Raw genomic sequence first — 72,089 nt, 5'->3', positions numbered from 1 at the left:
AAGCAGTGCTGACTACAAATCACACTCAATAAATAAAACCAGAAGCAATCACAGTCTTCTCCGAATTACATTCTGTATTAAATGCCAGCAAAATTTACATCAGCAAAGTCTCAAATATTTGTCTTGAATACAGCATTTCACTTCAGTAATTTTAGTTAGTCAAAAAGACAAAATTAATAGGGACTATTTTGTTTCCAGGGAGTCATATGCTGTAGAGTAATTAAAGCTAATAATTAATAGAATAGCATAATTTACCTTGAGAGGCCAAGCTCACCTCTTCTCAAGCCTAATTAAGTTTAATGACTGGAACAGAACAATTTTATTTATACAGTATTGTTGAACAGCAGCTTTTTGGAACATGTTGCACCTCATTCTACTTTCATGTAAAGTCTGATCCTAAAGCTACTGAAGCAAAAAAAAAGAAAAAAAGAAGACTTCTTAAAATCTCTGATGTATCCTAATTCTGCTTTTTACACATCATCTAGTCACAGAGAATAACAGTTAAACTACAAGAAAAAGGTAGATGTGCACAAACACTGATGTTTATAGACTTTTGAACACTTCGCCTCCACAACTGTCAGCCATGCTAGGTGGTGGGTTGGGGAGTGATGACACTTTATTTGTTCCTATTCACATGCACCAGCAGACAGCAACAAAACAATTCAATGCTAAACAATGCTTAATTTGAGAAGGTGGTGTTCCTTAATCCCCTATTCAAATAGGGATTTAAAGGAAAGACAGGCTCTTCTGGAGGGCAATTTAGAGTAGGAGCCTAATTTAAGTGCTCTATATAATGTGATGCGCTGATTTTTCTGTTGAGCACTTAAGGTAGAGAAACATCAGCCTACCGTTTACCAACCAATGTAGGTACCTGAAGCTCGATGTAAGAACAAGTAATGTCAACGATGGTAATGCTTACTTTCTTTTAAAAACTCTGTTGGTAACCCACGTGGCAGTGTGTAGCAAAGAGAAATGGGAAATGATTAGTTAGTAAGAGGTAAGACACAGGAAGAGCATACAGTGGTCATTTGAAAAAAATAAATTACATGGGTTTATCTAGTGAAGCAGAACATAGTAGATTGAAACGTAGTTTTCTTCTGAATTCACAGCTTAAAGGTCTTCCACGTCCTCATCTTCATTTAAATCATTATCCCTGCAATTGCAAGAGACCGTGGCCATACTGAGGACTGATCAAATGCAGTTAGTACACCTTAGTTCTTACTTTCCTTCACTCATGAGCACACTTACAGGTTTTATTTCATTATTACTATTATTATGGCAAAGGGATAGCTGAGATTATACACAGCAACCTTTTTCAAATTCTGTAAAACTACCACTAAAACTGATCTATAATTATAGAGGATTTCTAGTCTTGGATCTTATTTCACAGAGTTACTCTTGCCAGTAAAAAATGCATACTTGGATAAAAAAGCTTCCCCATCCAGCAAAGCAGTCATATAAGTTTTAAAAATCTAATATTTTTGAGGAAATATTTATATTAACAGCACATGACGTTTCAGAGAGAAACTATATATCACCTAATGATCATATTAGTCAGTGCTTACCAGTCCTCTGTTATCATGCTGCACTTTTACTTACGGTTCTTCTGCTACCATGCAGCATATAAAAGAATTTTCCATAACTACTTTTTTTTTTAAATTAGAATGAATAATACATCAATAAACAAAACTCCAATGTTAGTTTAAAAACAAACAAGCAAACAAAAAACGACATTACATTAGGACTGCTACATGCTTTAAGACGTGCCTAGGTAAGCATGAGATACGACCCTCTGCAGTTACTACAGCTTTCACAGGGTTGAAGTCAGTCACCGCCCAGGAGGTACGATTTGCCTAACCTGTATGGATGAAAGTTACTTTGTAGATAAAGGTTGCTGTCACTGTGTCAGTAACAGTACAAAGTTGCAAACTTCCCAGGGATCTTCAAGTTCATCTGCAACACTGTAGACTCCTAGGCATCAAGAAAAGCTCACTATACTAGCACAGCATAGGAGCAGAGCTGATGCACTGCAGGCCAACCATACGGAAATGTGACAGATTCACAAAACAGCCACGGCACCAGCTGAAGGCTATTAGTAAAAGTGAAACACTATGGACATGGGAGGTTTATTGAGTTTTGTTCTGGCCCTTCATGCACAGACCCTTATTAAGGGAAGCTGCACTTGTATCCCTCTACAGGCTAAGTAAGCTACTGATTCATCCTCAAATAACACCCTACAGATGTAATTTCATGATGACTTTGTTGCTCACTTCATTTATGCACTAGCTAAACTTTCTATCTCGTTATTTCATTTACCTCAAACAACTTAAAAGTTCCACTTCTCTGAGGCATTTGAGATATAGATAAAATTTGATCTTCATTATTTATTTACATACATATGCTGTGGTTTAACCCAGCAGGCAGCTGAACACCACACAGCCTTTCACTCACCTCCCTCCCTTGCCCCCAAACTGGGATGGGGGAGAGGATCAGAAAAAAACCAACAAAGTAGAACCCATGGATTGAGATAAAAACTATTTAATAAGGCAGAAAAAGAAGATTAAAAAAATAATAGTAATTGTAATAATATACATATATATAAAACAAGTGTCAGACAAGCAATTGCTCACCACCTACCAACCAATGCTGAGCCAGTCCCCAAGCAGCAGCAGCCCCCTGACCAACTTCCCACCATTTTTCATGTTTTTTTGTTGTTGTTGTTGTTGGTTTTTCCCCATGATGTCATACAGTATGGAATATCCCTTTGAACAGTTCACGTCAGCTGTCCTGGTTCCATCCCCTCTCCGCTCCTTGTGCCCTCTCAGCCACCCTTGCTGTCAGGACAGTACAAGAAGCTGAAAACCTGAAACATCCTTGGCTCCATACAGCAGTGCTCAGCAACAGCTAAACATCAGTGTGTTACCAGCAGTTTTTCTCCTACAGCCAAAACATAACATCATATCAAATAATCTAAGAAAAAATCAACTCTGTTCCAGCTGAAACAGGACAATGTACGTGTATGTATTTTGCGGTCCTGGAAGATATAAGACATCCTAAATAAGGTAATGAGGTAATACACAGAATAATACAGGCTATCTGCTCAGAAAGACCACATTCTCTAAGTGTGTTCTTGAGTTACAGTGACATCCACAGTAATTAAATTCTAGTCAAGTTTCCTTAAATAGCCAGGACTTTTATTGGTCATGAAATTTAAAATCAGCACGTCTGGCCATAACTTAACACATTACATTTTTTTTTCCTTTCACTTCTGTAAATGTAAGCCCAACCTAACTGACTAGGTGCTTACTTGGCATAATGACCTGCCCTGCCCACTCTGAAGTAAGATTAACTAGGATGGAACTCTCCTTTTGTCTCATTACGCAAGCCAAGTTTGCAAGCCACAGAATTTCAACATCTCTTAAATATTACTGAGGATGCCTCTATTAAATGCTCCACAAATGAAAGCTCAGTGACAGAAGTGACAAAGCTAGGAATCAAGCCTATTTCTTTTCCCTTCATCTGTGGTCTTAGCTGAAGTGACATCAGCTTAGCACGTGTAAGAGCACAATCACTATAGTAACAGCAGTTAAAAACTGAGGGGAAAATCTCTCTGCTGTTTTCAAAGAAAATATATAACATCTTACTGGTGACCCACCTGTGCTTTTCAGAAGATGTATTTTCAGAATTTTTTCCTGTGTAGCCAAGTGAAAAGTCACACTAATATTTCAGAGAGGGACAGTTCAAACAACAGTTATTTTAAAAATGACTCTGTGGTTTATTTGGTGAGCTTCACACAAGATACTAAATCAAGTAGTATCATTGTGTTACAGCATGTATACTGAACACATGCTATCTGTTAAAACCCTCTGAGTCTGGAGCTGGTGAAGTTTCCAGGTGCCCTTGCATCAGAATTAGAGGCTGATTATGCTCTGTGATTTCCTTATCTTCATACACGGGTAACCTTTTTTTGTATGGCTTAGTATTGCTTGCTCTCAATGACAAGTACCCAAGCAGTTTTTAGGTCAGCTCCCCAGATGGTCACATTCTGGCTTTATTTTTTGGATTGTCATTAATAATGACAGTCAGAAATTACCAGCTTGACAACAACTTTCTCTGGCTCTTTCTCATTTGCTACAGTAAACTATTTTCCCTGACAGTCTAAAAGGTAGATTTTGACAATCTGCTCTTACATAATAACAGAATTGCAGAAGTCTGTTTTCCCAACATATTCTTTTGGCTTTGTAGGATTTTACAACATTCCTCATTGTGTTGTATCATTTGTAGCCCTGAAAGAATCTCTGTCCTGACTTCACCTTCACCTCTGTATACAAACAACCTCTGACAAGCGAAGCAAGAGAAGGTACAGCTGCTAACAGAGATCTTATGCCAATGTCAATAACCAGCAACATGAAGATTTTTAGTTCTTATACTGAGACAGGCAGAATATAGGTATTTTTAGTGAGTTCTCAAAGTCAGGAACAATTCTTAGGGCAGTACTTGCTGCAAAAAAAAAAAACATATTTTTAACTCTATTTAGCTAAAATGGATTACGGTATCAGGGAAGATAAAGCAAATTGGATTTGAATTAATCAGTTGACTACTGTCAAGCTAGGCTTCTCTGGTCTATTCTGTTGCAACTGTGAATCCAAGTTCAAAAAAAACCCTCCTTTTGGTACTACCAGAGTTTAAAAGAAACAAAAATCAGACCTTTTTTCTCCCTTGCCTTCAGCATACACATACCTTAGATGTTAAAAGGCACTTTTCCTAAAGGATGTCATTCTGGAAAAAGGGCTACTGTATACCACGAGAATATGCATTTCTATGTATGCATGTCTACAGAAAATAATTCTGGGTAAGACTGGCAGAAAGAGGATAAACATTCTTGTTTTCTATTCGGCCATTTCTCCAACGAAAGAAATAATCCAGGACACAAAAGGCACAATTTATTTTTCCTCAGCGGTTATTTGCTTCATGTGACCATGTGATTACTTAGTTTCTCTTTGCACTCTATACAGCAAACACTGGAAATGCCTACAAATTAATTCCAGGGTTGTGGAATATCTGAAAAACAAGTAAACAGAATAGGATTGGGCTGCCATGTACCCCAGTGATCAATGCAGGATCCAATCCTATTCAACTTCTTCATTAATGTTCTAGATGATGGGGCTAGTCTGCAGGTGATACAAAGCTGGGAAGAGTATCTGATATGCCAGAGGGTCACGCTGCCATACAGAGAGACTGGACAGGCTGGAGAACTGGCTGACAGAAACTTAATGATGTGCAACAAATGAAAGTACAGACCCTGCACCTGGGAAGAAAAAAACCTTATGCACCAGCATGTGCTGAGGACTGCTCAGCTGGAAACAAGATTTACAGAAAAGGTCCTGGTGAACACCAAGCTGAGCGTGAGCGTAGGTATTTTCCCATACGATCGTCTCAAGGAAGTAACATTCAGACTGAGGACACGATTTGCCAGATGTTTGTTCTGGTAGCTGTTTTTCACAACCTGGATTTATCTCCTGCACCACTGATCACTTTTGTCTCCACACAACCCTGCCATTATGCTGGCAGAACTGTCTGTGATACATAGAAAACTGAATACCATAAGAGAACAGATATGAGTAAAAATAACCCAGAAAAACAAATGTTATTCTGAACCTAGTTCACTTCCTCCATGAAGTTTATTTTATAGTTTCACAACAGCTGAAGGGACACAGTAGAAGAAGTTGAATAAACAGGGACCTACAAAGAGGATTGTTTCAATTCTGTTGCATCTTTCCCTGACTGCTAACACCTGCTGTAAATATGGGATTCTACCAAGAAGAATTTAAACAAAGGACATAAGTATATCATCATCACTATATAGCAAAAGCTATTCACTATAAACCTGAGCTAGCTTATAACAAGAAACTTAAAAGGCAAATACTCTGGGATAGCAGTAGTAATTACCATTGTCATGGAAGCCTTTGTAAACCTCTTGCATAAGCAAGCAAACAATCAAACAAAAATATTTTATAGCAATGACTGAATGAACATTGCACTGAAGCATTCTTTCGATTTTAGGCTTTAGCCAGATAAATCCTAAAACAAAATATTTGTTACTCTGTATCGACTCAAAACAGGAGTCTCCCAATTCACACCTAACTTAGCACACATGACATTATATAAACAGTGTGACTTGGGAACATTTTTCCAATTCTGGGGCTGTAGCAGCCTATACAGCCACATAGCCACCCTGCAGTAGTATCAGAGCCACAAACATAACTTTGTTCTGGGAAAGACTTGGAATGCAGGCCAGAAGGAGGACTCTGCCCTCCAGCATGGCACAATCAATGCACACCAGCCTTGCAGTGGAGATATTGATGAATCTAGGACGGGAAGAAAAATGTCTGTTCCCACAGAACATGCAGCAGACAATAAGAAATATATGCCAAATTTAAAATAAAGTGGAAAAAGCATCCCCAAAACCTCAGTATCTAGTTTTTGTATACCTTCTTTGAACAACGGGAAATTGTTTTAAACTGTTCCTGACTGGGTCTGCTTGCAAATTAATGCTGGTCTTCTCAGCACATGACTGACCCATCCTTAAAGCAACTAAAACAGCAGTGGCTCTTCTTGAGTCAGTACTTAAAGCCATCATTTCATAGAGGACAGAAACAATTACAATGATTGTTTGCCACCACTTCACTTTTCTTGACTTTGCTCTAATGATATAAACATTTGAATGTGAATAACTCTTCAGGCATTACCTTCATATCTATTTCTGTACCATGGATCTGCTGAGCTACTGTTTTGATGATTCCAATGACAATATCCTGTAGACCTTCCCTTTCTGAATAATAATGCAGAATGAGTCCTTTCCCCTTCTCCGCATCAGTGCATCTGAAGGAAGGGGCTCGCATACCTGGGTAAATAGTAGCAAGATGGTCATGCAGAGCATCCAGGTTCTAGAAGAAGAAATTTAAAACATGATTATAAGACATTCACTTATTAGTTTTGAACAAAATAAGTACGTATCTTGCCTAATCTGACTCCTTCTCTTCTCCTGTTGGTCACACTCCCTGTGCACTTGTCTTACTATTTCTAAACCAGTCCTCAGCAGGCTTTTCAGGTAGCTCCTTCCTTCAGGTGTTCCTTCCATCTACTGTGAAAACTTTTGGACACAAACAGCAGCAAAACTAGCACTATAAAAAACTACTCTAAGTAGTAAGAATTTGTGCTCAACTAAGCTGTTTTTCAAAACTTTGGTGATCATAGATGGTATGTGTTTCTCAAATCCACAGCCAATTCATTTGCATCCCTTCCAAATTCAAGCCCCCGTAATCTCATTAAATTTAGGCAAATAGAAATAAGCATGGTTTTTTTTTTTTTTTTTTTATAAGCATGAATCTTTCCCCCTGTTGTCAATGAAACAACAGGCTACTTCTATCATCATAACAGTCAGTCCAAGTTTACAGGACCTTACCTCAACTACAGATTATGTTAGAGAATAAGAAAACAACAACAGTAGGACTCACAGAACACGGCTACTATAAAAATGTTTCAGAAAATGTTATTCTAGAAAGGAAAAAAAAGGTCTTCCATATATTCAACTTATGTCCTGGATGTCTTATGTATTTTACTTTAAATTTTAACAAGACAAATTGACATCTAGAAAGGAAAACTAAATGTGAAATTGAGAGGCATATCTAATGAGGATAACAAAGAGAACAAAGAGATCAAAACCATACTAAGAATACAATGACAGCTCTGAATTTATTTAGGAAGCAATTACCATGGCTCCAGCTTGCTGTTTACTGTATAGTGTTCAATACACAAAAAGCAATCTGGTTTGCTGAACAGTGTTGCAACTCAAATGAACATATACATTTCCTTTACATCCTAAGCCCAGATCATTACTGTATATTTCAAACATAGTTCTTCCAATCCCCCAACAATTGCTATCACCAGATTTTGAATATTTTCTTCTAGCACAGTGAAAAGCGAGGCAAAAATATTTTCAGTGTGCTGGCTGGCCCATTTTCCACCTTTCATGAGCATCCGTCAATCATCAAATCCAGGGAACCATACTGAACTTGATTTCATGTGAGCTGTGAAGCACTTAAACAGCTGCCTCTTCTCCTGGAAGGCCTCAAGAGGAAATGAGGCTCTTACAAATGAATTCTGTAGGATGTACCCAGACTGGACCTTCCTTCTTCAGTTTTTTAGTTTGTTTCAAACTCATGTTGTTGTTGCTATATAAACACCTCCAAACTAGAACTTGAAGAGGCAACAATGAGGGAGTCAATTTATTCCAGCTGTTAGTGAGCATTCATTAGTTGCAAAAAGCAGAAAAATGTTTGAAGGCAAATTCTGTAAGATCACTACAGGGTTCAAGACAATGAAGCTGGAAGAGAGGCTTTGAGAGAGTGTGGATAAGAGTGAGAGCTGACTCCACGGAAGTACTCCTGAATTGCATTAAGAACTGTGTTTTTGGTATACAAGCTAAAGGACCAGCTGGGATTTATTTTGGAAACAACACTCTTAAGGAGATATATGGAAACAGAGGGTAAACTATCCAGTTCTACAGTCATCAATATAATTCCAGAACAAGTTAAGCACAGAATTTTTTTTATACAGCTGTCTCATTATTAACATTTAAGTCTGGCACAAGTGTTGCTAATAAATGGCAGTAGCCCCACTGTGAATGATCACTTTGCCACCCTACTACCTCATTACTGACTTTGTCCAGGAAACTTCAAAGGTGAATCCATGTGATTTGCTCTTTAGTCTTGAACCTCCAATCATCTTGAGCTGGGGTCTTGCCCAGAATGTACTGCAGCAGCTTTCACGTATCCACTGCATCTTTTCTCCCCATGCATACAGACTATGGAGTGAGCAAAGTGCTTATTATATCCAGTCAAGAAGCAGCAGAGATGTGCATCCAGATGCAGACACCAAAATCCCTCCTTGATCTTGCCATTTAGACATTGTATCACTGTCATTTCCAACAGCAACCCTGTTTTTTCTTGTGTTTTATCCATCCTAAATTGAATGGTCTAAAAGACCAACTGTGCCTTTTTTTTTCCTAGACTGTTCACGTGCTGTGGGCCAGAGGAGCAGTCAGATACAGATAATAATTATCTCCCTGAATTCTTGGCTCCCAGATTACTCAGATGAATGCCAGAGCTTGTGATGGGACCAGAGACACTAATTCTAGAGCTTTTTCACCCCATGGTGAAACATGAAAGGATTTCCAAGCAGCAATAAGCATGGACAGTAATAATAAATCAGGCAGACACTAGACTGTCAGAAAGAGTTATGACTGGCACCTGAAATGTAAAGACATGCTGTTCAGCTCCGTTCTGCACAGAGCATCTGGAAAGTATTGTATGAGAGGAATTAATCCCCTTAAATTTATTGCACTGAAATGATGAACAAATAAATAGCCAAGTAAATGATCTCCAAAATGAGATCAATCTAATCGCTACTGCAGCATTTGATTTTCTTTCAGTAGAAAGCTACTGAATATAACAAAAACACACTTTGAGTTGCTTAGGAGGTGTATCTTTTCAGACTGCTCCTCTTCAGTACAGTGTCTTCTTTCAATATGATTTGCAATTTTTCCGGCCCTATGTTTTTCTAGAAAGTATAAACATTAGATTTGGTTGTGCTGTCTTCTTCCTCTTTCTTGAAGCCTGAAGTATCTGTGTTTCATTTATGTATAAACTAAATTCTCTCTGAAATGTCAAGGAAAACAGAATATAAACACGAGATTTATTTTCACACACTTAAAAAACCTGCAGCCCTCTATCATTTCCACACATCCCTGGACTTAGTACAGGTTTCAAGAAGTGCTTTTGGAATCATACTATGTATTTTAAGAATCTGACAAAAAGTCAGCGCATCAAACTCAATCTGCACCTATTTTAGTAAACATATAAATAAGCTTCCTGACCTAATCTGTCTGCTAGAAGCAGCAAAAACATTAAATCATGGATAAAGCTGATTTTCCATCATAATTAAAAGCTAGAAAGTACACTCCTGGCACAATTACTAATACATCAGTCTTGTTAGAATTTACAGGAGTACATAATAACTAATGTTGGCTTTTAGCACTGAAATGCAAACAAAACAGCCTAAAATACTTTAATTAGAAGAATACAAATGCACGCAGTTCACACTCTTACAGGGGTTTGGTACTACAAACGTGTCCATCATAATTCATATTAAGGAACAGAAAAATGAATATACTGGATGGAAAAGGAGATGAGAGAAAGGAAGAGAAAAGGACCAACACATCAGTGTGCACTCTGAAAGTGATGGAGGAATAGGTTAGCTGTATCTTTTTTTCCTGTCTTCTATTCTTGCTCAACCCTAACCATAGCTTCAGTACATCTTTAAAAATAACATTGATCTAGATGCTTCCTTTGAGGGCAGCCTGTGAATGGAGCTATAAAATATTATGGATGCCCAATCCCACAGACAGACAGACAATGGTATACAGACCACACATTTGGTATGCATCAGATGGAGCACACACATAATTTGTCTTTTTGCCTAGCAATTACAGTCCGTGGGATTTGTAAAAGAAGTCTGTGTTGAATATGTTCAGGATGCTCTGTAGTACTCCAGGTTTCAGAGCAAGCAGTGAGATACACAAGTAAATACTCCTATAATACAGCAAAATAAGCACTTTGCTCTTTTCACATTTTATTACTGGAGAGAATTTCAAGGGAAAAGATGACAAGATGCTGCTAAATTTCCAGTGAAAATCGATACAGGTTTGACTCAGCTATTGGGCAATCTCCTGTGAAACGTTGATCAGTTCAATGTTTTTAAACTCATTACACAGTTCTCTCCTGGAGTGATCTATATAACAAATCTGAAACCTAAACTGTATTTGAAGTGAACAATTTTCAAGTGACAAAAAACAGAAGCCCATCTTTGCGACACTTGGAAATCACACTTTAGAGAGGTCACTACACTTCTTCCATGCTACTGAAAAATTACTTCCAGTTTGTTTTGGTTTACAGCACAATATCAGAATGTTCTGAAGTTAGGAAAGCACAAAAAAAGGATAGTTGTTCTATCCCACCCTCAGTTCATGCATAAAAAACAATTTCCTGTCTTACAAACAAGCTGCACATGAGCCCTAGCTCTGTACGTAACGTACAATTAGAAATAACAACCATTTATAATTAGTCACAGAGAACTTTGTACAAGAAATATCCAACAAGTCTGAAGACCACATTGTCTGTTAATATAAACAACATAAAGCCCTTTTAATTAACATGTACAGGCAATGTGGTGTTTTTTTCGTGTCTCTTATATTCCATACTTTTGCTACCGATGAAAACTCCTATTTAAACTTTTTCTTTGCAGTTTCAAATTAAATTTCAGATTTATGAATGCCAGCTTACCTGCCTTCTCACTCTCTGTTCACGAAATCAAACAAAGAGGACTGTTCAATGGGAAAAATAGTACTTTAACAGGTAACCGAAGAGTATATTAACTAAGAGGGATACAGAACAGTGATGCCAAAACTGCCAGGCAGAGAAAATCTCTACAGAATACAAATACCAAGGCTGAAATCTGTCATACACCTCTACACAAATAACTGTAATACTACACAGCACGACTTTTATTTCTACATTCCAGTCCAACCTGTTGGCTAGACGATACTTCTGTCTGGTCCCCTGTATCTGAAATAGTTTGGCAAAAAAATCTTACCTGCAAAAATTCTCTGACATTTGAGCCCAGAACACGCAGAATTGTATCATAACCAGATTCTTGACAAAACACAAAAAACATCTTCCCAAACATCTGAAGAATTTCCCCAGCATTCAGATCTAGTAAAAACAGGAAAACGTGACTTAGTTCACACATTGATGGTACCTAAACTGTACCCAGATCCAGCAGGCCAAGAATATGAGGACAACTAGAGTCAGAGTGCATGAACAAATGTATATTCAGTACAGGAATTTCAGGAGGATTTACAGATTATTTTTATGCATTTTGTATATGTGTGGTAGTTTAGATTTTGATAAGGAAGCACTACTTGCAAAAAAAAAAAAAGAAGGAACTCAGCAATGCCTGCCTCAGGGGAGTTACTTCTGGTTTACAACAGCATCAAACTACATCGGCTGCACCAATTCAACGTGACTACTAGTTTGGGTCTGCAGAAAAAAGAAAGCTGATGGGCATAATTATACCTTCTAAACTGCAGGACAGTGTTGCGATGACTGAAAATGAACACTACCCAAATAAACAGCAGATATGAAATAAGATGTGTCACAAATCATTCCGTAACTCAGGATCAGGAGAGCAGAAGGATGCAGCAGGCTGTGGACTGCTATTGCAGCAGTGGTTGAAATGTGGGTGTTTTGGCAAGGTTGTTACAGTGGTATATTGTTACCTCCTGACTGCCTGTAACACTGATGATACTTTGTGGATTAAATACACTACCACAACGTATGGTGTACCTATGACTTAGAATATTCTATTACCTGGAAGTAATATGAATTAATTAAAGGAATAAAAATACTTGAGATAAATAAATAAAAATAAAATCCTTTCTCATGCTATTGTTTTTAATTTTATCTCTGACCATTATTATGTTTTCACATCCTCTGTGTTAAATCCTGTTTCTCTCTGCTATATGGACTTTTCTGTTGTTGGTATTCCTCAATCTTACATGTAATGAGTGGTCAAAGAAGACATCTATGTTACTTACTAAGAACCTTGCTCGCAGCTGCAACCAGATCATATGTTTTGGAATCATCATATATTATTCTGACAAGAAACTGTCCTTCTTCATCCAGCTGTGCCTCCTTCCTATAAAGAAAACAAAATATTTCTAGTTGAGGGAGAGACACCAAATCTGTACATTAATTATACACTGCTTGGTATTACTCTTTTAAATAATGCAAGTAAGTATACATTTAGGAAGTTACTTAATAAAGTTAGAAATAGAACTGTTTTACATCTCAGGGAAATTAAGATACAAAACCGCTTTCTTATGACCATTTGTGCTCTGAAAACGCTAATGAGCTGGGAGAAAATAAACATGACTTTTCAGTACAGAGCCTCACAAAGAAGCTGCTGAACGAATAAAGATAGAATTTGTATTTTAAAAAGGGAAATATCCAGGATTAGAAAAACCATGAAAAATAGAGATGATTTTTTAAACAAAACTAGGCATGTCATATGTATCAAGATACTCATCAACTCACCACTGAAATAACTGTTTCTCTAATAGACAAATGAATCACAAGGAAAAATTATTTACTAGTGCCATGATAATGAAGGGCTCTTACCACAGTAGGACAGAAATGTTTCTTGAGATAGAACTGAAACATACTGCTTAAGAGCCAATATTCTAACTGCTCTAAACTCGTAACAATCATCAGAACTATAAGCCTTTAAAAAGCTGATTCTAAACCTACTATCTAAAACCCTACATCATTTTTTACAACAAAATCTGTCTCTAACACCATATAACCATTCATCAATTAGAACAAAATTCTTTAACTGATATTTAGCTTCTAGTTTTATAGAGCCAGCAGTACCCAGTTTAAAAATGAAAATATACAATCTAATAATGTCTACACAACAATTCAAGCTTACCGTTTTAGTTGAAGAATCCATCCATACAAACACAGAAACATTTTCAGCATTACTCAAGAGAGAAGACTGAGGATTAAGCATTGTGGTTCATGTTAAAACTGCTGGATGACAAACAGTACTGTTGATGAGACCTGATTACAACTTACTATGATATTATTCTATTGATCTAAATGAAATTAATGGTCATTTAACCCTCCAGTTAATGATTACAAGTCTTTGACAATTTGTCCACTATCAATGGGTATCAAGAATGCATTATTTTCAAATCCATTATTTCCTTCTTCTTTCTCTTCCTTTAATCGTGCCCATCACATTCTTGCCACTGACCAACAATTAGTATTACATTGTTTTTATATTTAAAATCTGTCTACATTGTTATTACTAGCGTATGAATGGGCATAATGAGCTAAAAACAAGCGAAGCAACTTTCCCAAAGCATTAAGACAAGGCTATAGCCATTAGGTGAGACTAAAATTCTTACAGAATGGATGGAAAAGGAACAACTTTTGCTATTAACGGCATGAAAAATATTCAATAAACTCAAGACGTTTTGTTCTTAACCGCGCTGAGAGGTTCACAAAAGGAACAAAAGAACAGACACAAGCAAGCAGAGTAAAACCAGCTGCAAGAGTTTTCTCAAAGGTAATAAAATATAATGCATAGTATTATTTTTTATAAATAATTAATTGCAATGATGTATTCATTATGCCAAGAAATAGTGTATTTATAAAAAAAGAAAGAAAAATCGTTTGTATAAACACAGTCCCCTGTGACTCTTATTTTCATATTTCATAGTTCTGATCCTCTCCCCCAGCCAATCTCTGAGAACTTTAGATCAGTCTACAGGCTATCAAGTCCCACTGACTCCTGAAAATAGCTGATATGACATATATTCCACCATTCCCTAAGTAGGAGGAGAGCTAGGACTATTAGTGGGTAATGTTGTCCTGAAGCATATGAGATCAGTCAGGAACAAGAAAGTGAAGTTTACATTTGCTAAGAACTGAACTGAAATAGTAGGAGAAAAGAAAATCATCTTGATTCTCATAATACGGTATGCAACTGGAAGTCAAATGCAGTTTAGGGAGAAGTTTGCACAAGGGTGAGCAAACTTTCCCACGTCCCTGATGCACACTGTGCTTTCTCTTAGTCCCTCTGATCCCAGCCAAACCACGAAGGATAACACACACATCTGGAAAAGCAATAAACATCTAAAGTACTGCATACTTACAAAAGCCACTGGATGCAGTTTTTCTGTGTGAGAAATTGCTTTATTAAAGCAACTGAACCAGTGTGATCACTCTGATATCTCATTCAAAATGTTCCCTCATCAGGTCAAAAAAGCTGCTGTGCATCCAGAACAACAGGCACTGCAGTGATGTCAGCTGAAGCCTTGTCCCCTGTCCCCAGTGCAGTGAATTTCTGAAGACTTTCCGCTTCCCTTGGTAATCCCACACCCACAAGAACTTCATGAAGTCTTTCTCTCAGAAATACTTGATTATCATTAAGGCTTCATTTGATAAAGAAATGCTGCTGTACGTTTATCACCACTGGCCAATGCAACATGACAACACTCTTATTTTTACAGAGGCATTTGTCCTTCAGCAAAATTGCAGGTCCTTTAACAAACTTGTTAGGCAGCAGAGCATCACAGCTATTGGCACCAGAGAGGGTAAACATGATGTGAACACTAGCAGACTAGGAAACAGGACAAAGCCATTCAAACATTCATTTAGGTGACTGGGCAACCCCCAGATGGTTTCCTCATGGCTGCAGTTTTCTCACCTAATTGAATGAGCCCTACCTGATCTATCAAACCTGTCTGCATCCACAAAAGGAGCAGCTTCTATGGCAAGGGTGATATGAAGAAATATGATAGCATTTTGAAACCATGATAACATACTCTCAGCTTTGTAAAGTCATTGCAGTTGGCTGTCCATTAGCTGTCATTCCTCCAGTGACATACAACTCTTTTTACTCCACAACCTATGAGTACCATGTATGAAAACAAACTTGCTTGTGCAGAACAAGGTGTGACTACAGATCTGTGTGTGAACCTTTAAACACCAGAAGGCTGCAACTGTTCTCAACTGAACAGATTCTCTCCTGGCTGACAAGTGGTTCTCAAGCTAGGATCAGAGCACGAATATGAAATGGCCTCCTTCAATGTATAGTATTCACATTTGCCTGACTATATTTCATACAAAACTTCATAATCCACACCTTTATGAAAAATCACGGCACCTCCCTTGGAACATTTTGCTGCAGTGTTTACTCTCAGTCTTTTTTAACCAGATAGTCTCTGCGGACCACGGCGCTTGATCACAAACGTATTAGCAGCAATAACATGTGAATTTCTTAAGGGCTTGACTGGAAATGAGCCAAAAGCAACAAGTCCTGGCTGGCAAATTCCCAATTCCAGTTCTCACTAATTCTTTAACGAGGCAGCAGGACTACAGCAGCAAGCTTTTAACTCTCATACGTCCTTTCTTTCAAAGTAATTTCTATGTAAAACAGAACATCATTTACAGTTAATGTCTCATTTCCGCTTCTAGAGACAAAAAAAGAGAGTGCTTTGCTACCCAATAAATATATGTTCAAAAATGTTAGAAATCCCAGGAGTCTGATGCTCTTGCCTGAACTGACTTCTGTTGTTAGCACACCAGATGTGCTATTTCACAGTTCAAAACTTACATCCCACATTATGCATGTCCTACCAACTGTGCTCTGGAAGCCCTTTTATTCACTCTGGACTAATTTTGAATGACTACACAGAGCTATCCCAATTGTGGGAAACAAAGACTCCAGCCTAGACTTTTCTAAAATGAGTTTTCCTCCAGAATGTTTACATTATCCAGGTTAATCTGTGGAAGTTTACTTGGGGAAAAACAACCAATGCACCATGGAAAATAACACAGTTACAAAGAGGACTTTTCTCACGTACAGGTTTGACCTTGACATCATTCAAATCCATGGAAAAATTCCTCCAGAGCTGATCAAAGCAGGATCAAGTCCTAAAGCAGCCTTTCCTCTATCAGTCATGCTAACACCCCCCAAACTGCCAGTCCATCAGCACAGAACAGGGGTACAGGCAATACTACATGTGTACAATGGGCCCTTTGAAAGTTTTTTCCATTGTGAATCTAGCTTAGTATTTGAAAACACACCACGAATGTTCAAAGGTAATGTTAATAATTCACAGAGATGAATGAAATGCTAAGAGCTAACAAACATTCAAACAAAAGCTGCTCTTAAAATGAGAACAGATCTTGCACTACAAATTGTTAAGCCACAGGTTACACATATTTTTGTTTCATTCTTGGGCTTCACACTAAAAACCTCAAGAAGACGTACCCTGGAGAAAAATCCTTTCTCTTAGTACAGATATTCCTAATTTGTACGCATAGGAAAAGACTTGCTAACAATGTCAATCTTTAAGGTCCTGGAAACACAGGAAACACTTCCTCTTTTGGGATGTTTTCAAGACAGCTTTTGCCATCTTGAGAGATCTTACAGGCAACATAGTGGGACAAGATGCCATCTCAGCTTGGTCCCAGGTACATCTTTTACTTACATAGTATATCTTGCACAATGCGGATTTTAATGTAGTTCTGCTGTCCGAATGTACTAATTAAAAGTAATTTGAATCTAACATTATCAAGTAGAAGGTGGCTGCTTCCAGAACTTTATGATTCGTGCACTTTGCTGTTCTATCTCTGTAGTTAGTTGTAGAGCTGGAACTTAAAACTAACAACAGTAACAAACTTTTTTTTTTTGCTTTGTTTTTTTTGTTTGTTTGTTTTTTTACAGAAGAACTCTTCCATCATAGAACTTTGCACACAGTAAATGCTGATAAAACGTAATGGATACAAACAGGAAAGAGTGATGACTTGGGACAAGCCAGAACACCTGGTATCCTGAAGATACAGAGGCTTCTCTGACAGCTATATTACTATTTTGGAAGTGTTAACATCACTTTCAGAGATCAGAAGTATAACTGGAACTCTTCCTATCAAAACTCTGGCCCTAGGTGCATGCTCTGGGTGTGTCATCTTCAACACATCACAACGGCCACTTCGAAGACCACCTCTAGGACTCCTTCCATGATAGGCACTGTTTTTTCTGGGACTTCTGCCACCACTGTGCTCAACTCTTCTTGGCATACCAAGGATGGAAAAAGTGCTCATTAATTTGAGGAGACCAGTCAAAACAATCTTAATGACAAAATAACACATCTGCACTTAGAAACCTAGCATGATTCTGATCTCCCTGACAGGAGTATGTCGAGCTTAACGCCATTCCAAGAGAAACATTATTAAACAGAATTACATGTGTCAGAGCTACAGATGGCACTGGTGAAACCAGAATCATCATCTTTGCATCTCTTCTACATGGTTTGTGTTTTCAAAATGCTTTGTATCCTTTTTCATCTATTTCACAAAGATGCTTTGCTTTAAGTATTTAAAATATTGATTCAATATTCCCACTCTTCTCAACAGAGAAAGAAATAGACTTGTACATGTTATGCATGGTCTAGAGATATTTTAAACAGCTAGCTGGGAAAAACATAAATTATATTAAGTTACGAGATTAGGAAAAAAAAAATGGGAATCTGTCCAGGAAAATGACATCCTGGGTAAAGTAAATAGGTATATTTATAGACTTCAGAGCTCTGAGCTATTTCCCAGTTTTACAGGCTGGAGATGAGAGTGATTAATGTAGCTTTTCAAAACAAGATAATCCCTGAAGATACAGCTAACAAATGTGCAAGTTTTTTGTTACTAATCCAAATACTAAAAATATTATGAAAAACACAAAGCTAGAACTATTTTGCTTCCTTTTACATAAGTGGACTAAAAGGAATGGTATTTACAACAGTATTTCTTCTAAAAATTTCATTTGTAAGAGTGAGTGATATGTTTATAACACCTGGTATCCTGACAGATCTAAAAGCAATTCACAGTTCTGGGCAAACTGCAAAGTACCTAAAGAGATACTGCCAGCATACTTACAGCACATTCCACAGCATGGCACTATTTCTTTTTAGCCAGGCCTTTCCCACATGCATTAAAGAACTTGGCATCTGCACAGCTAAAAATCCTGACCTCCATCCAGATCCGTCTGCTGTGAGGAACTGAAGGAGCAGCAACTGTAGTGCCCTGCCTCTATAAACCCTGAGAATCATAACCTTCAGACCTGTGCATAATCATCTATTCAACATCTGTTACAAGAAAATTTAATGATAATTGTTTAGAACTTTGGAATACTATGAAATAAAGACTCAAAAACAAAGAGTAAACATTACTACTTACAGCCGATTTCTGGATAAACTCTACATTACGAGATGCAATGGATTAAAACAATCTATTGTCCTTTCATTTCCCATGGCTTCCCATTGTGTATTTCTGACCTCTATTTATACTTAACCTGTATTTTTTTTTCAAAATTATTATGAGATTGACCAAATGGAACACTTCACCTTTAGCCCTGGATAGACATGGAAGCAGGAAATAATCAATTTTCATGGCTTTTCACAGATTAATTATAACTGGGTCCTACATAACCCAGAAAAAAACTAGACTGCCATGTATAAAACTGTAGTGAAGAGTTTCTTTTTTAAATCGGTGTTCATGGTGAGAAGGCACTTAGGAGAAACAACGCAGCATGCCTGTAACATCTTTGAGTATGGCAGAATCAGTAACTATGGCTAAACTGCAAAGAAAACAATAAATGTATTGTGGGCTAGGAAAGGCAAATATGGAGCAAGCTCCCAGCAGCTCAACAATGCAGGAGCGATGATTCACATGGGAGCTACTACAAGCACAGCGATATATAGTTGTATATGTCTATATGGTAAAATCCATAACCCAGTGGAAAGGCACCTGGACTTCTTCTACAGTTCTTGGATGAGAAGTGCATAGGAAAGGAATAGGAAATCTACCAACTTGACAGGAAAAATTCCAAAGATGATAAACAACAACAACAAATGTGAAGTCCTAGGCACATCCAAATCTACACTTGTCTAAAAGGAGTTAAGCAGAAAGCTTCTGTTGCAAATCAGCTCTTGCTGAGAAACACCACCAAAAATAAATGGAAGGACTATCTAACACTTCAACTATACATGATACCTAAGTACAGCTCATAGCAACGTGAGTGAAGTTTGACTCTTACCATGTTTCTCTGCTTCTCACAGAGCCTACAGGATGCAAGCTACCAATCACACCCGTGAGTGCACTATCCTCCTTCTTTTCCTCAAGACTACTGATTCTTTCAGTCCAAGGACAGATTCTATTTTACTTAGATAATATACAGCTATTCAATATTTCATTTTATCCCTTTGGTCAATACATAACTTCAGCCTTGATATAAAACAGTTTTAAAACCTAGCTCTGGATTTATTCCTTTCTAATAAGCTTTTCTGTGGAATGGATCCCTATAACACTGTACAAGTATTAATTTGCTCTCCAACTAGCTAATGAGGCCATTTACATAATTTCTATTTTAAATAGATGGCACTGCCACAGAGCAGAAAATAATTATACGTAACGCTAAAACTAAATGGTCAAAAAGTTTCATGAATTTTGGATGCCCAGTTTGAGACAGATACTGTTCTTTTAAGGTACTCAACACTTTCTATGGCCAAAATACAGCTATCACAGTCTTTACATGCCACTATGTCGGCACGATTTTTTAAAGGAAAATGACAGCTATGTCGTCTATTTCATTACCCTAAATTGAGCAGTTTTTCTACCACTTCAGCTGAACCCAAGCTGAATTTGAGGAGAGAAGCTTTCTGCTTACATTATATCAAGATAATTATACCATGATAATACCCAGCTCCCCATGTTCCACTGTTTTAACCATAACAGGACAGTTACAGCAAACGAACTCTGATGAGTGAACAAGCCTAGATGCTTGGTAGCTGATAATGCACAAGGTTTGGGAGAAAATTTCCTCCCTGAAAGGACAAGCGATTGCCTTCTGCTCTCCCATAGTGCTCACTACCACTCACTGAATCCATGTAAACTCTTTGCTACCCAGCAGGCTACCCAGACCTTGAGCATTAGCATTTAAGAATGTGTGTGGACAGCATTATGCCAGACTGACCCACAAAAGGGCAAAGGCAGGATGATGCCTTCATTCCACATTAAGCATTGACCAATGGGAAAATGATACTATTTCTTGCTTTCTACATTCCAAACTAAGGCAAAGGACACATGGCTTCTGGGGTACAAAATGCATGTTTTCCTAATGTGCACATTTCCAGTCAGATGTTCCTTTCTCAAATCAATTAAACAAACAAACAAAAAAACTATTTTAACTCTAAGTGTTTAGTTTTTGCAAACAGAGTTTTCAGCTTCTGCCAAGTTCTTCTGTGCTCACAGGTTACATACGTTTGATGGGGACTTCTACCACAGAAACAGAAAGACGATGGAGACTGCAGTTGAGTGGTTGTCCCAGTTAATTTCCCCAAAACAATCTTCCAGATCTTTTACATAGGAAAAATACTAATTCATTTTACGCTCTTGGGATGACACTTTCTAATGTGTTTCTTAATGTGATATTCAAGTTCTCATTCCTACTCTTGGCAATATATCTGAAAGCGTTACAGTTTGAGCACCTAATGCGGAGTCAATTTAGATGTAGGAGCCTGTGGGAAAATCCTGTATTCATTTAATCAAACACAGAGGTATGCTTTCGGGAAATAAAGACTGTGTACACACTCCCTGCTGACAACAACTTAAGGCACCTAAACTAACAGGTACTTAATGCCTAGAAGAGGACCCTGTACCATCTTCTAAAACAGCACAACCATTATAATTTGTTCCAGTAGGATACATAAGAGTTTGTTCACTGGTTTCTAAATTCTATAATAAATTAACACTTAAAGCAAATCCTACTGAATATAAATCCAGTTGCAAACATTTTGCATAAGCAGCTATGGCAGCTATTGTGTAAACATTGTCTCTTTCCTGTAGACCATTCTCTGCTCTTCTGTTTGTGCCATGTCACCATACTGTTCTTTCCAGAAAGCCATCTTCTCTGTGAGTTAATAGCAATGCCTGCCTATTGAATGCTACAAGACAATGTTTCCCAGCTGAAAAACAGAAGCAGGACCTATAAATGAGTAATGCTGATCATACGCTTTAGCTGATCTTCAGTACTCCAGCAGGTATGCGCAAAAATGAGAAGGAAGTGTGAAGACATCTACACAATCCATAGAACGACATTTGTGAAGTCTAGTTTATAGATTAACAGTCTTGGATCCCTGGAACAGTCGCTACCTGCTGAACCAGAACTGTGGACTCTCCATCTCTGATGATTTCAAAGACACAGCTTGAAAAAAGTGACAGCTGAGCCCTGATACAAGTAACAGTGTTGGCTGGAACAGAGAGTGGGTTAGATGCCCCCCCGAGGCCCCTTCCAACCAACGTTCTTGTGATGCTCTGATAAGGTTAATCCATTTTATTGAATGGATTCATGAAAAAATCCAACCACCATGGTCACAAAAACCTCCCATTCAAGGGCAATCCTTTCACTCAAGAAATTGTGTCAGAGCAACAAGAAGACAGCTGCACTGACATACTATTAAGATTGGTCCAAAATAAATAGGATAGAACAGTACAGAAGATGATGTCCAAATGAAAGAAGGCTGCTTTCTCCAAGTCAGATAATGTACTTCTCCCTCAAAACATACTACATCAAAAGACCACATTAGGCTGTTTCATCTAACTATGTAGTAACTTGAAGTCTTACAACGTTAGCTTACAACTCTGTCAGCATTTGTCTTTCTAAAATATTTCTTATACTTGTGGCTATGTATCAGTACTACTGTATTTACAGCAAATAAACCAGCAGCACAAGCAACAGCCTCAGTATGAAAACGTACAAAACCCCCATCCTGTAATTTATCAGAAGTTAAAAATGAGGACAGCCATTGCTATACATCACGGGTTGGACTCAAGAAAGCAGGTAGGCAGACAGACAGACAGACAGACTTACTTGATGTTCTCCCAGACAGCAGGCCCGTAGTTGCGGATGACGAGCAGCTCCAGGGCGTGATTGACGAAGCCGTACTGCGGGAAGGGCGAGGCGGCGGCGCGGTCAGGCCCCACGCGGACCCCCATCCCATTGCCCCACCGCGCCACCCCCCAGCGCCCCGCGGCGGGAAGCGGCCCCTCCACCGTGCCACCCCCGCCCCAAAGCCAAAAGGGCTGGGGCCCGACCGCCCTCCCGCTTCTGCCCCCACAAGCTGCTCCGGCCTCTTCCCGCCAATGAGCCAGAGCCGGGCCCGGTATGACCCGGCCCAGCCGCCCTCTGCCAGCGCCCGGCTCCTGGGCACGGAGGGCGGCCCGCAGTGCTCACCATGGTGCCGCCGCCACCGCCACCGCCAAGCAGAAGAGCGATCCTAACAACCTCGCCGCCTCCCCTACCGCCGCCCCGACTGGCACCCGTCGACAGCCAATGAGGAGCGCGGCCGTCGCGCTAGTAGCCAATGGCGAGCGCGGCCGCCATGCTGTCCTCCAATCGGAGGTAGAGGCGGGACTGGAGGCGGCAGGGGATGCGGCGGCGGGGGTTGTGTTGGGGGAGCGAGGGTGGGTGCGAGGATCGGGACTCGCTGTCCCTTCTAGTTAACTAGTGGCCGCCTCGAGCTGGCGGTCGTCCCGCCGCCATCACCGACCAGGGAGGCCTTTTGTGAGCAGAACACTGCGTTGTCGCTAACGTGATGCCTGCGAAATATGCATCCTCCTCTTTTTTTTTTTCCCTCAGGGAACCATCGAAACCACTGCCCGACAGTTTCCCACACGTTGAAAGCACGAAGACACGTCGTGGCAGTCTGAAAATGAATCAGTGTCTGGCGGATTTGGGGTGTGCAGGTGCATGGAGGGCAGAGTGCGCTCCGCTGCCAGGGTCCTGTGCAGTGGTGGCTTTGGTAGGGCCAGACATGGTTCCTCAGTTGTTTCCATATCCCAGTTCAGTGATGAATGCCCCCTGAAAAGCAAAGAACCAGAGGAACAAAACGAAAGTGGGTGTTTCTGCTTCTAGGTGTTATTTCTCAAAGGTTGCTGAAATAAAACACCGAAGTGCTCTCAGTACTAAGTGTTTACTAGTCCTTGTCCATTGCAAATGGGAAAGAAGCACTCTTGTAGAGTGTTGTAACACTGTTGTAATGCAATGAACAAGAATTCTCAAAAAATCTCCATGTTATGGTCCCTACAGGTGGAGTTTGAACCGAGTTCAGAAATAACATGCTGTCAATCAAGTGGTTTGCTGAGTAGGGTCATCTGCCATTCCAGGCACCTGCTGAGTCAAGACTAGCTGATAAGTCTTCAGGCAACATTTCGTTTCACCTAGGGGATGACAGGCTTTAAGTCAACAGATGCACTGCATGTCAGACTCTAAGATGTTAATACTGGGTTGCGTTTTCAAGGTCCAGCCCTACCAGTTGCTAGGCATTGGGTCACATGCATTATGCTTATCAAACAACTCATATTTGGGCTGTGCAAGATGCACTTCCCTAAAGGCTGCTGCTCGTTCGCTGTAGCATGCAATCTCACTCTTATTTGGGGACCCACATGCGCTGGGTTCATGACTTAGTGCCTAGCTACTTTTTGGTACTCAAGAGCAGGAGACTGTGGTAGTAGCCACAACCGTGCTGTGTGTGTGATGGAATGCTGGCATGAGAAGCCTTCTAGAAAGAGTCCTCCATAACAAATCCCTGAAGGCAGCTTCGCTCCTTTGTGTCCCCCTGAAACCTTGCATATTTCTCATGAGTTTTCTGTATTGGCCTCTAGAAAGCCAAAAGAGATGCAGTCTGTGACTGTAGGAGAAAACTGCTGTACCTTTCAGGTGGTATTACATACTTTTTACTGATGCGAGATGCTGACTTCAGCTGGGAATTGCTGAGACCCAAGGAAGTGAAAAGTAACTCCTTTTATTCTGTATTAAAGGACAGTTGCTGAGACAATAGCTTTGGGATAGCCACTAGCTGGCCGAGAACTTTTACACTCAGTTCAGTGTGGTTTGTGTTAATATACAACCACTATAAGCCACAGCATTTTAATCAGTTGCATTTTTTTACTTCAGATTTTGCTCTTAAAGTTTATATTGTTACTGTAAATTTGAATTAAAAAGCCATTTATATGGTATTGCTGGATTTCATTTAGTGAAATGGACTGAGCTGGGACTTGACATTTGGGATTTTCATGATATAACTGCAGAAATTCACATGCATTTTTTTTTTTAAAGATTCCTTCAGCAATATTCATTATTTTTACTCAGGAGTACTTATCTTTAAACTGTTGAGTCTAGATGCAGAATAGGTTCCAGAACCACTGATTATCCCCCATCCCTTATTTGTGCTTCAGTATCAGATTGCTGCTGAGTGACACAAGACTGTGAGTTCTATTCTCTCCCTTTACAGAAAAGGACTGCCAAAGAACTCATGCAAATGAGATTGGGAAATTAAAAAAAAAAAAAAAAAAAAAAAGAAGAAGAAGAAGTCTTATACCTGATTTATTAGATTCTTATACTGGAGATTGTGTAAAAGGACTCTAAAGCATTTTGTGGCCCGCAACTTGCATATTCCATATGTGGAAAATCCAAGCTCTCATTTCAGAAAAAGCTTTAAAGTTCATTTTAGTTCATCCCAAGCTGACTTCTGATAAACTGAAACACAGCTTTTAAAGCAACATAGACCTTTTATGCTATATGGCAAATAGCCACAAAAATTATTGCTGTTCCAGAAAGCCAAAACTCCACTTCCACTGCTTTTGCAGAACAGTGAACAGACTTAAAAAATGGCAGCAGCTACAGTAGCTTCTAGGTTATAGGATGGGTGGGGTTTGAAAGAGGGTCCCCTTGCCAAGATTCAAGAGAAATTTCCATTAATTCTGATGGCTTTCAGCTGGAAACACTGATTTTGCCTCCTGTACTTGCTACTGTTTCTGCAGAGAATGCAAAACAAAGTAATGGGAGAAGTAAACTGTATATGAGGAGGTCTGAATTTTTCTGTTGTATGATTTCACAGGAAAAAGTAGATCTGGCCTCAGGTTCAATGATCTGTGCACTTCGATGTTTTGTCACTTTCTATGAGTTCACATGGTTTGTTTTTGCACAGTAGTTCAGGGAAAAGGAAAACACCTCTCCACACTAATTGCACTTCCTCTCACACCAGCAATGAGGAAAAAAATTCCAACATTTCTCTGAAACTGTATCAGGTCTAGCCAAAATGAAATAAAATTAGTGATTTTTTCCCCCTATATCTTTTACTTTAGCTATATCACTGTTAAATTTGGAGGACCGAATTCTCATTTATTCCATGAGCCATTTACAGCTTCTTGCCTAAGAAATTACCATACGATATAAACATATCTTCCATCACACAATGTAAATGTGAACAGGATTGAGCTCCACAGCTGATGAGCTAGTAAAATAATTCACACAATAACAGAACTGTTTCTGGACACGATACTAAAACATTCACATTTTTATATCAGTAACATTATGTAGATTTGTGGGCATTTCTTTAGAACAGATATGGACATGAGTGTGTTTTAAAATACCTTCCAAAATCATTTTCTAAAAAATGTCCCTAAGTTGTATTTCTCTCACTCAGATTAAAGCACAAGAAAGTTGTAGCACTTAGGGACGTGGTTGAGTGGAAATGGTAGTGATGGGTTGACAGTTGGACTTGATGATCTTAGAGGTCTTTTCCAACCTCAACCTCTATGATTCATTCATATAGGTTAATGTGTATCCTTAAGCATCTTACCAGAACACTTCTCAGAACTATGGCTGAAGTAGACAAGAGAATGTTTTGACTTTTTCAGAAAAGTCTGTGAAATAAAAAGGAATTCCGCAGCAATTTTATCTGAGCTGATAATGTAGCCTAGGGTATATTAAAAAAGAGAGTTATAAAAAGTAATATAGGAAGGTGAATTTGATCTGTAGTAAGAACTTCGGTCTAGGGGACACTGTTTTTTACAGAGCTGTGCATAGGAAGGGGTCAGAAACCGCCAAGATGAACATCCTACAGAATAACAGATTTATAGGGAGTCTGGCTTTCAGAATGGCCGTCCTCCAGTCCAGCAATACTTCTCCCTGCATGACAAAAGGAAATTTGCTCCTAGGAGTTCTTCTCATTGTGTAAATAAAGAAAATATTTTTTGTTTAGAACCATGTTATTTAATTTTCAAGAAATGACGTAGAGATGGATAGATTCCTACTGACTTCAGTCATTACTGCTTCAGTACCATAAGCTCACTGAAGGGTTATGAGTATAATTCTTCCACATTTTTAACTCCACAAACACCCATATGGGACTGCTACCAATTTCTGGGTACTTATGTATATAGATTAGAATTTTCCTAAGAAAATAATATTGCAATGATCAGTCACCAAGAATTGCAGACATCTTGTTTTCTTGAAATTCTGCTGTTAAAATTTTACAAATATGTATGTGCATATATATATACATTCATCACATACATGTAGTCTTTCAAGGTTGTTTTTTTTTGTGTGTGAGTTATTTCTACACATCTTGGATGGATGTAGGACATCTCAAGGAACAGCAGGATGGAATGTTTCAAGTTTTGTTCAAATGATGTTTGCAGGAAATATGAATTAAAATATGCTTTTAAAATGTTCGTAACACTTATACCCTTATAGCTTCTCAGGTTTCTAATAGGATATGCTCTGTACAAGTTTCTACTGCAGAGCAGTGAGATTAGAACAATATGTTTAGAATGAAGCACTCAAACTCAGAAAATGAGTAGTCTAATTGAATTGTTCCCTATAAATATTCAGAAAGCAAAATCTGATTCAGTGAGAGGTACCTTGAAAAACGTCCTTCATGGTTTGATATGCCAAAACCCAAGAATATAAGAGGTCACAATAATAACATGTATTATTTGATACTATTGGGAATATTTGTGTATGTAAACAATGCATCTCTCCAGCCTGCAGCTGGGACCAAACTGTACAGACAGAGACATTTCTGTGCAGATGAATCTGCTAGTTACAGAGGCAGAATCCTAAGCTCAGGACTCAGTAACTGTATTCTGCCCTTTTCCAGAGGCAGACCCTTTAGAGTTCTTCATTTCTGTTCCAACATTCACTATAAAAAGGCCTGCACTGTAGGAATACTAACATCTTTGTGTTCACGTATTTTAAAGCACTTCTGTTCACCTGTAGGTCCTCCTTACATCTTTAAAGTGAGTGTGGCTTATGTGTTTCACATAGCACGTCATATACACATTGCTGTCCTTGAATAAAGATCATGGCTTTAAACCAGTGTACTTTTGTTCCATGTTACACAGTCTGACTGGAATTTCTTAACTAAGTGAACACTCCGAAGCACATTTTATTACACTCTTTTTAAAACATTTCAAATTTAAATGACAACAACAACAAAAACATTTATTGCTCTAATACATAATAGCAAGTTGATATTTTTTATAAAGTATTTTAAAAACTCCAAGAACTAAAATACTGTTTGATGATTACAGACACTTTAGTATGTGATTATACAGTGATTATACAGAATCTATTTTCATTTTATACACAAAAAAAAGTTCAGGAAACAGTAAGCAGAAAACTCCGCTATGTATACATGTATTAGATACAATTAACAGCCTGATCCAGAAGATGCTGAGCACACTCAACACATTGATGTCAGCAAGTGTTAGAAGATGTTCAGCAGCACTAAGGATGGGGCCCAAAGGATGCTCTGGAAGGAGTATGTGATAGCAATGATGCTATTTTTATGGATAATTTTTGTTATGGAATCACTAATAAAATAAATTTTTAATTGTCATTAATAAGCACCGGCTCACAACACTGCATGTGGCTGCATCACTTGCACATTACATTTCCTGACACGCTGCATATACAATACACCTAGAATTCTCAGCGCAGAGAGAACTGAGAGGGTTGTTGTGTAGCACTCACAGATTACCACAGGGAACATGTACTTTTTAGTAGCATTTTAAACAGTGAAGTTGCAATATTATTTTAGTGACTACATTCCTTATACGAAGGAAAAACTTAAAGGAGTCAGTTACATACTTCCTGAAATTTTAATACTGGCTTTCATGTGTTCTCAATCTAAAGTGCTTTCATGTTTCATATATTTTTAAAAATTTTCAATTTATACAAGAAAACCAGAATATTTATACATTTTTTCTATATGCTTGTGAATGTAGTAGATTATTTAGTCTACTCCTGTTTCCTCACCCAAAACATTGGCATTGCCATCTCCCAAATCTTTCTTTTGAAACCAAGTCTGTGAGCTTGTTCCTTGAATATAAGCATCCAGAAAATAGCAAATTCCAGGGATATCACTGGGAAAATTTGGAGGAAGTTCTTCTCTTGAGCGTGGTGTGAACACAAAACCTGGATATTCCTTTAATAATCTATAACAAAAAATGAATCGTCTTGGTCAAAAAGGAATCAATCACTAACTGTTACTACATACAAATACATTTAATAATTCTTCATGTATTCTTTATAAAACAGGTCAGAATTTACTGTAATATTTATGGTTTTTACTGAAAAGTTTAAAGAAGCTATTTGTTTGCTAATCTTGATGACTCATTAAGTCAGGCACTAGTGCAAACAGGAATATTACCTCTCTTTTTTTGTCTTGTCAGAGCACTGAATATAGGTGCTGTATTTGTTGTAAACACTTGCAAAACTGATTTAGCTAGTTCAAAAATGAGAGCTAATCCAAATTAGCACATGAAATATGCACCACAATTAATGTTACAACTAGTGAAATATGGACAAGATTATTAACTAAGCTATTTGGACCCTTTCACCAATTCTAAGAATTTTCCCACAAAACCTAGTGGTCTTCAATATCTGAAACACAGATTGCTGTTCTTTAGGGATAAATATTGATGACTGGTACCTAAGGTTCCAAACAAATATTGCTATAGATAGGAGCTGTGCAAGATGCCATACTGTGTTTACGTCTGTGTATAAATCCATGTAAAAACAGTAAACACAAAGAACATTCTCATATCATTCACATTCAGAACAGCCAGCTGGCCAGGCTACAGTTCTGAATGTAGTAGATTATTTAGACTGCTCCTCTTTCCACACCCCAAAAAATGGTATTGCCATCTCTCAAATCTTCCTTAAATGAAAAAATAATGTATACCCATATTCCTGGTTATTTTACTAATCCAGCAGTATCACTTCCTACTAGTGAATTCACTCTCTGCAGTTCATATTTAAAAATTTTGGCCACTCTGGAAGAAACGATAATCTGTATCAGTTTCGTCACATAAAATTCAGTTATTTACCTGGAGCTCAGACTGTTGTTACCACCAAATTTTAAAAAGGTTTTTAAAATTTTTCCTGGAACATAAAAGATTCTATAACTTGGCCATTAACATATTTGCAAGACAATTACAAAGTACAACTACAGAGATAATACAAAGGGAGTATTAGGCTGAGAGGACAAAGGAAAGATGCTATATTTCCCATGGGAGAGCCTGCTAACTATCTGCATGAAACTAAATACCCTTTACTAAAAATGATCTGAGTGAATAATATACAGTAAAGCCTAGGTTGCATAATAAGAGTTTCAAACTGAGCTGGAATCAAGACATGCATAAACTAAACACTGTCACAGTTGATTCACTGCAACTGATTCGTTCACCTTCCCAATCAAAAGAGAATGGGGATGTGCAAAGTGATGCTTAACAATTGTTTGATTAGGTTGTTATTTTCAAGGGCATCTGCATAAGTCTGGCATCCAGTTTACACTGAAAGCCACCTACCTCAAAGATAAACCAACTCTATGAGAGGCACAAAAAGGCAAGAGGTATATAGCTTCAGGGCAAGAAGCAAAATTGCCTGAAGTCCTCCATTTATTTTAATCATAACATCTGAAAAATAAATATCAACTGTTCCATTTCACTTCGTTGCTGCCGCTGGTTGCATTCTAAATAAAAATGACCATTGTGCAATCATGAGCAGTCAGATAAAAAGAGAAAAAGGAAAACAGAGGGAAAAAAATAACAATAGGATAATGAATACCTTTTACATTAACTACTTCAGGTGGAAATTTTACTGATGTACACTGTAAAGCGCTGTACCTGTAAGTTGTTGGGCTGACATTTATTTTTCGAGGTACACTGCAAGATTCAAACTTGTTGGCAAGGGTTACATTATTTCCAAAGAGACAATAACGAGGCATTTTAACTCCAACAACTCCAGCAAAGACAGATCCAGAATGAAGGCCAATACGCATCTTTAAATAAAAGGCAGAAAATTTAATAATTAGGTAAAATAAATGCAATGGTTACAGTTTTATAAATTCTTCCTTTATTAAAAAATAAAATTATGAGCTGCTAATATAAATTGAGTTAGTACAGTCTCTTTAATGGGTCTGTATTCTGGTCATTACTGTTTGTGGAGTGGAAAGTAGCCCAAATATACCTTGCTTTGCATAGTAAATCACCCTTAATCTGACATGACTATGATAAAGTTGGTCTTTCTGGCAGGAAATTGATCTAGAAACACCATCAGAAGTTACTATGGCATTTGAATGTTTTCCTAGGAGGAACTTCATGGCACAATGTTAGACTGACAAAAGTTTCTAAATTGTAATTGCAATTGCTTTGCTGTTAAAGTCAGCATATAAATATATACCTTGATATAGGAGTCTGATTTAAAATAGCAGTTTGCAGTCATGCCTTCTTCTTTGACAACTTATATTTGAAATGGCAGTAGACTGTAATGCACTTCTTGCTTTGCCAAACAGTCAATGCTTTCACGAAGCATTTCATTACAACAGATGAAGACTTTCATTAAAAATAGATTCACTTTTTCTCTAAGAAGCTTCTAGAAGTTGTTTATTTTTTTCTTCTTATTTTAAAATTACTTTTGGAAAATAATAACATTCCTCATTGAAAATAACATAAGTAGCTTTTGCAGGGAAATTATAAACATGATATAATATTGTCATAAATAAGTTTCCATATTTTTAGGCATAATTTAATTTGATATTGTGAAATACAAATATAGTGGTATTTATTTACACCATTTTTAATACTGCTGTTCTCTATGATAAATGTGGAGCCTGTAATCCTCATAATAAACATTTTCTTGGTCTTAACATATATACTCCTTAAACCACAATCAAAGAAGCCTTTAGTTTTCTAAAGCAGCAAATGATCTGGCAAATATTAAAAAATAAACAAATGAAAGTCATAATTAGTCAAGACACCTGTATTACAAATAATAAGACCACATTCAAGGACAACTGAACTTTGTAGAAGGCCCACTTAATTTGCCATGCACACAGATCTTTCTTCTTTCTTTCTGGTGAGATGTAAACCTACGTGGAAAGTCCAGTACATGCTTATGTCTCCTCTGAAAGGAGGACATAAATGTAACTACCACTGAATCTAACAGTGGCCTTGCCAGCATTAGCACCATTCTTATGGTGACCAGCAACAGAATCATTTAAAGACGGGTGGATTACTGCAATTAGAGCATGTCTTTGATGATTCATGTTAATAACTGTTGCCTCAGAATACTTTGACGTAGTCCTACATTCTTATTTTGAAAGAGAATTAGTCACCTAATTAGAAAATAGCAAAATTGATTGCTAAGGAGACAAAAACAGCAGCATATCAGCATGTACCTATTGATTTAGCAGCATTTGGGTTGATTTTGAGACATCTGTTTCATCTTCACTTCTCCACAAAACTCTCATTCATAGAAATAAAATTGTCAGCCCCTCCAGCCATACACGCTTGATTCCCCAACTTGTCTGAGTTAATGCAAAATTTCCTTGGGACAAAAACCCCCAAACCAACTAGACAATCAACAATTTCCCTTTTTACCACATAAAATACAGTAAGATATATGACCTTGATCGGCTCCCCATGGGGAGACACCACTTCATCTGACAGCTCCATCATCTTCAGGGCCATCAATGCTATTTGGACAGCATGGGTTTCACTTTCTTTGTGTAAACCTCCAGCGACACAGTAAGCATCTCCAATAGTCTCAACCTAAAACAGGTATATTTGTTCCTTAATATTACAATACTTGACAAATAAATGAACAGTCTGTGGCTTCAGTAAGAACTGTACCTGCACATTGAGTGAGTCCTACTTGTCCTGCTATATTATTTAAGTCTTGGATAAACCCTGTGGTACCATTTAAAAGGCAAAAATGCACAACTTGTATTTATTGCTGGGCATGACACTAGAATACTTCTCCTTGCTGTTCTGATGTCAGACACCTATAGCTACATCAAACACACTTATTTACCCCAGATTCATTGAACTGCAAATGAAATCCATTTTGGAAATGACCTGTTAGGTTTTGATGGGTTTCTCGCTTGGCTGCATGCATGTGTTGCTCTTTCTGTTCATATATTTTTTTGTTTGTTTTATGACTGATCTTAATACTTATTTCTTATACTGAAGGCTTAAAGCAAAGTACTTTTTGGACTTCTATTATCCTCTGTCCCATTTTGTCTTTATTTCCTTTCCTGCCCCGCAGCCCCATGTACAAGCAAAAAATGTTGTACCTTGTAGACATCTAACTCTCCACACTGGTAATCAAAGCGAGTGTAAAGCTCATTAAGCATGGTTATAACCTGCATAGGTGAGCACTGGGAACAGATGGCAGTGAATCCAACAATGTCAGAGAAAAGCATTGTGACATTAGTAAACTTCTTGGCTTGCACTACTTGTCCCTGCCACAGCTGCTGAGCAACTTCTCCAGGGAAAATAGAAAACAGAAGATCTACAGTCTTCTTCTTTTCCTCTTCAAGTGCTTGATGGGCCTGTTCAAGGGTTGCTTTCAGCTTTCCTAACCTCTTCTTCAGTCCATCCTGAGCTCTGGCCTGCTCTCCAATCAGAACAACATCTCTCAGTGCATTGTGAATAGGAATATCTGAAAGGTATAATCCACGTCCTGTAAAATCTTCTAGCCTATCCACACACGGAGATCCCAAGAATAGGATGGCACTGGATTCAAGAATATAGATCATTTGGCCTTTAAGATCCATTACCTGAAACAGTTAAAGAAACAAGAGTTCATGCACATTATGCAAGGCAAGTATTTATAAATAAGAAACAAATTTTGCTGAACCACAGGAGAATTGAACTGACCCACAGTCCTCACATTTTCTTTTAGTTGCTAAAGATAAAACATGGAATACTAAATCATAGACCTAAACATAAGTTCAGTTTATTTTACTAGAGACATCTGATGCAAAAGGTAAAACAGCTTAAGGACAAATCGCTAACTGAGGTACTGGTAAGTATCAATTTTATCTTAGTAATCAAAGAAAAATCAAAAGAACAATTTTGTGCATTTTTATCTACTCATAAACTGCTATTGATTAGAGCGGCCAATAGATTTCTGCTAAGAACTATACTGTTTGGTTCATGCACAACTTTCTCTGTAAGATTAAGTGAGAAAATGTCCTTCAGTTTTATTAAAGACTGTTCAGTACTCACTGAAATTTAAAACTGAAAGGCATAAATACCAGAAATAGCCAATTTTAATGATCTAAAATATGAATATACTTTGTGTGAAGTGCTGTTTTTATGTCCTTTCCCTAGTCGCTTGTGCAATATGCAATGTGCGGCAGAGGTCTCCTTAATGTTGCTTTGAATCACCCTTTTTTGGGGGGGGGGAAAAGGTTGTTTTTTTTTTTGTTTGTTTTTTTTTTTTTGTGGTAGCAATTGCACTAGTTAAGATATATGAATATAAAATATGCGAAGTACAAAAGAAAACAAGGACTGAATTAGTACAAGAAATTTGCACTCCCTTCCCCAAATTCAAAAGCTGCTGTTTCCACCTAATCCAAGGGCACTTTGGTAAAACTCTCACTGCCCCATTCTCTGTGCTGGTGATGCTCTTACTCTCAGCAGCATGGCATGCCACTGGCTTCATCTCAATTTATTAGTTTATCTCCATATTTCCAATGACTCTTCTTAAAAATAAAATCAAGTTAACAGTAAAACTTTATTTGTGCAAAAGTTCAAGAGGAGAATTTGCACTGAATGTTGGTTTCAAAATCTGAATTACCTTACAGTGTCCTCATAATAGATCATCAATATTTAGTAGTATTAGAGGTTGAAAGACAAACAATGCAAAATACACCATTATTTTCTTTTATGACTATTGTAACTCTATCGATCTTGCATGTCCCCAAAGAAGAAAACAAATTCCTCACTGAAGTAAAGGTTATAAAATTACTCTTACCATAGATGATTTCATATCAGTATTATCCCATCTTCTCACTCGTACTGTAAACTGCATATTTAACATTGTCATTATTCCACTAAAAGTGCAGCTTATTTTAGGAGTAAGAATTTCAAAATATTCTTCAAAATTAGCCTTAGCTTGAAATTCTCTTCTGGTCAAAAGTCTTCTTATCCCATTTCCAACTTGTAGAATAGACATATCCTTGTCAAACATAAAATGAAATGGGAAAATCTTACAGAACACAGAGGAAGGAATCACAAGTGAAGACTGCGGTTTACATGGAGATAAAGAAGGCTTTGCACTTTTGACTTGTATAGAGTACAGCAAATACGGCTGATTAACAAACTCAGTGCAGTCATTATGGAAACAAGGAGACATGAGCATGACTTCCACCTCAGTTTCATACAAAATATGAGCTGCTGCTTTAATAATGCCAGATAGAATCAGACTTGTGATTTTCCTGGGAAAGAAATAATACACATTTAAGAAGTCCTGATCTTTCTCCAGGCATAATATGGAAACTTCTTCAAGTCTGTCCTTTTTTCCTGCTTCCTGACTGTGGCTACTTTGCTTCAGCAGAGTAGTGAAACTGTTCAAGAAGTCCTTAAGGGTTCCTCCAATAACCCCCAGTATGTGTTCATCCTCTTCATAGCATATTTTGAATAGCTCTTCACCAAGAGATTCCCGTAGAGACTCCACAGGAACACCTACGCAGAACCACATTTAAATCAGAACTATACTCATCATGCTGAATCTCGGGCTAATCTCTAATTTTTTTCATCCTAAACCTAATGAAATCAGCAATATCCTTCACTGATCCAGCACAGACAACTGAGAGCCTTTTAACTTAGGAGACCTGCTGTGAACAACTAAGATTGTACTATCTGGTGTCTGAAAAACATGGAGGCAATAGGTTGTAGTTTGGAACGACCCAAGGCTCATTGTTCTGTGGTAGGGATGAAGACAGAATGAATACACATTTTGGTACGTGACTTAACCCAATTGCCTTAGCTTGATATAAAGAAATAAAAAAAGGATTAAAAATAATATAAAAGTAAGAATAAAATGATGTCTATGCAGGTATATGTACTATGCCAGATCCAATAATTTAAATGCCTCTAGCAATATTCCAGGCTCTGAGGCCACTCAGCACAGAACAGATCACATCTTCACAGCAAATTCATTTTAAAAGGATAGCTGCATACAGACTGAGTGCTGGGAACATCCCAGCTCCCCAGTTGTTACTAGGAATCATTTTGAAAAGTGTTATCTGCCACATGACTAGCTTTACTGTTTAAGGTTACAGAGGACCATGTTTCACTCCCTGGAAATGTTAACTTAATGGTTTCATAAGTACTGGCTACTATAGATGTAGCCAGTTTCCATATTGCAAATCAATGCAGTTCTCATCCCACAGACTAGAATCCTCCAGAGAATGTAAAGGATCAAACATTTTCTCACCAGTATAACACTGTAACAGAGTACTAAAACCATGTTACAACTCTCTCTAGATGTTGCATGTTAGGGGTCAGCTCAGACTTGAGAAATGTTTTAACTCAAATTTTGACATTTAGTCACCCAGAAACAGCTTAGGCTGTGTGATGTCAGCATTACTGCAGCCATTATGAGGAGGAAATTATTTATGAGTAACAAGACCAACTTATATATGCATATATTATTGCATACATGTAATATGCATGTTATTAAACAAGCATACATTACCTGCTGCATTAGCGTGATCACTGATAATTTTTTCAAAATCTTCGCTATCCCCAGTTTTCCTGCAAAGATCATAAAAATACAAATAAAACCCCTGAAAAATCAGGACAAACAGGATAGAAGTCATATACAATAGAAGTTACCCACTCTGTATTTACTCTGTAAAGATTAAGTTTTGCCAATCAAATAGGCAGGTGTTTTTTTTTTTTTCATTCAAAATGGGCCTTAGTAGGATCTTAGCATATCCTGTGCATTTGTGATAAATTTAAGTTTTAATTGTCTGAACTCAGATTATGGAGTGAGGCCAAATGTAGCAGACTGTCATTGATTAGAGCCTCTTACATTGCAACAACCCTATTTTTTGTTTCACTTGTATTTTGCTACTTGTAGCTGTAAACATATTCCATATTCACAAATTATATATATGTAACATATAACATAATATATATAATATATATAAACATATAGTATAACTGGAATATTCATTCAAGCATTCCTTGGAATTACATTAAATTAAAGTGAGGTAAGGAAGTATTTCTTTTTGATAGGAAATAACAATATCAACTCGATTTACTTCAAAATTACTTGTTCATTGGTATAATGCTGATTTCTGTGTTACAGAGCGGCAGCCCTGTGAGTTCTATGAGGTTGATAAATATCAAAATGAATGTCAGACACAAAATGATGAGGAGATGTAGCTTAGATCAACGTTCATATAAGCTGTCTGCCTTTGATACATATTTTCTGAATTTCCTTACTTGAAATAACTTAAATATATATACATGCAAAATCAATACAGATGTTTAGATTTATTTTAGATTTGTCTGAGTACATTGTTCAGAATAGCGTACTATTTTTTTTGCTTCAAACTAATTCTCCATATTCCAATACATAATAAAGATAGAGAAAGCATTCCAGTCAGCAATTATAATACACGTCTGACTGGCTATCAAGAATGTAAGCATTCACATACCAGAAGCCAAATTTTTTTGTATAATCATTTGCATTTAAAATTCTTTTCCCAGATTCTTAGAAATACCGGTGCTTTATTTATTATTAGAAGGCCATACAATTGCAAAACAAGGCAAGCAAATCCACCTTTCCGTCTATGTCTGAGCAGTCCTTGAGTTACACCAGAACATCTGCTTATTTTAAGCAATGTTTCCCAGCACAAATCGATAAATATGTCCATTAAGCCAACTTTGATTGCATGAAACGTCACACACCAATTTAACAAGGTAACAGAACACAGATTCCAGAAGATTTGATTCCAAGTCACCACCCCAGTCATTATGAACTCTGCAAAAAATTTTTGCTGCATGGTTTAGTTGCAAGTCTATTACATATACATACCTGGTTTCTTTTATACTGTATTTTGCTAACGTTCTCTGAAGTGCAAGATTTAGTCTTTCAAACTGGGGAAGAAAGAAAACTACATTGATTAAATATAATTGCTGAAAATTTAAAAATAACATTTTATACAGAGAAGAATTACTTTGCTGTCCTTGGGACCACCATCTTTTTTCAAGATGGCATAGCTGTTAGAAAGAGTTTGTCTTTTCTGTGTTTCGGGTTTAGTTCATGTTGATGCCTTCAGCACCACAGAATCATAGAATCATAGAATGGCTTGGGTTGGAAGGGACCCTGAGGAGCATCAAGTTCCAACCCCCCTGCCACAGGCAGGACCGCCAACCTCCAGATCTACTACTAGACCAGATAGCCCAGGGCCCCATCCAACCTGGTCTTGAACACCTCCAGGGACGGAGCATCCACAGCCTCTCTGGGCAGCCTGTGCCAGCACCTCACCGCTCTCTCTATGAAGAATTTCCCCCTGACATCCAAGGACTTCCTCCTACCATCCAAGTACCACTACACACTACTCTAGTACCACTATAACCTATAATTAAGGCCCCTTAGCTGATGTGTACATGTGGTTAGGCATTCTAAAAAGTGATGTGCTTTACCTCCAAGCTGTCAGAGTACAATAAAGATAATACTGCAGAAAAAAAACTAACTTGACTTTCTAGCATAACTCATTACCCTCAAAAAAGAATAACCCCTTAATTCAGAACTACTTTGGTAAATAAGAAAAATATATTCTCACAAAAAAATACAACACCCCTTGCCCAACAAAACAAAATAATTAAAACAACGAAAAGAGAAAAACATAAAAAAAAGAAAAACAAATCACCAATGTTCATCATTATACCCCCAGTAAACCATATTAAAAAGTGGCTCCTCTAACGACAAACTTTTCTTGAAATACTACTTTTTTTTCCAGGCTATCTTCAAAAGTGTCAGGGTTGAAACTGTGAAAGGTAGCACAGCTTCAAAAGCAGCTACTCCAAATCAATATAACATTCTTTGTTTTAGACTACCTCCTTTTCTATTTTTAGGACTATAATACTTCGAGACAATGCTAGAATCACTTACATATGTAGAAAAAAATTTTGACTATGTATTCTACAAATCCAAATATACTCTGAAAATCTAGTCACATAATCTTTGTAAAAGGATCCCATCATAAAGATTCTTGAGAATATTTTGAAGATTTACCTCTTTTTAAATCAATCCCCGCCTTCCATATCCTTTCTCTAGTTCCTGATTGATACAACGCTTTCAAAATGTGCATTTCAATCTGAATAATTGTCTTTTTTCTGTTTGTACTTTCTGATCATTTGAAACCCAAACTTCTGTAAAGACAAGGTCACAGGATAGTATTGTATTGCCATGTTAGAATTTGTCTGTGATGTTTCCTTTGGTCTGGTTTTTTTATGGTTCTCATTCCCCAGGGAAATTAATTTTTCCACTGCACCTTTTACTTTAACCATTTTCAAAAGGAAAGTTTATGTTAGAAGAAAATATCACATAAAAGAAATGCACTATCTTCTGGAGACTGTTTCCAAGTAAAAATCTATATAGAACTGTTCTATCACATATATAAATACAGTATAAATCACATCTGTTTACAAACTGGAACAGTAAGTGGAAGACCATCCAATTCAATATGTATCTCCAAGCAATATTCTCTTTTGTTCCACAAACACTGAAAGAAGCAAATAAAACAATCACATGCAAGAATCATAGAATCATCTAAACTGGAAAAAAACCTTCAAGATCACCAAATCCAACCATAATACTGGGGGACGTTAATTCTAACTAGAGCTAGAATCTACATGTTTAGACTTAATATCTTAACCATGACTTCCAACAAATTTCTTAACTTAGTTACTTAGGGGGACTTTATCTGCCACAATACAGAAGCATTATGTCAAAGTCTAATTACACATTCCTCAAACAACATTAACATACACATGTATTACATATTCTAATAATGTCCACCGCTTTTTGTATTTGAAAGTGAGGTAATTAAGCTCATAAGTAGTCGAAATGATGTGAGGACCAATTTGATCAAAAGTTTATCTTGGTTACATTATACCATGGATTTCCATGCACAATTTACTAATGTCACAAGGAGTTTGTGAATCATGATTTGGCCACACATTTTGAATGGGAAAGAAAATGAGGTTAGTCGCTGATGGGAATTAAGGCACTTTGAAGTATCAAAGCAATGAGAAAAGTTTTTAAACAAACAAAACCCTTCTATGATGAATGATTGGGAAGATGTTTATGTCTAGAGACCCTCAAAGCAGACAGCAAGAGAACAGACTGCTATATTTGGACAAAGTTCCAATGCATAAAACTTCGATAACTGTTAATATATGTGACAATAACCTTGAGCTTCACTAGCTCTGGGAATATATGGTCACAATATCCTTGACTTCACCAGCCTTTTGTCCCAGCTGAGGGTCTAGCCTATTGTGTTTACGTAGCAGGCAGCTGCATACACTTATATCATTTTTTAAGAAGAATAATACTAGTTATTTCACTAAATATCCCACCAACAAATAGATATTGAAAATAAAATCGGATGAAATACAAGAGTACAGCCAATCTTAAAGCACCAATCATGACAACACAGAAAGGTTGCTTTGCCGGTTCATTTTTGAGTTGGAATTCCTTCGCTTTACATGTATAAAGATTAAAGAGATGAATTTTCCCTGTGTAAGTACAGCAGAATCAGCAGCTTCTTCTCTCTTGTAACTAGTGAGAGGATGAGGGGGAATGGCCTCAAGTTGTGCCAGGGGAGATTTAGGCTGGACATTAGGAAATTCTACTTTTCTGAACGAGTGGTCAGGCACTGGAATGGGCTGCCCAGGGAGGTGGTGGAGTCACCGTCCCTGGAGGTGTTCAAGAAACGTTTAGATATAGTGTTGAGAGACATGGTTTAGTGGGTTTATTCGTGGTAGGTGGATGGTTGGACTGGATGATCTTGTAGGTCTTTTCCAACCTAGCTAGTTCTATGATTCTATGATTCTATTAAAAAAAAAACAACAAAAAAAAACAAAAAAAAAACCTCCAGCACAATTAGTAAGGCACACTGAATGTTCTTAGTACAAATAATGGAACTGTAATTAACTGAGTATTCAGAGATGGCCATTCACTATGTTGTCCCAGTATAGACCAGTCTATTTGTTCTTGTTTTCCACAAAATTTGTGGCACGTCCACATATCGAATGTTATGCAGTTGCACTTTCTTTAAAGCTGTAGTTCTTTATACAGAAACAAGCCATGGTACTTGTCTCCACTAAAGCAAATCACTTTGCATATGCTGTGCCTGTTTTCAGTAGAATTGAGCAGAGACAATTACCTAACAGATATTAACTCAGTGTTTCAACGTGATCATTGCATTTCCCAGTTGCACAGATACTCTGTTCAGCCTGTTCAGGGCAAAGAGTGAGACATGGTTTCTGCTGTGAGAACACTGGAACCTAGATGAAAAGTTCTGTCGTCTTTACTTATTTAAATCTAATAGCCACGATACAGCTCACATAAGAGAGAAGTTCTGTTTGCTCTGTTTGAATCATATGCTCAAATATATGCTTTAGAATTTTCCTTTGCATTAAACATAGACATTAATGTCTGTAAAGTAATATTGCAGGAGGTTAGTATAATAGCAGGTGAAAACAGTGATTTTATTTATTTATTTGTGATAATTAATGATATGCATATTATGGATTCAGTTAAGTGAATTGATGAGCTAAACTTGTAATTCATGTAATTAGCTACCATGGCAGAGTTTCTCCAACTATATCTCTATGTAAAAAAAATGCTTTGGAAATGCATGCTCTTAAGAGGAACAATTAAAATGAGCAGTGAAAGACTGCAAAGATTGCAGTGGGCAAAAATATAGGGAAATGCAGTGGAAGGGATGGTTTAAGTGCAGACAAAACTGATTGCAGCAGAACTGTATAAGAAAGGAACTGGAAAGGATGAAATGAGGGTTTAACCTATGCAGACCTACATAAGAATACAAACTTTGAAGTCAAAACAGTTTTCAAAAGGCTTACATCTAAAGGCTTGCATACAATGCATTTTAATGTATATAAGGAAACACTGGTATTAAAACACAGTATTTACCTCAGGAAATATTAGTTTGCAGATGCTTTCAGTTAATGTGTGCAGGTACACTCTGCTTCTGCTTGTTTTCCTTTGTGGAAGGTTTCCTTGAGTGTCATTTTCATGGACTTCTTTGCAGATGGGCAAAGCTGCTCTAGAGCTGTTTTCTGGGCAGTCCTTCTCATGTTCATCAGCAAGATGACTGTGAGTCAGTAAGGAGAAAGGACATTCCCCTGTGATCTTCAAATCTTTCAGTTTTGTACAGAACATGCTGTACTGTCTCTCTATTGAGGTTAAGAGTACTTGGCTTGATATTTAATAGTACTCTTCTGTTTACTAACAAGAGAAGAAGATGCCAGAATATTTGATGAAGCAATCACAGTGGAAGATTATTGGTAGCTATAAATCATCTCAGGAACAAATGTGTGCCCCTAGAAAACAAGAAAAAAAACCCCACAAACATATTATTTCATTTTCTCCTTTAAAAATGAAGTGGCAGTTTTTACCATATGTGCATTAAAATAATGGCTTTCCTAAAGCCTTGCTCAGGAAAGCACTTAAGCTTTGCTCATGCAGTATTTTAAGCATGTAATCCCTACTGACTTGAATGCTTCAGGTAGTTAAAGTTGTGTGCATGGCTAAGTGTTTGGCTGAATCATGGCTCCAGTGATTAAGGCAGTGGAGCTGCTTTATCTGACATATCTTTGTTCATGATGATGGATGAGGTTCCTGAAAGAGTAAAGAGCAGAGTTCTAATGAGAAAATCTTTTCAATTCTTCATAAGCAGCTATTAAAACTACTTGAAATGGCACAATGAAACTGATTTGCAATGGACACTTAAATCTTAATTTACCCAATGCCCAAGGTATCCTTTTTGGAACACAGAACTATTTGGCTGAAGTTAGCACTCTATCGCCTGGAACAGCACACCATCCAAGATCATGGGTTAGTGCCTTCTGTAAAAGCCACCACTGTCAACATTAGCCAACAGTCTGGGACGGTCAGCGGGCGGGAAATAGACCACATAACTGATGTAGGTGCTTGGAAACACCAAGGGATTTTGTGCTTTTACAGGTGACGTCTTTCAAACAATGCATTAAAACCGAAGTTGAACATTTCAGTTTAATAACTATTCCCTGTTTGTTATATTTATTTCATTAAGACTTAATTCATTTTCCATGGACTGTATCTCATTTAATCAGATCCCCTCATCCTCATGTAATACTCTAACAGGGTAATTCTTGAGAGCTTCTAGCAACTCTTGAAGTAGCTGAAGTGTTACATTTCTCTCTCTGGAGATACAGCCCAAAAAGGCTTTCTTTCAGAGGCACTGTGGCTTTAATCAGCCTGTGTACCACATTCCTTATTCCCCTCCGAGACAATTGAAGGGCCATTGGACCAAGGTAAAAAATAACTAATTTCCTAATACAGGTTATCAGCTGCTGCTCTTGAAACAGCTGTAATGAACAGCACAGCAAGGGAGTGCTGCAGAGCCAACAAAAGTGATGCAGATAAAAGGAGCAACAAGAAGAAGCCCCTTCAGCTGGACCTCCTGCTGAAAAAAAATCTGTCAGAAAAGGCCCTTTTCAAGCATGCTCTAATGCTGATGGTGGCAGGCTAGCTTCAAGGGGATATCTATCAAAACTATGAAAGCATTATTGTAAGAATCAGTAAACACAATGATAAGAAAAAGAGGTTAAAGAATGTTTACATAAGATTTTATATTTTTGATTTCAGTTCTTATGCTGAAATTTGTTTTTACTATATGAATATCAGTAACACTTTATTTTTTGCTGCTGCATACTCTTGTGTAGCAAACATGGCAGTGAAAAATTCCAAGCAAGAACCACGTTCTCTATGTATACATGAACATACATCATTTTTCATTATAGTATAAGCATCATTTCATATACATAAATATTTTTCTTCAGGAGCAGTTATAAAACCTCATATTACATTATTAAAAGAGAAAAGCAAAAAAAAATTGACCTTTTTTGTACTTAATTGTACTTTTTATTGAATCTGTGTATTGAAATGCTGTAAGAAAAGCAGTAACAAATATATATTTGAAACATTGTCAAAGGATAAAAAGATTAATGGCCGTGATGGAACTTCCATATATATATATACTTAAACTCTTTGCTGTTTCGGGACCTTAGGTTTCAACATAAATCTACTACTAGATTTTGAAACAAAAAAAAAACCTAGAATTTTAGAAAAAAGTTATATTTAAAGCATCTCACAGTGAATATATGCTGCAATTAAAAAATAAAATTCTCTGTGAAGAATGTAAGCCAGAGTTAATGGTTAAATTAGATACCAAGAAATATTTAGTGCATTTGCACTAACCTAATAACAAAGATAGTGACTGACCTTCAGCAATGATCAGTAGTTTTTGGTTGGGTTGGGTTTTTTTGTTTTTTTTTTTTTCCCCTCTTGCTTGTGGAACTATTTTTCTGATTCTAGAAGCCAGTAATTTGGAATTAGTTGAGGGGTCACTTGCATGCTAGGATAGTGTATTAATTAGTGTATTATTAGTGTAAATATTCCTGAAGTCCTGTTTTCCCAGGAACAAAGGGAATGGTTCCTTGTGCCATATACTCCAGTCCAAACCATCATCAACTTAACAGGCATGACAAGTTTATAGTGGTGACAAAGACAAGATTCTGTACTTGGCCTGCAATGACAAGACCCTCTAAAATATGTATTTAAAGAAACTAACTGGAAGCCTAGTGCCATCACATCTTCAGAGGATTCAAATATTGTAAATAAAAAGTATATATACACTAAGTCTTACTTAACTGAAAAGTCAAGTTTCCATTTGGTATCCTAAGTGTCCCTTGCACTTAATCTAATTAAACTTCAGAAAAGTCTATTATACTCCAGAAAAACTTGCCTCACTCCAACTGCAATTGGACAGTGTTTTTTAAATGTCTGCCAGGAGAAGGACAGTGAATCACCGCTGTTGTGTTTAAAGAAGAAATTCCAGCAGTATGATGGACTTTTAAAAGGTATAAGAAAGATGAGATATGGTACATGTCACAGGTTGAATCAAATATTTGCAAATATGTTTCAAGAATGATAAACTCAAGACCTCCCATTTTTCACAATGTTTAAAAACATTTTCTGACCATGAGAAAAAAAATACAGCACTTGAAGAAATATGGAAAAGTTTCTGGTTTTGATTCCTCTCCAAACACGCTCTGTGAGAGCTTGTCCCATGGGAGCAGCAGTGTTTAATGTGAATTCTTCATCCCTTCCATATTAATTGCTGTCATATTTACCTTTGGAAACAAACTGAAAATTGAAATTAAATAATCTGTGGTGAGATCAAACTCCAAGCAACAAATTTATTTAGTGTCTGGCTGAATACAACATGGCACTGTGCCACTCTGAAAAACTAAGATGACTTTACACAGTATAGTCATAGCAGTAGAATAATTTAACAGTGTTCAAAATGCTTTGTGCAAACATTTCCTTGTGTATTTACATCTGTACTTGTCTTATAGCCAAAATGTCTTCCTGTGTGATTATTTGTACTAGCTGCTTCTGAATATTTTCCTCTGCTAAAACAGTTCCTTGACAATAGCATGAAATACAGTGCAATGAATAAATCATACAGTAAAACTGCCTTATATTAACGTAGTCATTTATAAGAATTAAGCAATAACACTTGCTAACAGTAGCTAAAGTTGTTATTTAATCTTAAGGACATGGGAGGAAAAATTAGAAGCAACATTAAATACTTTTTTCTTTATATAAGCTGAGTCATTTGATGAGAGTAGCATATGTTATGGTACAGTGTTCCCTTTTATTTTCAGTCAGACATAACAGTTAGGTGAACTTCTGCACATTGAACAATAATTTAAAAAATATATTTTGAGGGGTTTTTTTTGCATCAGTCAATATATATTACTGACTGGATCTAACCTTCTGCAGCACAAGAGCAATTGCAGTGCTCGAAGGAGCTTAGTGTGGTCTGGAAGTCACTGTCTGAACAGAAGTAGTTGTTAACATTTGTCTTGTCTTTATGCAAAATGGAGACCTGCAGTTCTCACCAAGCTTTAATCCTTGTGGGATTTAGAAATCACTGCCTTTTTCCCCTTGCCAGTAGGCCTCTGCACAGAGCAAGGCAGGATCTGTCTGGCTCTTTACATACAGGCAAACCACAAGTAACTCCTAGCAAGACAGATTAGAACCCATCACCCTATCAGGAATAGCTCATTGCGCATTTAGCTCTTTTCAGCAAACAATCTCAGGGAATAAAATTAAATCCTATCGTTTTGTCTTAAAAATCTGAAATGCAATATCCACACCTGACTTTTTCTACTTAAAGAGTCATGTGTGGCAGAAGAATCAAAGCCTTGATTTGTCCATTTCCAAAGATATTAAAGAGCCTTCTAAAATGCTCTGAAAAAATAATAGTCTGCATCAAAATGTAAGTTAATATTTTAAGAAATCAAGGTATCTCATTAAATCCTGTACAAATAAGCAAGCTAACTTACTTGGGCTGCTCCACTGAACTTGAACACATTCAGAGCGCACATACCTTTAAAAAGTTAGTTTGTCTGGGTATTGCTGCTTTGGGAAGCACAAGATATAAGTAACTGGAGGAGACGGGCAGATCCGTTTACAAATGTCTAAGTGGCGGTAAGTCATACAAAATAGAAAAATGCCAGTTACGGCCAGCTGTTGACTTAAGTGGAGGACATCTTGGAAGAGATGTGTCCTTGTAAAGAGGACTGAGATGTTTCTCCGCATCTCCGCACTCAGAGACTAAACCTTCCACTGAAATTTGAGGACGCTTCATTTATTCCTTTCCAGTAAGTTAGTTCTGTCATTAACAGAGTAAATACTTTTGCTAACCTACCTGAGGACAGCTGTGTCATTGGCCAAGAATATCATGTAATGTACATATTAGGTGTAGTACATTGTAGGGATAGGATTTTAAAATCTGCAGCAACTACACAAACTTAATGAAAATATTAATAAGACCAAGTTACGTAAAGAATATAAGTGTAAAAAGAAAATTGCAAAACCAAAGACTTGGGTGATAGGTGACCACTGAAACCTAAATCATTACCACACTTGTACTGTACTTACACTACAAAGTAGTACCTTTTTTTCATCAAGATTCTAGGCACCTTCACTGCACAGTTGCTAAGAGCAAGGGCCGTAACCGAAGACAAGATTGTTATCCTCTCTATAGATCAGGTGAGATGTGATGATTTTTAACAGTGGACTTCACAATAAGTTAGTGGTACCCAAGAAATGACTAGATTCAGCAATCTCAAATTCTAATCTGACTCCAGAAAGGAATATGCTTTGTCAGGCATTATCTTCTGCTTTTTCCCCTGCAAACGTCTGCCCTTCTTTCTGACAAGTTATCCCTATTTCTAATCTGTCTGTACACCAGAGCCCTTTAAGGAAGTGTTATTTCTCACTCCAAAGCACTAATTGCCATTTTGTGCTGTGCAAGCCTAATTCCAGTGTCCTGACCGCCAGATGTAGCAATTTCTAAAAGAAGTATGCTCACAACGATTCTGTTAATCATGGTACACCTTTGATGGGAAGGAACTATCACTGCCCATACTTAACTGCCTAGGGAAATTGCAAAGACTACTAAATTACGTTCAAGGTAGTAATGCAGTTATGATACAATACTACAGGCCATAGTAATCAATTGTTAATTTAACAGCCCAAATATTTTACTAAATCCAAATGCAGAGTGGTGACTCATCCCAGTGTCCTGTATAACAGCTTAGGACAAAGTAAAAATCTAGACATTGCTTACAAGACTTTCTCTCCATATAATGTTAAAATTCTTCATCTTTGTGCTGTTTTTCTTCATGAACTGCTTTAAGAAACAGAGAAGTGCAATCATTTATTTCCTCAGTGCTACGCGTCCCATGGACTGTGATCTGCTGCAAAACTAGACAGCTACAAAGCTAAGAGATGCAGAAAATAAGAATGTTGAATTATTCCTTTGTTCTCATTGTAATCAGCAGAAAATAAGTTTCAGGGAATACACAAGTAAACATCAAAACGTCTCATGTATCTCATTTTATCCTGAGACATACATTTCTTCTGCTTTAAAATATTAACATTTGTAGAAGAGCAATAAGCTCTATGCCTTGGCATAGAAACCAGTGGGCTTGGAGACACACTAAACCCCTATTTTTAAAGTATCGCTAAATTTCTGATACTGATTTTGTGATTCACTCATTTCCCTTCAGTGGTCTGCAGCAAATCCCTGGATCCAAACATAGCCCTAGGAGAGGCCTAGACTGGTGTCATGGTTTTGTGATTTTCCGGTTATTGGTATTCCACATCATAACATCATGTAGTGGACATACCTAGTTCTCAGAAGAGAAGGACTACTACAGTCCCCACGGTACTTTGCTCCTTTGTTACCATTTTCCAGACGGAGGGAAAAGATAGAAGCTCGCAGTATAAAAACTTGCAGATCACGAGACCTCGTCCCTTTTTCCGCCGTCTCTCATCTTGGCAGCACCTCGCTCTCCAGCCGTCTTATCGTCGGTAGTAGAGTAAGGCCTACCTTGATTTTGGGACATTCTCTCTCTCTGTATTGGATTTATCAGCTTAAATTGTAATTATATTGTATTATAGTGTGTTGTTTTGCATTCCGATATTTTATTTAGTAAATTAGTTTGTTTCTCCTCAGATTGTTGCCGCTGTTCTTTGCTCTCAGGGCCATCTCCCTACCCTTTTCCCCTTTCCCCTTTTCCCGGGACGTGGGCCCTTGGGTCCCCCGTCCCCTTTGTCACGGAATCGGGCCTAACGCCCGTAAACCATTGACAACTGGTTTCAATTAAATGCACATGGGAAACCCTAATAACTGCAACCGTGTTTTGGCATGTAACTAAAGGAAGGACTGATGCCCAAATGTAACTTATAAGATACGTATTTGTCATTTTAAGTATCGCAGGCACTTCCACAGGGTAAATATTTTTCCTATGTTAGGACCAAATAACAGGGAGGCATGCTGAGAAGATAGCGTGGGAAAATTTTTCTCTTCCTGTTAGTCAAAGGCTATCTGTGAAAATATTCCATAGCAAGCCCAGCAGGGAGCCTCAGAGCACCTGATTCTTTGCCCCTCCATCATGCCCTCAGGCAGAAATAGCAGTTCTTGATTGTGGCGCATCCTCTCAACTTCACTATGGGTCCAAAACATAGCAAGTACCACCAACTAAATGCTTATAATGGAGGTGGTGCCCATGAAAACTCCAGCTACCTTAACTGTAGGAGCTCTTAAGGTTGACTGCTCACTGGCTTTAGATCTGAGGCAGAACTAGAGATATTTCACGGAAGTACAATCTGTTGTGTGTATCCACAACTCATTATTTAATTGTTTTCAGAACTCCTGATACTGAAGTGACATAATTGATGACATCGTAAGTGATCCAGGTACACAGAGGGGAAAGCAACTGAAACAGTGAGAACAAACAATAGCAAAAACTATCCAAAATATCCAGAAATTATTCACACACTTCTAAAGGAATATATTTTACATATAGCGTTTACCTTTAGTCTGCATTTGCAGTCCACGAAAGTACAGTATTTTAGCGAGCATCATAAGAAGAAAGCATATAAATAAATTGATGTCTTCAGCACTCTTTCTGTCATTTCAAGCATTAAAGCTTGACTTGCTGACAATAGTGTGAAGGAGTTAAATGCAAAGATCAAAGTCTTGTCCATAGTCAGTGGAATGTAAATTAGAATTCACAAAAGGCAAAGCATTGTGATTCTAGAATATGAAGCAGTTGTCAACTGCTATGGTTACTGATTCTTTCTGAATAACTACTTACAGCAGAATCTCTCAAGCTTACCAATGCATATAACTTTTCTTCTTTCAGTAGAGCTTTAACTTTCAGTGTGTGAAAAATTCAATTTTTGCTTAGCTCATAGTTTGGAAACACCAAAGAAAGAGAGTGAAAAAGAATTGTAACCCACTGTAATAAAAAAGAAATTAATAGCTTTTTATCTCGAAATATTTTTCACTGAAATTGTTAGCTAGTATTCATGACTTAACCAGGATTGCTACATCTTCTGTAATAAATGAAACAATAAACTTATTAAAACTACCAAACTGCCAATCCATGAAGTTATTTCTCCTTTGAATACCATGGTATGGATTAACTGTAAAGCATCCAGAGATGACCAAATAATTCTTCTGCTTCCTCAAAGACACGTATCTTGCTGAGTCTTGTATCTGCATATATTCATCTGATTGAAGTTGAATGTGCATGTTTATAAAACTGGCCCACAGGTTTGCCTAAACACCATTACTGTTTTCCAAAGATACTGGGGTGTCATAGAGGAATGAGTATAGTGCCTTATGACAGCGCATATGTTAAAAAACTCCCTTTGTGTTCAGAGTTTTACATTATAATGAACAGCAAGTTCTAGAAATGATGGAGTACTAAAAGCTTCCCTGAACTCTACAGATCTTAGAAAATTGTTTGAAAATTAGGTCTGCAGAAAGCAAAGTGTTTCACTAGTAGCTTTCAAGTGCAGAGTTTTTAAACGTAACATTTGTCACCTGTGACTTGTGTGTACAATGTCTACAAGATCATTTTCACACTGAAAATCACAGACAACTGCCTTTCATATTTATTCATGTTTTTAGGAACTCATGCCAACTCACACTGAAGTCAATAGTAAGCTTCTGGATATAGCAGGAATAGGATTAGTCTCTGTCAGTTCCGCCACTGATGTCACAAAAACACTGTCTTAGCTGTTTTCTTATTTTCAAAGCAAAATAAGCCCTTGGCCTTTGTTGTTCTGGGTTTTTGCATGTTGATGTGTAAATGTGATAGTAAACACACAACTGGTCCTCATTTGAGATTAAATATGATGCATGAGAAGCTAAAAGCAAGAATTTCTAATTAGTGAAGACAGTTTGTCCTGCAGCAGCAAGGTCATGGTGTTATAATTTTTCCGATAGGAAAAAAATATATATTGAAGAGTTGTATTCAACTAGAATATGTGGTTGAAGAGATGTTTTCACAGCCATCATGCAGTTACTGATACTGCTGTACCTAGAGGACAAGGCAAAGAAAACAGCTCTGAGGAAGAGATCCACCACTTTCCTAATTGTTCTCTTCCACAATATCCACAGGGCTGGACCAGAAGGCACCTTTCTTTTCAATTAAATAGTTACAGATGCCTTCTGCTACAAAACACAATTAAAAAGTTTAAGTTCAGGAACAAATTCAGGGTTTAATTACGGAGATAAATTACATGCATTTTGACCGTAGGGGCTCTTCTACTTTTCCCACAAAATTGTGCAACTCTGGGCAAGGTTCTCAGGTCTTTTTCCCCATTTGGAAAATACAGATAGTTATTCCTTTAATCAAGGCAAATGATTTTACCAGGGGAGTTGGATTTTTCATGAGACAAGGATCATATGAATAATACCAAACAACATGCTTGTGATCCAAACAAATGTGTTTTTAATGATATAGAGCCTGAACACTGCACAGTGTGAAACATAGTGTCAGGTTCCTTAAGTTATTCCACGTAAAGAACTTACAACTGTCCACAGTTCTTGATCTCACAACCTGTACAACTGCATTATCTGCAGTTACGTCAACATCACTGTACACCTACCAAAGCCTTAAACACTGAAGTTCTGCTGCATTTTTCAGATAGCAGTCTTTCTCATTGCAAACTAATGCTGATGAATATCTGCTGTTCTTTACTATGTGAGAGAAAAAAGGAGAGTAGGGAGATAAAGACAGAAAAAGGAATGAGGAAGAAAAATACAAGAAGGCAGAGAAGGACATAAAGATGAACAAATCCTTAACAAGAGAAACAATGAAACAGAAAAATTTCCAAAGGCCCTGACAGCTCTCTTAGTCTGGTATTTGCTTTTTCTCCACCACTGAAGGGAGGAAACTGTATCAGCACTTAGTTTGTAGTTCAAGGTGTGGCAGTTCAGCACTGGTTCAGCACAAGGTGTGGCACTTCAGCACTGGGAATCTTCGTGTTTCAGTCCTCAGGCAAAATGAACAAGCAACAGCTTGAGTGTCTTGCGTTAGAGGCTAGTGCTCCAAATCAGTGCATCAGAAAAAGACATAGCAGCACACAGATATGTGGAAATGACAGCTTCATAATGGATGTGAAGTGCCTGTTACCCCTGAAGGCTAAAACCTGAACCCTAAAGTGGTAGGTAAGGACTTTAGAGGATCTGGGCTGCATTGCTTTCACAGAGGTAATGGGGTCGTCTCAGATTTATTTCATTATGAAGCAAAACTAAGATCAAATGTAATTGTTAAATATATTTGTTGCAGCACATGAACTTCTGCAATGATAGATAAACTACCCAGCCATCCTAAAACTCACTTGAAGTTTGGGAGCTTTCCTACATTGCAGGCCCTTTAAAGTACTACTTCCCACTAATACGTTATACAGCACCCACTCTGTATTTACTATTCTCTGAATCTTTAAAATGGTATGCCAACCACAAACAGTTCTGATTTTGTTCACTGTGTTAAGGAACCACATCATTTTCAAATATCTTACCAAGATGGTTTCTGGAATAATAAGCGCAACTCTAAAGCTTTGCCTAAATGGTTCAGAAAGCTGTCACAGACTCTCCTTGGTCTTTATAGAAGCTCAGCTTCAAGGTAGAAACAATTTTAAAATAAATCATTATGAGGGTTAAGCAGGGGCCAGACAATAGAGTATCTCCAATTTGCAATGTTGCATATTTGTGCTCTGAATAGGATCTCTAAACCAGAACCAAAAACAGCTCTGTTGTTTCAGATGTGTAAAGGCATGGAGACCAGACAGTAAACTGAGATAAAACCCTTAAAATAAACCAAAATCAAGTTCTGGTCCTGGCATGTTCATATGTACTCTGAGAACTACCTCAAATAGATTTTGCATAATTGTTTTCCTGAAAAGAAATGCTCCTTTGAATGGAAAATTAAATTTATTGTTAACTGGTTTCTTTATCAAAGAAATCCCATGACAAGGAATAGGTTCCATCTTTGTGTGTATATGCACAGAAAGATGATGCTCTATTAGCAGTTCACTCTTTTTTTTCTAGAGATATATAAAATTTCACAACGAAAAGGCAAAGAGAACATGTTCATAGTCAGGGCAAAGGGAAGGAGTGGTAGGCATGAGTTCCCAGAGGATAAAAACAGACATCTAAGTATAAGGATAAAGAAGGGTAGTACTCCCTTCATGAAGAACTTCAAGTCAAAAAAAATATATATATCTTTAAGCCTCTTGGTATTTTGGAGCATCCAGAAATACCATGAATCTTATGGAGTTTGTACTCTCAGCATGTAAGAAATGGGAAGAAAGTATGTGTTATTTAAATAGTAGCATAAAAATTCTTTCTTGCATATTGATTCCAATGTTAAATAGACCAGCCATTTACAATACAGTATACTGCAGCAACTGCACTAAAAACTACATTTTTAAAAAAATACACTGGGTGTTTTTCTGCTCTCATTTCAGTTTCTTATCTCATTTCCTCCCTATTCCAATATGTTGCTAACTAAAATGTGTCCACAGTACGGGCAATGACGGATGTTCTTTTCCAGCTTTTACTACATATAAATCATAATCCTCTATTCCTTCAGTAATCCCTGTTCTTCGCTGCTTCAAATCTTATTTCAAAAGATACTTTCACCACTTAATTCCCTTCTGTCATTTAAATATATTTTTGCTTAGAAATTACTACTGCTTAGAACTGTAAGTTATTTCCAAAGAGAAATCAGAAGAGATGAAACCACATTCCCTACACTATAGCAATTAACAGTTAAAAACCAAACTTTATTCTTATTTCCTAGTACCACTCTCTACTCTTCTAAGGGAATAATATGTATCTTGTCATGATGCCCCCCATTCTCGAAAGTCTGGTATATTTGTGCATTTCAAACTCTGACTAAGCTGTGATTCCATCAGTTCTAAAATTTACCATTGGTGTGGCCAGTGACTTTTTCCACATTACTTGACTATCATGCTCCATCTCTCACAGATCCAGAGTGCATGACATGCAGAGTAAGTGCAGAGCTCATCTAAGCTGATGCTAATTTCCAGATCAGCTGTAGATTTTCAGTGTCAAACAATAGATGTAGTCTCTGTCTCATGAGCCTATTAAAATGTTTTGGAAGCTATACCTAACTCACAACTAAAAGATGCATCTCTTCTATGGTATTTCATTTCCACCACACAATCAAATGTTTCTGTCGGAGAAAGGAACTACTGAATAACATTTCAGCAATCAAGAAGGCCACAATTCAGTTAGTGACACTGATATTTGGTCAGCACATGAAAATTCCTAAGGAGACTTTGCTTTAACTGAAACACTGTTATTTAACTTTCTGTCTGATGAGATTATCCTTGGACAGAGTGCTTAGCTGAGAAATTGTGCCAATGTAATCTTGCATTCTGCTGGAGTTACTGCTTTTTCTCTATCACCAATGCTAGGTGTATTATTTAACTTTGCAAAAGACCCAAATTAAGATCAGGGACATATACAAATGTATAGTAAAAGACTATTATTTGGGTTGAAGAACTTGCCCTCTGAATAGCAAAGACAGAAAAATGGGATACAAAGTGTTACTATGCCTCTTTTAAAAGTGGGGCAATGAGATATGCCAGAGATCACAAAGGAAAGGCCACAGTTGGACTAAGGAGTGAATCTGTCTCTCCTGAACTGAGTTGCTCTAGTTTTCTTCTCTAGAAGTTCATTCAATCTAAAATTAATTGTGATCATTCCTGTCATGATTTTCTGACATTTTTGATAAAAAAAATAGTTGGTTCCACACTGTCCAAAAGCCTTCTTAAGTTTCTTAAGCCCCAAAACAATCCTTCCTTTCATATCATTCTCCCCATATGGAAATTTTAAAATACTGACTTTAAACATGCTTTGTGAATTCTGTGGACTAATGGCTATTTTCACCGAAATTTGAACAGTTTTTTCGATTAACTGAGTATTTTTCTCAACAAGAGGCCAATGGTTTTGCACTCACAGCTTGTCCGTGCAAATGGAAAACTATGAAGAAAAAAGAAAAAAGGTAAATTAAAAGTTAGATTGATACATGCTTTCTCTAAAGACATGGAAATTTTGCCATTTTTAGCAGTTCTATTTCAAACAGCAACTGCAACAAATATTTTAGGCTCCAGAGTGCCTGCAGCCAAGACTACAGAGCCACACAGCTTTTAGCTGACACCCCTCCTTGCTAACATGACAGCTACTGGGTACACCGTCCTCTGTTTTCAAAATGTATAATTAATCATGAGGAAATGCAAAATCCCAGTTTTTCCAAGTAACAAACTAGAAATCTTGCTGAGGTGTTCTGCCAATGCCTTTTACAATGCTCTCTCATGTGTGAAGGGTTTCTGCATTTGCCGAAGAGAAATCCACTCTCCTTGAACAGCTTTTGTCAGTTTCCATCTGTATCAAGCACCAAGTGAAATGCAAGGTTAAAATGAAATTAAACATGTTTACCTCAGATAACATTAGAAAGAGAGTTTCTTCTATACAGTGTATTCCTGTTTAATATGCCATAGAAAAACCTAGGATCTCAAAAACTGTACTATTGCTGATTAAAATTGGAGAGTGCAGCAACCACTGTGTGTGGCACCACAGGAACTGCCTTTTACTGCACCCTCTGGAATCCGTGACGTTCTAGAATTAAACTGCACTAAAACCATCAGCAGGATCCCCACAAAATATCATTTCTCCAAAAGACTGGTTAATTTTCATTCTGAATATCTTAGAATTGGGCCAAGGAAGAGGTTCACTTCATAAGCGTATGTTTGTTTCAATTTCCATTTGTGGGGAAAGAAAAAGATTTTTACAGTAAGAAATTTTTACTCGCACTGAAACAGGTGGATGACTTGCATGGAATATGCCCTGTAACCCTATGATACAAATAGCTGTCTGAGGGCTAGATTCCACAATGCCTGATAAAATCTTTGGAACTGCCTTCAGCCTCTTCCATGATAATGCACACACCCTGCTTTCTATATTACAATCCACACAATTAAAGCTCTATTCCTGAGCCACTGCATGGCTGACCTATTTTCTATATGGACTTAGCTGAAACAATCAACGGGCATAGCCATGCATAAAGTGCAAGTCATAGGCAAACAGTCCCAACAGACAGCTTCAGGCAGTCCTGTGCCCCACAGCCACATGCTCAGGTGCAGTCCTTCAGGTATTTTTTGCCTTGCCCAAAGGCAGAGAAAAAATACTTGGCACTCAAAAAGGGAGAGCACAGTATCCTCTACACAGTGGTGAGAGGTACAGTCAGTGGGGGGATGGTGAAAGAAGCGCCCTCTCAGACATAGTATGTAAGGTTTCTGCTTGCTTATCAGCTAGGTTCAGTATGTTGCCTGTGGGAAAGCAGCCTGCTGGTGCTGATTTACATTTGCCTGAATACTACTACTACTAGCAGGGCACCATTCTCTTGGAACAGCTACTTCTGGAATGAATATGCAAGAATAGAATCAATCCATGGCTTAGCTTTGAGAAACACAAAGAACAAACTGAAAGAGTTGGAGCGGTGAAAACAAGAATAACATCTGTAAATCAAGAATCATGAATTCAAGAACAAGGGTAATGCTGCCAGGTTCAAGGAGCAGGGATAGTTCTTAAAAGTAACCTTGAGACTGAAGTACGAAAGGGCTATTTCAATAAAACAAGAGAGCTAGGTAGACTACCCTGCACTTAAACATGAAAGCTGTAATCTTAGCAGAGGCAATGATTCCATTTAACCAAACTATCATAAGAAATATAAATGAAAAATAAGTGTGAGTATCACAAAAAACCTACACTCTCATAAAGCGAAGTTCTTTCAAAGGTTGGAAGCCTGTGGAAGTGCTACACTTCAAGTTTGTTTCGATTCTGCAGCAGTGAAGAGGACATGGTGAGACCTCTTTATAGAGAAGTAAAATGAATTCCTAGTAAACATCTTTGCTCTTAATTAGGTAATGAAGCAGCAGAACAACTGACATCAATGGAATCTGCCCTCCTCAACAAATGAATAAATTAAAACAAACAAATAAATAAATGAAATAGCAGCATAAGGCAGATTGCTCTAAACTCCATATCTACCAAAATAAATAAGGATACTCTATGAACTATAGGGCTTAAATGAACCAGATTGACTAGGAAACACTATCACCGATCCAGCAGTGGCATCGCCTGAGTAGGACAACCTAAGAATTGGAAATAGAGGATGCTACAAAATGAATAGCAATTGATACTTGTGTTACAAGTTAGAAGATTCTTTAGAGATATTAACATGGTCTTTTCAATTGATTCATAGATCAATAAGCAGAAATCTAATAAAAAACCTGCCATCTCCAGCAAATTTTCCTGTCTTTTTTAGGAAAAAAAAAAAACACAATAAAAAAAAAAACTAAACAAACAAAAAAGGGCCAACAGTGGTTTAAACCCTAGCATTACCCCATTTATGCATGTGCATAAATCCTATTGGCATTTTAAAACTGAACACATATTAATACTCTGTCCTGAACAGCATTTCTTTCTTGTAAAAAGTCTTATACCTGAACATTGATATGATAAACCTGATTCGCTACCAACTGGTACAACTAGTCATGAAAGACTCACTGAATACTTAGTATATATACAGCTCAGATGCTCAAAACATGATGAAAGTAATGTTCAAAGTAATGTCAAATGTGAGATTTGACTCAATTTAAACTTCAAGTGCTAAAAAACATAATGGAAATACTAGGCATTTAAATAAATGCAGTGAATTTTAATAAACACATGAAGACTTTGAAAAAGGAAATAGTGCAGAGAGCACAAGGAACTCCAGCAAAGAAATTCTAACGCAGGCTCTGAATAGCTTAATTTCCAGTTACTAATAAAATAGACAAGGTGAAACAATGATTTCTAGATATCATTACCAAAAAAAAAAAAAAAAAAAAATCCCTAAAATATATTCTGTAGTTTCTGATAACTATTTTAAAACCTTTTTAAAAAAAAATATACAGAATTTTACTTCACTAAATAAATTTATACAAAAAATGCAAACCTGTTTGTCTACAAAGGAGATAGAAAAAGTGGCCAAGTACCTTGTAACACATATACCCTTGCTTGTAACTTAGAATGCTGTATCTGTTTCCTAAGATTACTGTAGTGCTTGATATTCTTCTTTTTATTTTCTTTAACATGATTTACATCATCTTTTGCTGAAACAGCTCTTTTTGGTTAAAAGGAAAAATAGCTGCTTTTTCTACAGAATCTACCTGGAGTTCTTGGACTGCTCTCTTTGCTTCTCAGGATTTTCAGACAGACAGCAATCATCTTCAGTGACTGTGACATTACCTTTTATTACATGACATAGCCAGGTTTTGATCGTTATTGATGTTTTGAGCATTTTTTGATAAACTCTTATTTACATTTTGATTTCACTACGGGATCTGTTTTGAAACAGAGTGTCATAGAGTGGTTATAGACATATTTTTAAATAAACATTCACCAGACTAAGACAAACACAGAAGACTTTAGTACTTAGTTCTATGGACACAACACAAATGCCAGCCCTGACTTCTCATTTTCCTTTTTATTCCATAGTTCTCTATCTACCGCACACTCAGACAGGTAACTGAACCAATGGGACAAGGGATGGTGAACCATTTTGTTGATTACGGCAAAAAAGTGGATCAAAAATAACACTACAGCACTAAATTCCAGTTTCTCCTGCAGTGTTTGTCTCATAATCTTGCACTGCCATGAGTCATAAGAGCTGTAGGCTACACAATTTCACAAAACAAACAAACACAAGAGATCTCAAGATATGGTTTCCTTTCTCCTTTCTTACTTTTCCTGGATAATTTTGATCAGCATGATATCAGCAATTGCTTTTCTCTTCTGAGAATGTGCAGTGTAAAGTCTTTTATATCACCACTGTAGCATTTCTCATGCTCCCTCAAAATCATCTAGTTCATTTAAGGTTCTTGGTATTGACAAAGCAAAAGAGTACTCATCAGAGCTATGAGCGTACCTTCTGATGTAGTGCTCCAGAGCAACGCAAATCAAGCAAGAAAATTCACAGTGAAGAGAACACCCATGTATACATTTGTAACATATTTTCACATATTCCCTTCAGTTGCCTAAATTTTCTGATTAACTATGTAAAATAGCCTGCTACTGGAATCTCCTTCTAGCATGAGCTGTCACCACCTTTTGCTCCTAATGCTAGGAAGGAGTGGACCTATTTATGCGATTTGAAGCATACATTTCCTTGCTCCTACTTTCTGCAATTTGGAAACAAATTACCTTATCCTTATCTACAAGAAAAGGGAGTGGCTTCATTGGGAATTCTCTCTTAGGAAAAACTAAAAGATTATGCCATTTCCAAAAAAGTAAAACACTTTCTTCTACTAACAGCAAGATAACTGAACACTTGCTCTTGTTTTGTTGCAGTTTACACTAATGAATAATTGTTCCATTACAACTGTTGTCTGAGACTTTACAATAGAAAATATGAGTGAATAAACATGTCTTTTCCCTACTAATATTTCATCTATCTAAAGTTTGAGCACATCTCTTCAGACCTACTTATACGTAGCACAATGTAATCTATATTGCAGTGGAAGTGAATGGGCTCAATACAGCATTCCATACCCGTTCATTTCACACCAATACAGCAATATCAATACCATATCTTCACACAGGGCATTTTTTTCCTGTTCATTCGTCTTTTGGACATAATTAAGCCACCTCAATCTCTACACAGCAGAAGCAACCAGCTCTGAAAATAAAGCCGTTGTAGGAGTAGCATTGGATGAAGCATGGGAAAGTATACATGATAGATAAAAGGTATTCCTTTGCATTTGAGAGAAAAACTTCTCAAGCGTCACAAATGGTTACAGATGGAGATGAGATAAGAGAGCTTGCCTAATTGTGAAGCAGTACAGCCAGTCCGAATGGCTGCAGTCAGCTCGGCGGGCACTATCGGCTAGCGAATTCTTACAAATCCGCACAATGCACAAAGGCCCCCGGTGGCTCGAGCCCTGCGTCGCCTCTCCGATCGCTCCCGGCGCCGAACCGCACCGTACTGCGCTCCAGCTCACGTTTGGTTGAGGGGCTCTGGCCGAGGGGCTCCCCGCGCCCCCCGTTGCCGGGGATCTCCCCCCCGCCGCCCGCCCGCCCGCCAGCCCGAGCCCCCCTGCCCGGCTCTGCCCGGCCCGCGTTCCACAGCGCCCCGTCCCAGAGCTGTCCAGGGTCCCCGCCGCGCCGCGCCGCGCCGCGCCGCGCCGCGCCCCGCATCGCATCGCGCCCCAGTGCTCACTCACCATGGCGCGAGTGCTGCCCACGGCCACGCGGAGGACTCCAGGCACTGCTCCGCTGCGCTCCCCGGACAAGGTGTATTTGGGGAGCGGGCGCGGCGCGAGGCCGGCCCGGGGCGGGGGGGGTGGAGGCCCTGCGGGAGGGGCCTCCCCGCGGGCCCAATCAGGGCGGCCCGGGCGGCCCCGAGCCGAGGCGGGGGCGGTCTGAGGGGACGCGTGCGGCCTCAGCGCCGCCAGCTCCTTCCTTTCCCGGCGGCCCGGCACTGCGCGGCCCCGCGCCCTGGCCTGAGCAGGGCGAGAAATGTCCGCCTACGCGGAGCCGGGAGCTCCTGGTCGCGGGTTCCACCGGAGCAGGAGTCGGTGTCACCCGAGGTGGCGGGAGGCTGCGACTATTGGAGGTCTTTTCCACGCGAGTGTCCGTCTGAATGCTCTCCGGTGTGACAGTCGGGTGCTACCATCTTCGTTTTGTGCGCAGTTTCCTGGCAGAGCTTTGATTTACTTGTTGCTGGCGATAGTCTGCATCTTTACATATATAGTATACACATTTTCACTATAGCTTTGATGTGTGAGGATTGTAACCAACAGTTAAGCAATGAGGAAGGGAAACCACCTTTCCCAGTAAAACTAAACGGAGAAAAGTGATTTAAACAATTTCAGAATAGTGACATACCAAGTCGAACTTGATTTAGAACACTAATTCATCAAATACTTTTTATAGAGCTACCTAAGTCTGAAATCGTACTCTTAATTCTTGAATGTCAGCAATGAAACACAGCTTCACAATTCTGAAATCTCCACTAATGGAGCCCTGGAAGCCCTGGTCGGAAATGTTAATTGTGGTGGGCTGGGACCATTAGCACTGACCAGCCTCCCAGCAGGATTATTGCTCTATGAAGTCACATGGGAGCAAACAGAAGATTTCACCAAGAAAAACAGCTGTGGTGTGCTGAAGGATGGGTTTGTGGGAGATCCATACCCACAGAAAATCATAGGGTATCATCTCTTGTACCTTAACAAGCTTGTGTTGAAGACAGAGCTGGAATCAACTAAAACAAAGCCGACATATCTTTGAGTAGTTTTGAGCACATCACCTGTACATGAGAGGGGTACAAAATATCAAGATGTGAATGATTTGTTGCCTTCTTGGCTATCAGAGCTGAAAAATGGTTTCATAGCTATGTCTGCTTCATGCTGTTCTTCCCTCCCTGCTGTGTTGACAGAGGACAGACCTGACAGCTGCAATAAAGCGACCGATGAATTCCTTCAACCACCAGATAGTCAGCAGAAAATAATCTGCCAAAGCCCATTTTCTTGCTATTTCTGCAGTTATCAACAGGCAACGTGGAGCTTAGTTGAGTGCTAACTAGACTGAGACATACTTTACCTGATAAAATTACTGAATTAATAAATAGTGCATTGATAGAGTCTCTCGCCTCTACAAAGGGCAGTCTCACAGCAAGGTACAGTCATGCCAAAGTTTGCTCTCATTTGCAAATGTTCTCCTGCTCAGTGTCAGCTTCCTGATCCCAGGGAACCAGCTTTTGCCATAAGCAGCTGATACAAAGGATTTCTGTTACCAACTTCCTGTACCAAAAGGGATTAAGAGATTCAATGTGATGCGAATTTAGAGATGATGATCACTGCAGCGTGAACCTATTGTGCCTGGTGTAAGAAAGGTGGGTTTGGATGGGAGACATGCACCTGTAGGTCTCCTAGTACCCTTGAAATGCTGTTCACCCCTGCTGCACCATTCACTGTGTGTGCATCAGTAATGACTTGCAGACTTGCACTACATGAGACAAAGGAAAGACTGAAGAATAAGATCTTTGCAGTGAGGATTTGGAGGAAGAAAATTGTATTTCAAATTATATTATTTGAAGTATTAATCTAGGGCAGTGTTCTTTTTCCTTTAGTCTTTGAAAGTTAGTACTTCAAACAAAACTAGATTTGATAAATTTGTTTTGTAAGATCTTAGAAACACACACACAAAAAAGTTTCCATCAAGAAACACTTCTGTTACACTTCATAATGGCTGCATTTTCTTCAATTTCTTTTTTAAATTAGAGGTCTCTTTCTGAACAATAAAATGTAAATATTAGCTGTAATGCTGCTAGGATGTATGTGGAATCAAATAGATGAGCATCATCATTCAGAGCATAATTAACACATCTAAACTGCCATTTACTGGTATCTGCTGTGTTTAAACCAAGTTCTTAAAATTCTGTCTTGAAGAAGCATCTCCCAAATTTATCATCTCCTCCATGGAAACTGAAATTTCTGATAACAATTGAGAGAAAATATGGAAAGCTGAAGCCCAGAGCTGTGGAGCTGAACAACTATGGCTTAGCCTGGTTGGCTTCAGATAACAGCACTGTGGGGCTGGAGGTGCTGGCAGACCACAGAACTGCAAACTAAGGTTGGAAAGCACTTCCACCACTGATCTAGTGCTTCAGATCTGTTTGACCAGTGCTGAGCAGAGAGGAAGCACTGCCTCCCCTCAGCTGTTGGCACTGCTCTTCCTTATGCGGTCCATGCAAAATGTATTGCAGCCAAAATGATACTGAAGCTGTCCCCTTCAGTTAGTAATCCATTATTTATACAAAAATAATATTCATGTGGATACACTACGATGCACATTTTGGTTTTCAGCTTTTGAATCCAAGCTGGTCAACCAGATTTTTCATTGGCTTCCTGGATTGGTACACTTCTACTCTGTGGATTACTAAACACAGGAGCAATATGGCCATATTCTTGTGTCTTCACTGAAGGCACGAGCTAACCCAGTTGTTCCTTGACTATAACATTTTCCTTTGTAACTTTAATTAACTTTTTTATCATGTTCCTAGTTTGTGATTGTAATTTAAACCACACCCCTAAAATCATACATATTCAGTACTGCCATTCAAAGACAAATTTTGGAGACTGACAAGAGGTTTCCATTCCAGTGCAGGGGAGGTGCACATGACACAGAAAGGTGACAGTCACTTGATCCATGGCACTTGTAGTCAAATTAGGCTTTGCAGAACAAGAAATGACAATGATTCTTGAAGGTGGATGAGCACATGAAAACCTTAAAAAAAATCATATCATACAAGGTGTCTTCTTAAGATCCTTCTAAAATCAATGTAAGTGCCAAAAGATGTGCTGCAAACTGTAGAGTTAATTTAATTTTGCATCTAAAATGCATCAAAACTTAAATTAACTGTGGATTTGGGGTCTAACTTCCACCTGGTTAGAATTCCTTTATTGTTTAACTTGTTCTTGCTATAGAGAGTTGTAAACTGTGGAGAACATACTACTCATGATGTGCCTGAAGGGACCTACTGGGTCTTTTATTGAAATTATAGCAAATTCAGAAGAGGTTTCAATGATTTATTCACATCTAACTCATTTTCACCAAATAATGTTTATTTGCAAAGAAAATTTAAGTCTGTCTTGAAGAAAGGTTTTGTTTCAATGAATAAATGAAAACACAAGTGGTTCCACATTTCTTCTTAGACTATGTATACATGAAGGCAACCTGTCCTGGGACATGTGGTTTCCAAGGATCAAAAAGATTTTTGTTGCTGTTGCTGTTTTTCTTGGTAAACTACTCTTTCCTGAAGGACTGTCTAGATTTATGAGGTGGCCTGTGACAATATGTCTGTAGGTTGTATAGAAATACAATTCTGTGAAGTTCTTATGATGATTTACCATGAAGAGTCAAATAAATACTATGATGGCTCTAACTGCAGTGACAGATAAATGGGATTCTCAGTCTTCTCCATTGGAAATTACAGGTAGTCAGACTTCCTGTGGAAACATCTTCCTGCCGGTCAGATTTGCTCTCTTGCACAAAATTCTTAAGTCAGAAGATTGATGGTTTGTGCTGATCAAGTATTAGTACCTGTTTTTAGGCAGAGCAGCAATGACACTTGGCCAGAGGATAAGTTTCTTTCACTTCTGAAGTCATATTTAGGAAGCTCTCAACTTAAAATACAAGTTCCAGCTTGAGTAATTGCAAACTCTTTGCATCCTCCTCTAATTTAAATTGTTACAGAATCCTTCCTGTCCCAAGTGACAGGATTGTTATGAAATCTTTGTCATGCGTTGTACTAAACATAGGCTATGTCTATGCTGTGTAATCCAAAAATCATTTTTCACCTCCTAGTTCCAGGTGTATGCCCCGATGACACCCTTACTTTCTCTTGGATGAGCTCTGCAAATGCATTCTTTTCTACTGTGCTTTGATTTCCGTGAGAAGAGAGCTTAGGCAGGCAGGGAGGCGGATAGGAAGGGAGCTGCAGAGTGCTCCCACAGAGAGAACTGAGCTCAAGGAATTAGGGTTGCAGAGATCAAGGGCCATAAAGTGCATTTATGCTGCAGTAAATTTTAGCTTGTTTCACCTTAGTGAATTGATTCTTGTAGGTACAGGAATTCAAATCTAGCAAATGCTTTGGTATCTGTTTAGATAACAGTTGACATATTAAAGAATAGATCTATCTACTTAATGTATTTCTTACAGCTGGGAATATATCAGTATATCAAATTTTGGTGGAAAACTTGTGCTGAGACAGTGCAGTTATTGCAGACTGAGTTCTTCACTATTTAACAGCTTTTTGCTGATCTAGTAAGTCAGCTATTATGCAGAACAAATATTTATTTCTAAACTGCTCGTGTTTGAAAAACATTTGCTGTATGCAGTGCTATGTGCATACAGTCTGAATATTAGCTTCATTCAAATGTTGAACTGATGTAGGAAGAAAAACCTTTGCAGAAGCTGGCAGTCATGTCTGAGGCGCTCATTTTAACTGCTGTCTTAGCATTACTGAGAATGAGATTATTATTTTTGTGCACAACGATAGTATTAATTCTGTATTTTAGTCTCTGATCTAGATTAGATAAAGTTGCATGATTACTTCATTATAAAAATTACTCCTTCACTGTTTGTCAAGGAAAGTCTGTTTGAATTGTGCCAGGTACAATGGGTTCCACTCATTTTTCATACATTTGGATGCTATGTGATATGCACAACATCTGTTTTGTAAAGATAAATTAACTCGTTAAAACATTCACTAGCAAAATTTTGGAGTTTCTCTTGTAGATGGTTTTGGAAACATCTAGATCCACTCCTGATTTTGAGGCAAACTGATGAGGAGTTAGAGGGACCTTATTCCAGAAAATGGTTTTGCAAACACTGGTTTTTATAGATAAAGTTTTATCTTACTGTCGCTACATATAATGACAAAGCTCCTACTGACCCACCACAATCAATGTAGGGTTTCCTGTTTTCTGTGCCTACTCCTCACTTCCCTAATTATTTTACTTTGAATCCTCTTTGTTTGGTTCACATGGAGTTAAAATGAATGGGTTACTTATAGAGCAAAGGTATTATCATCAACAGAATCCAGCTCTCAACAGTTGTTATAGAGTGCTGGAAGTGTTTGAATAGGCTTGTTGTACTGCAAGGAACTGATTGGAGTTGACTTTCTAATTTATCAGTAAAGCTCCCACCCTCCAGATGAACTGTATAGTTTAATTTTAGAGTAGCTAACAGAGAGCTAACAAAGAAACTGCCTCCCTCTAACGCAGCAGCAGAGCAGTTCTGAGGAAATGACACCAGCAGAAATACATTCTAACATTGTTTCTAAAGCCCAGTGCATTATGCAGCTGAGCACTGAAAGTGTAAGACGAGGGCTTCAGACAAGCACATACTAATTAAATCAAGACTAACTACAGATAAAAAAGTGTATTATAACCTGAATTTGACACATGAAGTACATTGAGCTTTGATTTTTTACAAAATAAAATATTTTTTTCAAATATGATTCTTACCTTCATACTGAAATTTCCTAAAATCATTTTTAAGATGTCCCACATCTCTACAGAAACCTTCCTTTTCATGTTAGGCACAAAAATTTGTCATTTTCCCTTCAACTCACAGTTGTATTCATCAAAAGAATTAGTTCTTTGCAGTGCACATTTTCCTATAGTTGTCCTGATACTCCTTTTGTTCTAGAGACCTTTCCAATGGAATAAGCCTGTGAGTAGATTCTTTGTATAAAATCAGCACAACGCAACACTTATGCTCTCATTTTTGAATAGTTAATTATGATAAGACAACAAAAGAAAGAAATCTGAAATTGACTTAATGTAATGACTAGCATCAGAATAAGGAAGAGAGAAAAAAAACAAGTTCTGAAAAGCCAGAGGAAGTACATGGCAACAGATACAAATATAGGTAAGAATAAAAAAAAGTGATAGTTTCAAGAGAGCAGTATCATTTGATACCTTTTGCCTGTGAGTTTCAAATCTCAGACACGAGCTGTTCCATGAAAATTTCCACTACTAAGTTACATCAAGTACCGCAGCACTTGCTGACGCTTGCTGCAAGGTGATCAGCATCAAAAATATGTCTTTGCCATGCCTTAATGTTCACTCTCCAAAATGCTACTCACAAAGGCAATGGGGAGAAATTCCAGTAAGAAGAAAATAAAGGACAGAATCTGAAAAAAAGCAAAACATTCCAATTTATCAATTGATAATCAGCCGTAATGAGTGCTCAACTCACCTACAAGTTACATTACCTTAACTACTCTGTCTATAATTACGTGAAACTTATGCAGGAGACTAGTGATCTAAGCTGCATCAGTATGCAGATAGCATACGTTTCTCTGTTTCATTTTCATTAAACTCAGACAATATTTCTAAGTTCCTTGAGTGATCTTGGATTTTGATGACAGAAAGTTCGTCATTTGCAGAGGCTAAACAGTTCTGCAGTATCATTGTTTTCAAAATACACAGCACAGAGATGAGATCTGCAGTGCAGGCATTACACTAAGACAAGGCTTAAAGCACAGAGAAGGCTGCATGTTAGTTTTTCAAAGACAGGAGAGATTTTATAATGTATTTTCTTGTTCATCCCTTTCTTATCTTAATGGGTTCTAGATTTTCTTCAGGGAAAAAATCTTTTTCAGAAGTTTCAAAAGTTTAAAATAGGAACATGAAGATTTTGAACGGTAGAACTAACTGGTCAACTTTATGCAATTTTGTGGGGAAAAATTGGGCCACAGTGTATTTGTGCGTATAGTGATGTGCCGGAATGAGGAAACCAATAAAGATAATATTCTTCACACAGTAAAAACATCTCTGTAATGCCCATAAAGAGAAAATAAAGTAGTAGAGTATGACAATATAAGCATAATTTAACTTGATATTAGAAAGAAAAATAAGGTAAATAAGGTTGAAACGTAGCAGAGTTTAAACTACCTATATACTTCATCCCAGCAAGCAGGCAATTCCAAAGCATATACATGGGCCTACAAAGATACCTGCCTCAGTGCTACCAATACCATAATCCTGTGCCAGTTCTTGTAAAAGAACCACAGCTACTTCACCTCAAATCCAGTTTAAAAAGCTCTTCATTTTAAAAACTACTTTTAATTGAAAATGTGGAAGATAGAAAGATTTTCTGTTGGGTATTTTGTAAGTATGTTCTGTTTACTATGGGTGTAGGTGTATGAGAAGGCAGATGAGACTGGAAAGTTGGCTGATGTACCTACTAAATAAATGAGCCCACTGTAGCTATCATAGGCAGCATCACTGTGGACTAAGTTTTTACAAAACTGTATGGTTTTCAGCTAGCAAGGCACTATATAAATACCATTATAGTTTAATTAGCATCATTTTTAGATGATATGTGAAATCTTGACTCATTATAAATATGTTTCTAACCTTACAGGTTAGGATGGACACACACACACAAAACAAACAGTGAAGTAAGGGCCAAAGAAGAAAGTATGAATGAAATTAACTTTATAGTCCTGATTTGTCTTGATCTCCTTAGATCTGACTTTTTATTCAGCAAAATTGTTAATGGATCTTTCCAGCACATATCCAAATAAAATACAATGTTTCAGAACAAGGAAGAGAAGATTTAGAAACAATCTTTACCTGCTCTTTTTTCTAAGAAAAATCCTTAGTTTACTAAACTTCACAGGGAAGAAATCACTTCAAAGGTTCTGGAGGTGGTGGCTCAGTGCTCTGAATGGTTGCAGATAGTAATTGCAGTTTGACTCTGGCAAGGATTTCATTTTTAATTTTTTAATTATTCATTTTTCATTTTTAATTTTTTATGATGTAATTTGCATCACTTGTCATTAAATCACGGAAGTTTCTTTCTATTTAAATGTAAAAATGCAGATATATTGAATGACATTTTAAAAATAAAAAACTATTATCTAGGTTGGTGCGGAGAGATACAGGTACGCAGTGTGCAATAAACTGGATGAGAACATTTCCATATCGGAGGCCATCAGATTTCAAAATCTATAATTTTCCACTCCTTCTAGCATTTCCTTAGCCACAGGCAGGTTATTCCTTGGTGAAGGTAAATTTTTATATTACAGAGCAGTGATAACTTACAGTGTACAAAGCACTGTAGCATCCTGAAAGTCAAGATACAGTCTAATGGCCACTTTAAATTATACTGAATGTTAGCTGTCCTTCAACAAAGCCGTAGCAGTCAGGGATTGATGGAAGCATCAAAACTGTCATATAAGAATGATTTTTTGCTGTTGGTCTATGATGAATTTGAGCACAAAAATTGTTTTTGTTCATATACAGAATGGCCACATCTTACTCTCAGATCTGAGCTGTTTTCAGTTGATGCTATTGGAAAAGAGAGTGGAACTTCCTTTGTTGCAGCTTCTGCCCATTGCCCCTTGTCCTGTTGCTAGGCACCACTGAAAATAGCCTGGCCCCATTCACTTGACTCCTGTCCATTAGATCGTTACAAGATTTGATGAGATCCCCCATTCTCTAGGCTGAACAGCCCCAGGTCTCTCAGCCTATCCTCATATAAGAGATGCCCCAGGCTTCTACTCATCTTTGTGGCCCACTGCTTGTCTCCCTCTAGATGTTCTCTGTCTTTCCTGAACTGGGGAGCCCAGAACTGGCCACAGTACTCCAGATGTGACCTCACAATTGCTGAGTAAAGGGGGAGGATCACCTCCCTCACCCTGCTGGCCACGATCATTGTAGTGCACACCGGAATACCATTGACCTTCGTGGCCACAAGGTCACACTGCTGGCTCATGGCCAACCTGCTGTCCACCAGGACACCCAGGTCCTTCCTCACAGAGCTCCTTTCTGGCAGGTCAGCCCCTAACCTGCACTGATGTGTGTGGTTATTCCTCCTCAGGTGTAGGACTCTGCACTTGCCCTTGTTGAACTCATCAGGTTCCTCTCTGCCCAACTCTCTGGTCTGTCCGGGTTTTGTTGAATGGCAGCACAGCCTTCTGGTGTGTCGGCCTAGCTGCATTCTAGTTTTGGACTTAAAAAAAACATGGGAAGAAAAATGTATTTATTCTTAATTATCCTATTACTCATGGACTTAATTACTCCGTTACTACTAGAAGAAGCTAGCACTTGAGACACTGGAGTGAAAAAGTCAATATCCCTATCTCTTACAGTGAACTAAACTGAATGGAACAGCATGTATTGTTCAAGTCAGAAAATAAAAGTGTTTCTTATTTTTTTTATTTTTATTTTTTTAAAAAGCATCATTTTGGAAAAGACTGATTGGTTATTTTTGTTTTCCCGATCTCCCACGTTTCTGTTAAGCTGTCACTTTCCATTAAACTTGTGGTTGTACTATTAACATGAGATTTTTACCCAGGGAATTTAGTCAACATTAAGAGTGACAGCTCAGTGTAGGATCCCATATTTAGCAGAACAATACAGCAGAAGCATATAAGGAGATTTTCGTCCATCACTATGAAAATTCTGTGCCTACAGAGTGCAGAAGGATTGCTATCAATAATAGCTTCCTAAGTGATGTACAGGTATACAGCACTGCACAAAAGACAGTCTGTTTTGTTTTCTACACTCTGGCTATAACTAACGAGTATCAGTATCAGGAGTATCAGGCAGATGAGGTCAGCATCCACAAAACTCATAAGTCTACTCTGTTCACATGCAGCTTCCACATCTCTTGTCTAAAAAATCTCCCACCTGAATCCTGGATTGATGCATTAGTTTGTTAACTTAGCCTGTGGTTCAGTGAATATATTTTCCCATGCTCCACAGGAATAAGTTATGTGGTTGAGATTGGATTATTTTTCCTAGTTAAAAGGAAATAAATCCAGTAGAAAAGCACATTTTAAAAATATAATTATCCTCTTCTTAGGGAAATATATGACTTTTTGAGATAGACTATCTAATATACTAATTAAATTGAAGCACTAATGGAGCTTATTTGAAACCTTAATATGCAATTCCTATTGAAAGAGAGATAAAGGCTTTTAGTCATGAGAAAAAAAAATATCCGATGTTTTTCTTTAGGATCTAAGGTGTCAGTACTCTTTTGTGACTGTCATATCCACATCTGTGTTTGGGAGAGCACTGCACAAAATATTCAGCTTAGTACAATGAAGCAAGCTTTGTCATGAATATTAACAAAAGACACATCAAGATGAATCCAGCACATTCGGAGGAACCCTCTGTAACCTCTATAAGTGATATCTCTCAATTGCCAAACTATTTTATGACTTTGGGCCCTGAATTTCTAGCGACTAAAATTACTAGATCTATTCACAAGTATGGAGTTGTAGCAATAAGCAGGACTAACGCGATGGAAATAGCATTACAAAAGGTGGAAGGAAAATACAGCTCTCACCCAGATTGGAAGATTTGGGGCTCGCAGGAAAAGGCTTCAACCAAGGAGGAATCTCCAGGAAGAGATCCTTCCTCAGGGGCAGTCAGCCCTTAAATGAGGCCTAAGAGGGGTGGAGCCAGGCTCCACCCCTTCTGGTTGCACAGGTGAATTACCTTCACCTGTGCTCCCAGGGCTGACTGGGTCTTTCCTCCAGGTGCTCAATCAGTGGTTCAGGCCATGACTCAGCAGTTCCCATACACTCCACCCCTTCATGGCATGAACCAATGAAGGAGTCAGCTGGAGGGTGAGCCTTCCCTGATACGGGGGTCCGACACACCGCGACGATTATACAATTGCCATCACGATGCAGGTTGACACAATGTGAGACGATTGATGATCGGTTCGTGGTTGAGGTTCATGTTGTCTTATGGCCAGTGCTCAATGACATTACTTGGAGGCATGCAGTTGTTTGGTGCAGGTCCATCTCATGCTCCACCAGTCCCACATAGGCCATCACCGGGTGTCGTGCTTGATCTCACAGCGACACTGGAACGCTCCGATGACATTTCGCTCCTTCCGGTGATCCCAGAGACTCAGAAGACTCACGGGGAGTAATACAGGTGTTTCAATGGTACCAAGAGGGGGAGGTCTGCCTTCCATGGCAAGATACAGGCTGTATTCCTGTCCTGGGTCAACACTTCGGCTTGCACTGGGGCACGTCCTGGCCGTCTGTACCATACTCTTTGGCCAGATATCTGTGGCTGCATAACTATATCAGGTACCGAAGGGGGGGGTCCTGATCTGCCATAAGGACATGATGATGGTCCCCTTAGCAATGAAGACTGGAGTGTTGACCACGATGTCAGTAGGCCATGTACCAATCACTGGAGGGACTACCGAACCTCCCACCTCCAATAATCTCCCCCAAGGCGCAAGTAGGCCACACCACCTTGGTCCTACTTGCACCTTCCAAGGCCATTCTATCCTGTGGGTACCGGGCTCTAGATTCTCAGGGGCAGGGAGCAGAAGGTTATTTTCATTGCCAATTTGGGGTCTTACCCGATTGTCGGTGCCCCGTAATTTGGATCCTAAGAGGGGGAGG

The 72,089-nt window shown here is 38.1% G+C and overlaps 2 protein-coding genes across 14 annotated transcripts in view; both read right to left on the bottom strand.

Annotated features, from left to right (window-relative positions):
- Positions 1 to 23,052, bottom strand: part of GUCY1B3 (guanylate cyclase 1 soluble subunit beta) — a 74,621-nt gene extending 51,569 nt beyond the window's left edge. For 5 of the 10 annotated variants that reach the window (XR_002437678.1, XM_021393401.1, XM_021393400.1 and 2 more), the window contains exons 1-5: positions 22,975 to 23,052; positions 22,612 to 22,685; positions 12,716 to 12,816; positions 11,713 to 11,831; positions 6,750 to 6,947 (exon numbers count right to left, since the gene is read on the bottom strand). Coding sequence is in view for 9 of the 10 variants with exons in the window: in XM_021393401.1 (XP_021249076.1) it covers positions 6,750 to 6,947; positions 11,713 to 11,831; positions 12,716 to 12,816; positions 22,612 to 22,685; positions 22,975 to 22,977 (495 nt within the window). In the remaining variant the exon portion in view is untranslated. Of the gene's footprint in view, positions 1 to 6,749; positions 6,948 to 11,712; positions 11,832 to 12,715; positions 12,817 to 13,608; positions 13,710 to 22,611; positions 22,686 to 22,974 lie in introns of those variants that run through there. The other 5 variants (XM_021393405.1, XM_021393402.1, XM_021393403.1 and 2 more) reach the window with 5 other exon arrangements.
- On the bottom strand, positions 27,950 to 60,485 carry GUCY1A3 (guanylate cyclase 1 soluble subunit alpha). 4 transcript variants are annotated; one of them, XM_021395239.1, is made up of 9 exons: positions 60,358 to 60,485; positions 42,058 to 42,467; positions 37,930 to 37,991; positions 36,580 to 36,638; positions 34,855 to 35,564; positions 33,167 to 33,658; positions 32,499 to 32,642; positions 30,717 to 30,871; positions 27,950 to 29,024 (listed from the first exon to the last, which is right to left on the bottom strand). In XM_021395239.1, the coding sequence occupies exons 2-9, from the start codon at positions 42,304 to 42,306 to the stop codon at positions 28,823 to 28,825; spliced, it is 2,073 nt and encodes a 690-aa protein (XP_021250914.1). In that variant the 5' UTR covers positions 42,307 to 42,467; positions 60,358 to 60,485; the 3' UTR covers positions 27,950 to 28,822. The 4 variants fall into 4 exon arrangements, with proteins under 4 accessions (XP_021250914.1, XP_021250915.1, XP_021250917.1 ...); XM_021395240.1 differs by having other exon boundaries at positions 33,167 to 33,652; XM_021395241.1 differs by having other exon boundaries at positions 28,882 to 29,024; positions 30,658 to 30,871.

The sequence above is a fragment of the Numida meleagris genome, chromosome 4 (genome assembly GCF_002078875.1).
Source record: "Numida meleagris isolate 19003 breed g44 Domestic line chromosome 4, NumMel1.0, whole genome shotgun sequence".
NCBI classification, from domain to species: Eukaryota; Metazoa; Chordata; class Aves; order Galliformes; family Numididae; genus Numida; species Numida meleagris.
The sequence above is the reverse complement of the archived record's forward strand: the minus strand, read 5'-3'. Positions and strand labels throughout refer to the sequence as shown.

What these genes read in the sequence shown, in the direction of transcription:
- GUCY1A3 (XM_021395239.1), bottom strand. Translation starts at nt 42,306, where the DNA reads ATGTTCTGTACAAAACTGAAAGATTTGAAGATCACAGGGGAATGTCCT. An exon ending in GAGAGTTAGATGTCTACAAG is followed by an intron (nt 32,643 to 33,166) that starts GTACAACATTTT and finishes TACCTGTTTTAG; the next exon opens with GTTGAGACTATTGGAGATGC. An exon ending in CCCATGGGGAGCCGATCAAG is followed by an intron (nt 30,872 to 32,498) that starts GTCATATATCTT and finishes TTTTATTTAAAG; the next exon opens with ATGCGTATTGGCCTTCATTC.